Source organism: Dasypus novemcinctus, chromosome 14 (genome assembly GCF_030445035.2).
Source record: "Dasypus novemcinctus isolate mDasNov1 chromosome 14, mDasNov1.1.hap2, whole genome shotgun sequence".
Classification (NCBI taxonomy): Eukaryota; Metazoa; Chordata; class Mammalia; order Cingulata; family Dasypodidae; genus Dasypus; species Dasypus novemcinctus.
The window spans coordinates 16,083,145-16,155,233 of NC_080686.1; the positions used below are offsets into that span (position 1 = coordinate 16,083,145).

Genomic DNA, 72,089 nt, shown 5'->3' on the forward strand with positions numbered 1-72,089 from the left:
GGTGATTTCAAAGTCAAATATCTTTGGCTCCTAAAACCACGGTATTTCACATTTCCCATAATGTTGTCAGTCATATTTGTATAATGTGATGCAATAACACTTAGGAACCTAAGATAATATGCAGTGATAAATTTACTTTTTACTGCAAACTCTTAATTGGGGTAAATAAATTACCCATATCTGTGAGCCACTTGCTTTTTATGTCTTTATATAGACTTTTTATGTGCATTGCCTATTTTCATTGTTAAGAAATTCTTTGTAGTATTATCTGCATATATATATTAGTGTCCCTTCAAGAGAGTATGAACTGGATGCTTCCAAAGGTTTGGAAGAAAGGCTAAATCTGTTCAGGATGATGATCCTTTTTGTAACTGTGAGGATCAGTTTTACGGAGAGAGGTGAGCGGGGCAGGGGAGGTTGCGTGGAGGAATGTGGTGAAATTTGACGTCAAAGATTAAACTGCACAGGACAATGTAAACAGGTGTGCCTTTCTTCATAGCCACCCTGGCAGGGGGAGAGCAGGACCCGACTCTGTTGAAACAAAGCAGGCAAGCTTCAAAGGGTGGGGAGCAGGTAGGAGGGGGATGATCAGCGGCAGAGATGAGTGCTTTACTGAGGTGGCCTTTAGGGCCACTGGTTCTGAATGCTTCTTTTGCAGGAATTAGGCCACCTGGATTCTGTAAGGGCCAAGAGGGAAGTAGAGGGAGACAAACACCTCCTTGGTTCAGAGCCTCTGAAGCACCCAGATAATGTAAGGTCAGGGCCGGGAGTCAGGGAGAATCCTGCCCAAGGTTTTGACATGCTACAGGGAGGTTAAGGCCATCTGGGTCAGTCCCTTCTTTTGTTCAAGATGGATACATTCATTCCTCACTGCACGATACAGGTGAATCTGAGTGGGATGAAGTAGGGTCTAAGAAGTAGTCCCTTGAAGATTCATAGTGGCATTGTTTCTGTGCAGTCAGTTGAACCACCTGTTGAAAGTTGGTGGTAAAGTCAGTTCTTGGGAGCAGATGTGGCTCAAGCAGTTGAGAGCCTGCTTCCCACATGGGAAGTCCTGGGTTCGGTTCCTGGTGCCTCCTAAAGAAAAAACAAAACAGACAACGAGCAGATGACAAGCAAAAACAATGAGCAAAAACAACGAACCAACAGGTGAGGGAGTGATCTTAAAGAGAAATATTTTCTTTTTAATTAAAAAAAAAAATTTTTAAGTCAGTTCTTTCAGGGCCATGCATCTTAAAAATAGAGATGTCTATAAAGAAAAAGAGAAAGATTTGTATGAAATGTTATGTTAAAATCCAAAAGGCCAATGGATGAAAATCTTTCTATCATGGAGCACTGCTCCTTGAGTTCCTTGAATCAAAGATGCAGATGTTCTTGGTGATATTGTTCACTGTCAGGGTTACTTCTCATATAAGGGCAAGTACGACCTGAGCATTTTATGATACTTTATTTTAGTGATGCCAGAGTGCCTTTTCCAGGAATAAGTCCAGCCCATGCCTGGTCTGTTGCAGAAATGAGTCTTTTGAGTTCAATATCGAATTGTCAGGCTTTTGCTTGCACTGTTCCTTTAGATCCTGGACAAAAAACCAGCTACAAGACAGCCTCATGTCTCAATAAGGATTTGGGCAGTCAGGTTTTAGTTCTCAGAGACCTCAGTTAGTAGGGAGGGAGGAAAATGGAAACTGTTCACTGCAGAATTGAAGCCAGCTGTCGAAGGAAAGTGCAAGAACCGAAAAGTTGGTAAAGGTTAACAATAATATGTACAGGATGACAGGATCCCATTCAATTTACAGGTAGGGAACAAACCATGCTGTTACCTGCAGTTTACAAAGGGGGTGCAAAATAGCTCACAGACAATGAATTGGAGCAGAATCTGATAACCTATGGGAGTGTGCTAAAGTTTTCTACTGAAAACAGAATTTCTCTCTATGATCATATTTCTTTTGATCACAGATAAACCCAAAGCAAGATTATTTTTTATTATAAAAATGAGACTGGTTTTACTAGATTTGGGCTGCTCTTTACATAGGTGAGGCAAGAAGAATAATTTGCTATTTAGACCTTTTTAAGTTTTCTTTGTCGGAAGTTTTTATAAGGCATTTCAATTGGACTTATAAAAGCCTCTTGAGCCAAGCCAAGAACTGCCTACCAGATTTCAATGGCAGCACCAATAGATTTGGGTGAATTCCTCCTCCACTTGAGGTCTCCCCAAAATCATATGATTCCTGGACTTGCCAGGAATTGACCTTCTTTACTCACCTAAAATTGGGGAACCTGTAAGCCAGGTACCAGGTCCTTTTTCCAGGAGGACTTTATAAGCATTGGCTCCATCAAATCAACCTTAATTCCTTAAAAGTGTCTCATCATATCTGATTTAATGAAGATGATTCTCAAATATGAACTCTAATAAAAGTCTTGGTTATAAAGGCAATGTTTCCAATTATGTTCTGTTAATGAGGAGGACGGATTTTTATGGAAACTATGCAAATAATTGTATTGTCATGAAAATGAGAATGTTCAAGAGTTTCTGAATTATGGAGGAATCAGACAGTGAAAAAAAGATAATATCTCATTTTTATTTGTGAAAGTATAGTCTGCCAAAGTGTTATGAGTTATAGATGGCTTAAGGTAGAAGAGAAATGAGTTCCTTATATCCCAAAAATAAACATTAAAGCATCAATCATATTTCAAACAAAGCCCATACTCATCTTTCATGAGGTCATTTAGTCCTATGTGATGATTTTTGTTCCACCTGATCTTGTGCTAACAATCTCATGAACCCATCAGTTTTTCCATTAGAGTTCTGGACATTTTGACTCAGTCCAGTGATACAGTCTCAAATTTATTTAATCAATGTCATTAAAAGCCTGTGGCCCAGAGTGCCTGACATAGCTCATTCCACGTGTCCTTGAGGCGATCCCTTTTTTGTCACAGATGAAAAAGCATTCTGGTCTGTAGCTGATTGCAGGAAAGCATCAGAATAAGGTAAAGAACTGTCTGTTTTTAGAGAAAAGACTTAAAATAGCCATGGTTACTCTATTACTGTTTTACAAAATTGAAATCGCTGATGAGAGTTCATTACATAACTGACTTTAAAAAATAACAAATTATGACTGATAATACTATACCATTGTCTAATATCAGACAAAACATACCATGACATCACATAACAGTGAGAACATTGACAAATCCTTAGGAACATTATACAATTTCTGAAATATTTATATTAATAATATTTTATGCAAAAAAATTAGCCAGTGGAAGGTTAAGCATCTCTTAGTTTGACAACCCTTCTTATGCGATTCATATTATATAAACTAAAGCTAAATATTTTAAGTACCCTCTTTTTACAAAGTAAAAGAAAAATCCCTTGTCATTTTCCAGAGGCCCTCAAAAAATCCTATAGACAGTCTGAGATCAAGAAGACATCATTTAGGATTTGACTTTAGGAAGGCAAAATTTCAAAAGTTTTTAGGTTGTTTGAACACTTGGTCTAAGAACATGGTCCACTGTGAAACAATACTTTTCTCTCTAATCAAAGTGATTTTCAAAGTAAATGTATGAGGTAACATGATTGTAAAAAAACAACCTAGTTCTTTTAAAAGTGAGAAAACTTGCTTCTCTTAAAAACTCAGGGATGTAATAAAGTCAACAGAAAGCCCAGGAAATTATTTTGATAAGATATAGAATCTCTGTCTTCTGGGGCAATTACTCGGAAGGTGACGAAAAACCTTTTATAAGCTCTTACTAATAGTAGACTAAGAATCAAAGAACTCTTTGTCACATTAACAGAAAAAAAATTCTAGTTTTCCATCAGAATATTATTTGATACTTATAGCAGTTTGAAATAGTTATGAATTCCAGAAATAGATATTAGATTATGGTTGTAAACTGGTCTATCTGAAGTTTCACATTTACTTAATTAAATTATTTTTTTAAAGATTTATTTATTTAGTTATTTCTCTTCCCTCACCCGCCGCCCTGCCCTGTTCCAGTTTTCTGTTCTCTGTGTGTATTTGCTGCATGTTCTTCTTTGTCTGCTTCTGTTGTTGTCAGCAGCATGGGACTCTGTTTCTTTTTGTTGCATCATCTTGTTGTGTCAGCTCTCCATGTGTGCAGCGCCATTCCTAGGCAGGCTGAAATTTTCTTTCGCACTGGGCGGCTCTCCTAACTGGGCGCATTCCTTGTACGTGGAGGCTCCCCTACACAGGGGGCACCCCAGCGTGGCACAGCACTCCTTGCGTGCATCAGGGGTTAGAACTGCGGACCTCCCATGTGGTAGAGGGTCCCCTTAACCACTGGGCCAAGTCCACTTCCCTACTTAATTAAATTATGATTAGGGCTTTGATTGGGCCACTTCAGTAGGGCAGACATGGCAAAAGAAGAAAGTTGGAGTTTTGATGTTGAAATTTTGATGCTGAGTTTTGAGCTGAAGCCCCAGGAAGTAAGCACACAGAGGAGCTTGGTTGCAAGGAAAGAAAAGCAAGCCCTGGAAGGAGAGGAACCAAGGAAGCCTGAACCCCGGCAGATGTCAGCAGCCATCTCCAACATGTGGCAACAGACTTTGGTGAAGGAAGTAACTTATGTTTTATGGCCTGATAACTGCAAGCTTCTACCTCCAAATAAATACGCTTTATTAAAAAAGAAAAGAAAAATAAATCTTAAAAAATTATTTTAAAAAATCCAAACAACTGATTTCTGGTATTTTGCATCTGTATTCCTTTGGCTGACTAATACAACACTAAAGCATTTTTTAAAATTCTATAAGTAAATCCAGTAATCAGTTTTGACCACATGAAATAAAATTCCTGTTCTGCAAATTTTCTGTAACTTTTCACGTACAATCAAATATTATCCTATACTTTCCTCTTTCTCATTCTGCAACAACCAGTCATTTTACTTTAGAACAGAACTACTTTTCCCTTAACAAAATACGTTCTTCGTACTTTGCATACCTGACTTAGCATGCACCTAAAGTTTTAAGTCATCAAAAGATCTTGGAATTGATCTTCAAGCTGATATCCTACAAAATATAATTACTGTTGAAATAAATTTGTCAGAGAAATAACTCAAATTGGTTAAGCATAAATTTATACACTTTTTTTATCATCTTAAACATATAGTAGATGTAGTGTAAGTTTATTTATCAATAAACTTGTATAAGTACCCACGTAGAATAAAAATATATGCTTGTATGGTCTCTTACACTGATAACTCAAAAGACATACCTGTTTTGATGAAGTCAGCAATATTAAACTAGTTTCATTTGTCAAAGATTTAAATTATGTGAGATTGAATATTGAAACAGTTGGGTTCATTTTTATAGAAATACTTTATACATTGGAAGTACTAATGGTTCAGTTTCCTTAATCTCTTGGATTTTAAGTGTATTTAATTTATATAAGCACTTATTTATCTCCAGGTCAATGTGAATAGAGCTCCTTTAAGGAGTTTTAAATTAATTTGGTAGTACTATTCAGAGGTAGGAAATTATATACCAAACATACAGACACAAACAGAGAGCTTACAGCTTCAATTTTTAAAATTTCAGTCATGAGCCAGATATAAACATAGAAATATATACTTACTAGTTTATATAAAATAGCTAGTTTTCAGCTTTGCCCCATTGTATATTAGTCAGAATCAGATTGTGATCCTGGCAGATGACACATGTTGAGATTACCTGCTTAATAGGAATGCCGAAACATTCCAGTCAATACTGTGGAGAAGAATTTCAATGTTTTCTTTACCCTAATGTAAACTAAATATTGGGTGAGGGACTGAGGAGAGACCAAGTGGCTGTCTGGTGTCATCCTTCCATTAGAATGAACAAAGTATTTAGTCTTTTCCCAATTAAATATTCTTTAGCTGTGGATGGTTGCTTCTGAGGACTCTGAGTCCCAGGACAACCCCAGTGGGGAGAAGGGGCCTGAACCTCCGTTGCCTATAGGGGACGAGGGACTGGAGTGGGAGGGGAAAGGACTTACAAGAGTTGGGAGGAAGGTTGGAGGTGGTAAAAAGAAAGAAGGAAGGAGTCCAGAATGATGCGTAGGTAGAAGACTTAGAAAAGATCTCAAATTTCTCACAGAGGCCACTGAAGTCCTGGGGACTCCTTAGTGACCTTATGCCTTGGAGAGGCAAAGTGGACAGTGTTAACTCTGTAGTAAGGAAGGATATAATCAACAGGACTCTTCAGAGAAGAAGAATCACAAGACTGAGAATTCCCCACAGTGAATGGAGGTTCCAAAATAAGACCAAAATTTAGATGAGATCCCAACAAAAAGGAAGATCAAAATTTACATGGGATCTTAACAAATAATGAAGGCAATCAAAGAACAGGAGGTCTCACAAAAGACCCAGGAAGTGTCCTCATCAAGGAAGAAGTCAGGATTAAATCTCCACTCAGAAGAGCCAAGATGACGTCCACCAAGGAATTGTCTAGCTCAGAGAGGAGCCAGGAAAAGTCTTGCTCAGTGAAAGGTCCAAGAAGGAAAGAGTCAGGAAGAGCCCCACACACTGGAAGGGGTTAAGAATGACCCTCAGTCAAGAAAGCCAAGACTTCTGTCCAGAAAGCTTCTCACTCAAACCAAGAGTCAGAGAGTGGACCCCACTCAGTGAAATATCAGTGTATTTTTTAAAAAGTACTCTTGAAGAATCAAAGTCAAGTCTGTCAATAGATAAACAGTCCAGAGCACTGGATCAGGAGTTGGGCAATTTCCAGGCCCCAGTCAGCCAAGCAGGAAGAGGACAATGAGTCTGGGGTATACTTGCATCTGTCCAGTTGAGCAATCCCAAATCCCAGTGGATGGTCTGATGTCACATGAATTACAGCAGTAGTAACTGTCCAAGAAAAAGCTACATGGGACAATGTGAAACAAACAAGTATGACTTTATTCATAGTCATCACCATAGGGAAGAGAGAGCAGGACTCAACTCTGTTGAAACAAAGCACAGCAAACCTTAAAGGCTGTGAATGGGTTAGAGGATGGTAGGGGGATTGATCACTGGGTAGGGTGAAGGATTACAGAGGTTGCTGTTGGTACCACTTGGTTTACAATGTTTTTCCTTATGGTTATTGGGCCACCTTGAACTTGTAAGGGCCTGGAGAGAAGAAGAGGGAAATAAGGAAATACCTAGTTAGAAGCCTCTCAGGTACCTGGACTGTATAAGGGCTAGGGTGAGAGGGAGGCCAGGGGCCTGGGGTCAGGAAGAAGACTGTGCACAGTTGACTAAAGCTAAAGGAACGTTAAGGTATTCTATCCCTGAGTGTCTCAGTTACTATTGCTACATAACTAACTGCTACAGAAAAGAGCAGTCTAAAACAATTATTTTCTTATACTCACTGATTCTTTGGAATTTGAAAACAGCAAGGATAACCTGTTCTACTTCACCAAGTCTGAGTTCTTTGCTAGGAAGACCGAGAGTTGGGAAGACTCTACAGCCAGTGGCTGGACTCGTCAGTGGTCTCTCCACTCACTCAACTGGCAGTTGATACTGGCTGTCAGCTGAGGCCCCACTGGCTGTAACACTTAGACAGGACCTCTCCATGTGGTCTCTCTGCAGGGGTTTGTTGGGCTTCCCCACACGATGGCAGCTGGGTTCCACGGGAAAGCTTCTCATGAGGGAAAGGTTAAGTCCACAGCATTTTATGATTGAGCGTCTGAAACCACAAAGCATCTTTTCCACCATTCTCCATTGATTCAAATAGTTACAGAGGTCTATCCAAGTTCAAAGGAAGAGGCACCGACCCAGCACTGAGAGAAATGCCAAAGTCATGTTGCATGAAGGTCATATGGAATGAAAGATATCATCATGCCATCTTTGAAAAATAGTCTGCCACAATGAGTCAGATCTTAAAAATACCCCTTTAGTATTTTATAAGCTTGTGACTTCACAAAGGCAAAATAAGTGTGGAAGAGTCAATGATCTGGGACTATTTACTAATTAAATTATCCATTCCCTGGTCCTCTGTTAGCAACCAGTAAAGTTTATTTTAATATCTATTCTTTAGGACTGAAGCTTTACTACTTCTGTATTCATATGATATAGAAAGCATGATATAAGACACTTGATATTTTTCTTATTGATTGATAATCATTAGGATCTGTTCCATAATAATTTTGAGAAAGATGCTAGCAGAGCCTTCTCAAGCAGATGTGGCCAGAAAAACTGAATTCAACATGCACTTGTAATCACACACACACACACAAACTGGCTAACAATAGTTGAAAACTTTGATTAAAAAATCAGTTAATAAAGACAATGTTGGCCCACAACTTTTAGAAATTCCTTGACAAAGTATTTGGATTTTTGGGGTGGTGTGGAGGAGAGTACTACTTGAATCCTTAATTGCACTGTATTAATATTTGAATGGCATTATCTAAAGGGATTTTCCATAAAGAGATTTGCCTGAGAATTGATCTAAATGAAAATATGCTCCTTCCTTAAGAAGTGATCCTTAGAAACAAATGCTTATGTACAGAAGGACAATTTGAAACTATAACTTAAAAGAAAGCTAAGATCTATTTTTAAATCTTAAAGAAAAGCTAGGGGAAAGATCATGATCAAATGAAGAAGGCGCAGCTAGAAAAGAAATTTGTTAGGGTCATCTAAGCAGAACTCCAAAATAAAAGACGCTCTGGAAAAATATCTTCTAGTTGATTTTAAAAAAGTCATCATTTTAAAAAATCTAGTCAATATCTATTGGTGCATTACTCCTCAAATTATCTCATCAAACATGAACACTCAATTTTCAGTCAAAAGGAAACATGCTCAAGCTGGCATATACTACAATTTTGTGTACAATTACAAGGAAGAATGGCAGAACTCTCTTCCATATATGGGAACCAAAGACACATTATTTTGTGTCTTTTCTTCTCACTGTCCCTGCACCATAATCTCTTCTCCAAGTCAATAAGATGCCTGGATCCGACATCCTCAAAATGGTGTCAATTTAGACTTTATAGTTACAGAATAAACTTAGGTACAAATAGCCACTGCATAACGAAGTCCCATGAACCTAGGAGCCTATCTTTATGGGAGGTATAAGAAAAGCACTAACTCAGAAGTAAGCAATTGTTGTACAATGTGTTTTGGTACACAAAATAGCCATGCCATTTTGAGTGTTTCTACTTCTAACACCAGTAAATACTCTTTTTTTTCCTAACACAGATGTCACCTTGTATTATTTATAAAATGTTATCAGTGTTTGAATTCCTCAAATTATTATTTATTTTTGTGGCTCATGTGTTAAATTTTTACTTACTAACTTTAAAAATATTCTATTCTTTTTTATTAATATGAAATTTATAAATTTCAATACTAATTGCTATTTAGAATTAATTCTTACACAATTATAAACATTTTAGTGTGGGTTATTTTTTTCTTGGCAGTATGTAAACCTGTAACCCAATTCCCAGAACAGAAGGAGAGAAATAACGGAGCTGTCAGAACTCCAGGTCCCTCAACCCCCTGCTTCCTCTGCTAATGACATTGCGGCTTTCAATCCTCACTCTTCCCCATACCTCAGTGCATGCTCCATCTCCACCTGCAAATACCTCTTATATTTGCAAATTCCATCCCTTTCAAAGTTTCTGTTTCCATTTTTCTCTTCCCGCTAAATTCTTCCCCTTTCTTCCTGGAGAGCCAGTGAGGCACATGTGAAAGCTTGACCAGACAGATAGTGTAGTAGAAAGCTGTCTTCTTTCTCTTCCTAAGCTCCCTTTATGTTCTCTGATAACAGAATCCCTGTTTCCAATGGAAACCCATTCTATGAAGCTCAAGGAAAGGTAGTCCTCTCTGACTCGTCCCTCCAAACACATGCATGCATATGCAAATGGAGGTAGGGGACACTCATGAGGGAAGACAGCCCGATTGGAGTACTGCATCACCCACCAATAATGGTTGGTGCAGGGATAGGTCAATCAGAAACTCTTCTTTGGATATATAGATGCCAGAAAAGAGAGAATCTCTCTTTTCTTGAATTATAGTTAAGTTATATGAAGCAGTGGGTGAGCCTGGAAATGCCAGTGCCCCGCCTAGAGAGAGCCTAAAAATGAAGGTAACCCAGAAGACACCAAAAGAAAGACTGGGAGAGAAACAGCCTGCTGTCAGCATCTGAGTATGGATTCCACCGTCGTGTATCACCTGAGACATTCGACATCCCTGAGCCGCAGCACAGGTGAAAACCCAAGCTTCCAGTGTGCTCTTCATGGGTGAGAAAATAATCAGTTCTGTCCTTTCCATTCCTGACTACAAACTCTTACTTGCAGGAGAGATCAATCAATGATGATAAGGTAATCATTTTGTTAGGACTGAGCAATGTTTAGGCTTGAAGAGAAAAACAAAGCTCTTGGACCAGACTTCTATTGTGCTACAAGACCGCAGACTTGGGTTAGAATGCTCAGACCCTCCTCCTGGCACATGGTGATGTTCAGGCTCATCTTGCATTGTGGATGGCAAGGAGATGACAGGAGAAGTGAGTTGAGTCCTCACTACCTGCTAGATCTCCCTTGTCCATGATCACTATTCAGATGGCTATGTGAAGCAACCCCGAACGAGCCAGAGAGTCATATCATTTTAGAATTGAAAGAAAGAAACAAACAAACAAAAATAGTTGAATCCAATGTTTCTGCAGTGAGGCTAATTGAGAATAATAATAATGATATTGACTAACACATCCTTACTGAGTTGACTCTAGTGGTAGATAATCTTTGTATCAGTATTTTACAGAGCAGACTATAATGTAGAAGGGATATCTAGCACAAGGCCACACAATCTAAATGGTGAGGCTGGGATTTAGAACCAAGCCATCTAATTCCCAAGTCTCTACTGGTTTTTATCCTCCCATTCCCATCTGTTACAACTCACCTGTCTCCCATGAGCATTGACCCTGACAGCTTCCACCATTCTGCATGTAATAATCACAGTTCTTTTCCACTGCTGCATTTACTACCTATATGGTTTTGGCAAATGTATTTGACATGCCCAAGTTTCATGCAATAAACTCATGGGATTATTGAGAGTATTAATTTAGGGTTTATATTACAGTTAGGATAGAGATAGAGGTAAGCATTATAACAATTGTAATATCATAATATAACAATGTTTATTATAATAAACATTAGTATTGTTATTTTAAATTCAAAACTCAGCTGATACTTTTCTCTTGTAAAACCTCTCAAGCTTGAAGAGCAAATTTTTAGCCTAAATTTCTAGTTGAGTACATGATGAGATAGAAATATCAAGTTCCACTGATAATTTCAAGGATGCAGAAAAGTTAAGGCTTACATAAAACAGAGACCTCTGGGCCTTCAAGGGGGGAGTTCCCTGCTCCTTCCTTCCCACATCAGACATGTACTCCCTGTCCTGGGTCATGTTTGATGTTTCTAATAAAGTTTCAGGTCATCACCCACAGCGGGGGAAGATTTTAAGTAAGGAAACATTCATTTTATACTCCAAAGCCATAAACCTATAGATTGCAGGTTTATTACAAGTCATCTTCTAACCAGAGATATCCTGCTAAGGGGGTTCTGTAGATAAGGACTCTAAGAATTAGGGAAAATCATTATTTATCAAAAGTCCAGTTGACGGAACTCTCCTACCCTGCCCCAAGGACAAGCTCTCCAGCAAAGGGAGTCAATAAGTTGCAGACAAGTTTAATTCTTTCCTCCCCAGTTCTACTAAAAAAATATTGAAAGTGAGTACACTAGCCTCTGTAGTTCATTCTCTATTTTACATACACCTTTATAGCTTGGCTCATAGTACCTATGTCTCATTTTCTGGGTTTAATCCCAATACTGTGCTGTTCCTAAATTATCTGATTTCTAACTTATTGGAATTATCGAACTCAAATAGGTTACTTATATTATTTACTAATAGTTGCTGTTTAAACTGATATGGGAAAAGCTGTTTTTTAACTTTTCTACAAGACCCAAAAATAACAGAGATGTCGATAAAATAATTTTAAAGATATATCTAGGTAGATGGTAGATAGACCTTTTAAAATAAGTTGCATTCCACCTATTTGTGCTTCCATTGCAATACATTGTAACTACTTACCTGTTTCGTTTTCTTAACCGTAAGTATCATAAGTGTATTTGTCTCCCATTGATTATACATTTTGGATGGATTTATACTTTATTACTATATACCAATAAAGATTTAATTTTTTTAATTTTTAAAAATTATATTTGTCTAGCAAATTTCCTGACACATATGAATGGATATTTTCTCAGACATCAATTATTGAAAAAAATAAATGATAATGTTTGAATTTCTTTGTTAGCACTAGCTTTCAAAAGCCTGAAGTCCATCAGTAGGAATATACAGTGCTGCAACTTAATTATAGGGAGCAGAAGATATCATCTTAAGGACCAAAATTTTCTGCGTCTTTCATTTTCTCTCTGAAGAAATATGATAATTTCCTTAAAAAATAAAGTTTTACTCACACATCTACCTACTCAGAAATTTATACACCCAAATACACAGCATCCAGCCCAAGGAAAGTATCTTCTTTCAAATGAATAACTATTTGCTCCCTTATTTCCTTAGCCCTTTTCCAAGTTATCTTTGTCCCTCTTTTATTAAACAGACCAAAGAATCCATCAAAAAATGGAAACCCATAATGCATGAGCTCCAGTCACTGACAAAATGGAGTTATCTATCAAAGATAAACAGTAATAAGAAATTTGCTGAGTTTTAAAGTGAGACTAGGAGCTGTGAGCATAGTTTTCCTACTGAGCTTGATGAGCTCCTTTTTACTTGCCCACTCTAGTTTCGGCTTCCACTTACAAAAAATGCTTCTTTTGTCAAGATGCTGGTTTTTCACAAGGCTGTGATGTGGTTAATATTGCCTTGGGTGCAGGATAGTAGGTAGGTTAGGTTTCTAGGATAATGAGTTTGATTTCTTTATGCATCTGCTGGTTGGAACACCTTGATTTTGAGTTTCCCATATTTCTCATAGAAAATGTGGTTTTTGATAGAGATGGCAGTATGTAACATTGAATCTGGGATCCTGGCAATATTCCCATGAAAACAGATGAATTTTCCTAAATGATCCCGGTTCGGGAATTAAGATCATAATTTAAATACCCACATGATTTGTTCCTGTCCCTTAATTATCCACAAAATTTTCATAGATGGAAAGTTAAAGCTTTTTTCTTTTTTGAGAAACAGTTTACACTGTTCTTGTTGAAGGACTGAAATATAGAATTCACAAAAATTAAAAACGATTCCCACAATTGAATGTAGTAAGTTTTAACAAGTACAATTTTGGTTTTATTGCAAGGCACACAATCATATATACAATGCATAATTATCATCTCTTAAAAATACAAGGTAAAATTACACACATTACAGTAAAGAATTCAAACAGGAAAATACTTTCATTTCAGAAAAGAAAATTGCCTTAGGGCAAACAGGTTTCTGTCCTTTTTGAATGGGATTTTCCTATTTCTGCTGAGTCATCCAAACAACTCCTGCTTAGAAAATAAAGCTCACTGAGCAGGCAAACAACCTTGTGACAGTTTTCTCCTCTAACTCTAATTTAAAGTCATTCCAATGTATTCCTTTTATTCCCATTAATATACGATGATGTCCCATTACTAGAGGAGACACCTACAAAGAGTCTGGTTATAGTTATACAAGTTTAAGAGATTCTATTTCTCAGTTAAACGTAGAGAATGCAACCATATTCTTAAGATCTATGTGACTGTTCCTTGATTTCTTCCACTGTATTGTCCCAGACTATGCTTTCTCTGTAATTACTTACTCAGAATTTCGACTTAACCTCTTTGCCTTGGGGATGCTCTTAGATTCACATCCATGGTTTTCACTCCCAGTTAGCGTTGTGAGCTTTCTTTCTCACTGCCGCTGCCGCTTGCATTGCTCCTTCATTTCTCTGCACTCTGAACCCTCACTGGATTCCGTCTTCCAGAAGCTGGAAGAGGGGAGGTAATGTCTGAGAGTCAGTCCCAAGGTTAGCCACAGACAGTTCTGGTCTCAAAGAGGCAGCAGTGTCCTCCTTGTTGAAGTGGGAGAAAGAGAACACCAAGAGATGGGAGAGACCTGAGAAAGAGCAGAGCTTGGACAAATACATTGTCTGGAACAGTGAACTATTAGCAAACAATGACCACTGGTTCCCGGCAGTAAAATCCACACCCACATACCCTCACACAATTCACTTGCAGGCACTCACACACCCACACACACTCCTACATGCAGTCCCTCACACACAGTCTCACATGCTGACACATATAACTCACATGCACTCACACGTTTACACACACTTACACACACTTGTGAGAAAGAAACTCATTTGAATAAGTTGTATATTTAAGCTTACTCATTTTATGGCATTGATTGGAACAATCCTTCAATGAAGGGTTCTAACATGCCCTACTCATCTTCTATCCTCTTTCAGTTTGGGGAAACTGGTGCTAATAATAATGCAGAAACTTGGAACACCCCTCCTCGGCACTGAGAGCTATTGCTCTCGCTCTTCTGGCTTCAAATTTAGATATGAAGAGATGCAGGATAATCAGGCAAAGTCCAGACTCCACTAATGGCAACTAATACCAAGAGGCCATGTGGGGAGCTCATTTAAAGGAAAAAATATTACTACAATTTCTCCCCATGATTACATCTCTGTTGTGTTTTTGCACAGCCAAAGAATTCACCAAGCAAATCTCCTGGGTTTTACTCTCCTCTGAAGAACTTTTTATATGTATCACTTCAACAGGTTTTGCTCCTAGAACTATTCTCTTCTCTCCATAGTGATCCCTCCTGTATGACCAGCAAGATTTTAAACTGTGGAGTTAACATCAACAAATATTTAAGCCATCCACACTTAGTTCTAAGAATATAAGGATAGCTACAAATTTCAATGAAATGTAAGAAATGCTCAAAAGAGCTTCTCATTCTCAATTAAGAAAAAAATCTTGCCATGCTTCCTTAAGTCATCTGTGTCAGGTGCCATGAAAATCAACAATGTTGATAAACAAACATGAGGAAAGTAAAGTTGTGAAGCCATGTGTAAAACTTTCCGTGCAAGGTTTTCTTTTCAAAAGGAGAGAGTATATGCATGAGAAAGAAAGGCAGACAGTGCACAGTACTTACAGACATAGTGACAACTAGAACTATAGAGGTATGTACATTTGATTTTACTATGAAATTCCAGAGGATGCTGCACTGATGACATACAGACTTAAAGAAGAGATGGATGTTATTTCTAACATATCCTCTTCTTTGGCCTAGGAAAATTACAGAAAAAGCCATTACCTCTGAAACTGTAAGTTTCGGGGGAAATGGAAATTTATAAGTCATCTGGAAGTTTTAGCAAAATTACGCTAAATGTGTTGCTGATGGCATTATCGCCAGGAGGCTGGCTCTTCGCAGAACACAGTTCAAGGTATGTTCTGGCTGCAAGTCACATAATGTCCTCATTCAGTCCACATTTAGGGACAACTTTACTTTCTGCTCAAAGTCACAAAATAATATCCCGAGATTTCCATAAGCTAAATGCCCTCCCCTCCACAAATGGAAAGAACCTGGCAATAGTTATAATATTCATGAGGAGATACAGCAAATAAACTAGATTCTTCTCACTACTACAACCCGGGAGAGTGGTCAGCATGCTAACACTTGAGTAGTAAGCGCTGGTGAAGGACGAAATGGTGCACGCTGTCCAAGACAGACTCGGCTGTGACTGACTTCCAGAGAGCAGCTCATCTTGTAACAAAATGTCTCAGCATCAGCTCAAAGTAACTGTAATGCTGGGATATCATGAGCATGCCCTTGAGATATTCCCTTGGCTGGAAGGCAAGACCCTTTCTTCTTTGCACATATACTTTATTTACAGAAGAAACTAAATATATATACCTATTGTGGTATTTCAACCACTTTATGTTTCTGACCTTAGGACATGCCTTATTATGAGATTAGTTATCAGAATAATATGCTAAGAAAAATTCACACATAGTTATCAAGAAAGTAAACTCAGAAACCACCTTCTGCGTGTTTAGTTTCATGAATATCAAGATAAATTCTCTGCTGGAACATCAAACACCTCTGATGTGGGTCTAAGTCATGTACACACTGGAAGTTTCACCACGTGTCCCCATGAACCGTGTGTCCATAGAGCGTAAAGGAAGCTGGGCAAGAGCTCTGGATGTGGTGGCCGTTCTTTTGGAGGTGGTTTCTATCAACTTTCAGTCTCTGGTTGGAGGTCCACTAAGCCCCAAGATCAAAGGTGTTGTTTTTTAATATTTCCCTCTTTTTGCTAAGCAGAGCTTTTGAAACTGCATTGCATATGAAGGCCACAGCATTGGTTGCTGGATTAAATCTAGGAAACCTGAAGGAAGAGCCTTGTTCTTTCCTTCACCGAAGGAAGTGGGAGTCCGCCTTGCCTCCATGTCCCGAGAGGAGCTGTTTGCTTGCTCAGATGGTTTGTACTCAAGCCCTCGGGCCCTTTAGGCTGCCACTGGCCTGGGCTACTCAGCAGCCTGCACCCGGGGCTTCAGACCACGAGAGTTCTAAAAGTGCATCCCAAATTCTCTCTCCCGGTCTCAGACTGCCGTTGTGATCTGGGTCAAGCCGAGATCGTTGAACTCCTCTCTTCCCGGAGAACTGCAGGAAGACATCTCCACGACTAGTCATACCGGTTTGTTCACCCCGTCGACATCCCTCCCGTAAGCGGGATCCTGCACCGTGTTTCTCACGCGGCTGGTGCTCTGCCGCTCCACCCTCATCTTGACGGGGAAGCAGAAGTCCCGGAAGCAGCGCTTGAAGTTCTCGTCCAGAAAGGCGTAGAGGATGGGGTTGAGGCTGCTGTTGGTGTAGCCCAGGGCGATGCAGAAGTAGTAGCTGGAGAGCGCCGCGGTGCCGTGCGAGGTGCTGCCCAGCGCCTCCACCAGGATGAAGATGTGGATGGGCGTCCAGCAGACCACGAAGACGGCCACCACCACCAGCACCAGCCTGGTGATGCGGCGCAGGTTGCGGTCCTTCTCCCGGGACCCCGACAGCAGCCGGACGCTCTTGAGGCGCAGGATCATGAGCGTGTAGCAGATGATGATGATGACGACCGGGACGACGAAGGCGAAGACGAAGACGCAGAGCTTGAGGAAGAGGTCCCACCAGGAGTAGTTGTCGTCGGGGAACTGCAGGGAGCACTCGACGATGTCCACGTCTGCAGGGGCGACCAGAACCAAGAACACAGGCACACGACCCGTGATTGTTATTCGCTCTGCTACAGAGTAGTTTAAACATCAGTTTCTGACACTTTGAGTGTCAAAGGGCCCAATTCCGGTGACACATCATCAAATCAGATCATCAGATTGGAAACGAGGCCCATATTATATCAACCAACCTATCTACACGGGTGGAACAATGAGGCTCGGAGTCAATGAGTCAGCTGCCAATACGTATTATTTAGTGGCCCAACTGGTTTGACGTTGATGACTGCCAAAAGAACTAAATTGTCCATTCATACCATGGGCTCTTATTTGTATTTCCATTTATTAACAGTCTTTCCAGACCTAAGGCCCTGGGAGTAAAAGCTAGTGTCTATTTGCAATTCATAACTAAATATTCCCAATCTAACCGTTCAATTGAACAAAAGCCAACTTTGTCTGAAAAAAATGACAGGAAAATTATTACATATGCCAAGAGAAATGATAGGAAATTTGTCCACATGTGCCAGGTATGGAACCAATGACACTTACTGTAATTAAGGGCCTTACTGAAGCATAAGTAAAACTTTGCAGCAGAAAAAGATGGAGGAGAAGGAGGAGAATAACAAGGAGAAGAGCAGGAAGGGGAAGAGGAAGAAGAAGGAAGTGGAGAAGGAGGAAGAGGAGGATGGAAGAAAAAGAGAAAGAAAAAGAGAGGAGAGAGAAGAAATTGGAAGGAAAGAAGGGAGGGAGGGAGGGGAGGAGGAAGGAAGGAAGGGAGGGAGGGAGGGAGGAAGGAAGAAAGAAGAGAGTAAAAAAGAAAAGGAAGGGAAATAAGCCACCACCATCATCATCAAGGGAAATTTGAATAAATCAGGCATATTTAAAAATATATATTTTTTTACCAACCTCAGCCAAATCCAAATATTTTTTATCTGATTACTAAGAAAATTGCTTTATTCGTTCTGCTTCTCTGCTGGATAGTAGTCTGTTTGGAGTGACCTTGATATTAGAGTAAGCAGAAATGCAGGATGAATTTATTTTAAAATACTGTCACTAGAGTCTGTTCACCTCCCAGGGTTCCTCTTTCCCCGAGTATCACCCAGCCCACACTTATCCCTCTTGCCTCTGAGCAGCCAGCTACCACAGGGCAGGCAAAGCTCTCTTTGACCTGATTCTTCCTCACAGGTAGTCCAGTCACATACATTACTTAGGATGCAACTTTTGTAATGAAAAAATATTTTCTCCTGACATTGAAAAGCCTGGTTCAAAAATAGCACAAGAATAATATTTTTAAAAAATAGTTAAACACCTATGTATGTTATATTCTCTGAAACATTTTAATGTGATCCTAATCAAATATCCCTTAGTAAAACAAAATACACCTTATTAGAATTCCAGTAAGTCATACCTTAAAATACAAAGGAAATAATTATATTGGGCAATTAACTGAAATGACTCTCTTTGGGCATTCCTTTTACTAACTTAATACTAGCTCAAACATCTGAGTCATAAACAAAAGCTCCCAAAGTAAACTGAAATTTTGATGCTAAAAGGTCTGTTTAAAGTATTATTACAAGGCAGATTTTTACTAGAAACCAAAAGAAGTCCAAGAAGCTCTAGTGTTTATGAGAATTATTACAACTAAAATCCACATTTTAAAATTACCACTATTATCATAGAAAAAAAAAGTACTAATTAAACAACTATTGATAGGTGGTGCATTACAAAAATCTAAGTTTAGTATAAATATCCTATTCGGGTTTTGATTTGTCTATTGAATCTGGTGGTATGTAGCTTCCTTAAAGATAAGGAACATATTTTTTTTTTCTGCTTAACTTTTGGGTGTTCCAAAGTTGTCACTTTCTTGTGGTTGGTCTCAAACTAAATGTCAGAGACATTTAGATAGAAGCCTCTTGAAAAAGAGATTCTGAAATAAAGCAGTCCTCTTTGCTGCATGTTATACTCTATTAAACTCACTCTGTTGATTTCCCAGATAGAAGTTATTCAACCTGTAATTAAATTATTTGCCTAATGCTTTTCTTCCCAACCAGAATATAAACTCTTTTAGGGTAGGGACCCATAATAGATGGTTAAATATGTGAACAGATGAATGCCACATGGATACCAACCTTTATAAAAATATGGACTGGCCAGAGTAGCTATTAGGGAAGAGTCACTCATGAAGCTAAGCAAAGGCATTGCAATGGCTGATGCTTAATTTGGACAAATCTTTCCACTCTAAGGAATGATTTCTTTTTTAACAAATCATCTTCCATATAGTAGAGGCACAATAAATATTTGATGAATGGATGAAACAATCAGTAAGAGTTACTATCCAAGACTTTGGAAAACATTCAACTAAGGAGTTGGAAATATCCTTGAGAAATGATGACGCTGACTTCACACCATTAGAGCAGAATGAGTGTGCTGGGGCAATAATCCAAGAAACCCAGGTCAAAGAGCACCATTTTTACTAAATGTTCTATTTTAGGAAAAGGTGCATCTTCATGTTCAGTGAGCCATACGGTTGCCTCAGTTCAAAATACATTCTCTCTTTGCCTTTATATTGAGGATCATAGCTTTCTTGGGAACATGTTCCACTGTCTCAGAGCTGTCGTAATTAAAGGGTTAAACCACTCATTAATTAATTGATTAGTTCTAATATCTAAACCAAAACTTTCCTTGAGTATATTCTTTCTGTGAAGAATAACTCTATTCCTGCTCATGGCTATTTGTGATTGTTAATTTCATGTGTCAAAATTTGGCTAGGTCAGGGTGTCCAGCTATTTGATCAAGCCAGCACTGGCCTGATTGTTACTGTGAGGGTATTTCGTATATGGACTAAATCATTTCTGCTGACTACACCTACAATCAACAAAAGAGATTGACTTCAGCAATGAGAGGTCTCCTCATCCAATCAGTTGAAGGCCTTAAAGGGAAAACTGGAGATTTCAGCAGTCAGAAGGAATTTCTATCTCTACTTCAAAAAATTAGTTACTCCTGGGGAATCCATCGTCACCTTCATTGGAATTCCCAACTCATGACATCTACTGGGGAATTCAGTATCACCTTCATCAAATCAAGTTTCCAGCTTATGTCCTGCCATGATCATGTGAACCAATTTGTACAATAAATCTCTCTCTCTCTCCCACCCCTTCCCTCCCTCCGTGTGTGTGTGTGTGTGTGTGTGTGTCATTTCTATGCCTCTAGAGAACCCTGGCTAATACACTACTATAGTAATTACTATAGTAATACTATAGTAATTCTAAGCTAACATAATAACAGTAAGAAGCAGAGCATGAATTTCTTCAAATAAATAATATACATAATATGTATAAAATTATTATAATCAACATATTAAGCTTAAAGAACAAAAACTTGGGTGCATACAACAGCTCTCAGTATTGCATGGATGGCCCATAGATGTTGATAAAATGTAAGCAGTAAAGCAGGACAGGCTAAAATCATTATGTCAGAGGATGATACTAGGTAATAATTAATGAGTGCTTGCTAGATACCAGGCATTGCTTTGCGGGCTTTAAATATGTTGACTCATTAGATCCACAAAACACCTTAGGAGGTAGGCACTATTATTATTCCTATTTTTCAGGTTAGAAAATCGAGGTACAAAGGTCTGAATAATTTCTCCAAAATGACACTGCCCATAAATGGTGAAATGAGGCATCAACCCCAGTCAGTTTAATTCCAGAATATGAACTTTTAGCTAAATAAAAACAAGTGAAATGCAGAAACATTAGTTGAGAAAGTGTTTGTCTAGGTGGATGTGTTGTTCTAAAGTTTAAGTTCATATGTCCCCTTGGCCAGGTGATGGGGTCCAGTCATTTGGTCAAACAAACTCTAGCCTGCTTGCTATTGTTGAGTGTATTTCCTGGACTTAAATCATCAGTAAGTTGACTGCATCCATGGCTGATCACAATCAACTACAGACACTACCTTCAACAAGGAGAAAAGTCTCATTCCATCAGCTGAAGACTTTGAAAGGAGAAGTGATAATTTCAGCAGTCAGAAGAGAGAATGTCCATCTCTACTTCAGCCAGCTTCTCCTGGGGAATCCATGGAAAGCCTTCATTGGAGTTCCCAGCTTGTGGCCCTACAGAATTTGGACTTGCCCATCCCCACAGTCGCATGAGCCAATTCCTATTAAAAATGCCATAATATTTACAATTTTCTCTTTCTGCTTCCCCAGACAACACTATTACAATGCCTTATGCCTTTTAGTGAGCCTTTGCCACAGGCAGGAGACTATGAACTACCAACACCATTCAGCTCAATTTATCACAAAGAGATTATCCAAGAATCTGTGCATGCCGTGTGAGGCAACACTTCAAAATGGATGTGCTAGATGGTCCCAATACAGTCTTTCACTGTGTAAACAAAATCTATTTTGTTTAGAAAATAAAAACACTAAGAAAGACAGGAGACATCCTCCAGGACTACTGAAAAATTTCCCCTTTTCCTTCTCTTTTTGCTGCACAAATTAATCTTCTGCCAACACTTGTGGATCTTTTCTTTCATTGCATCTGCACACACTCATCTGCAGCAACTCCTTCCTGGAAAACTTCATCTGTCTTCATTTCCTCTTTCAAAAGCCTAATTAAAATCCATTTCTCCTAGAATGCCATTCTTTGACAATGATTAGAGGAATGTAGCAGCTAAGTCTACAAGCATAACGAGGAATGTAAAAACGGGTTATTTATTCTGGGAAAAATCATCCTTTTTCTTTTATCATTTAGCCCACTCCCCCTCCCTGCCCCCAATGATAAACAGCCTCTCTTCTCGGATCCACGTTATTATGCACGAACACCTCGGCCTCAGAACAGTTCCTTGCAAATTGTATTTCCATTTGTTGTAAGCAGGAAGAAATAAAATCCTGTGTGTAATTAATCATTTTTAAAAATCCTTATCTGATAGAGAAATTTGGGCATTTTCTTAAAAATTACCAACTATTATAGCTTAACACCTGCTGTAGCTACGCTTAAAATTCATTTTACAGCTTCAGAGAAAAAATATTATGGTTCACTAAAAACTTTGTACCATGCCAGGTAAGCTAGGATTTTAGTCCCAGTCCTTTCACTGTGACACTGAAAGTTCTTGTTGCAGGTACTCAGTTGTGCCTCAAGCAGGATATCACAAACTTCTCTAACACAATGGAGCATTTCGACAATGGCTAGATTGCTAATGGCATTTATAAAACCCAGTATGATTGTTCTCCCTCCTCCGAAGGAATTCCCATTAAGAACTGAGGCATTTTCCCAGGTTTACATTTCACTGATCAAGCAAAACTCCTAGACCAGTGGCCCTCAGTCAGAGTCCTGTAAGGAGAGCTTAAAATATCTTGATATCCAGACTGTATCCCAGGGTATTTAAATCAGATATAGGGCTGGGGCCAGGGAGCAGGATTTTTTAAGGTATCCAAGCAATTCCAACATGCAGCAAGGGTAAGAATCAATGTTTTGGAATTAGAGGGAGAACATTGACTACCTGTTTGCTTGGGGCAAGAACTAGTATGTCCAAAATCTAACAGTTTTGCTCAACTGTAACCACCATCCATCTGTGAACTGGATTTTGAATGACTTACAGCCAAATGAAGCTGATAGCATAGTCATGTGGAGATTAAGCCCTAATGAGAAAGAAGGAAAGAGCCAGCATGTGTCTCTAATTATCTAGGAATATTTTTAGGTAGAAACTCCTAAAGGGGAGCATGAAGGTACATTTTAAAAATCCATATCACTTCATCCTAATTCTGATCAGTACTTCAGAGTTAGGTGATAGGATGGATTTCTGTGTTTAGAGATGGGAAAGGAACACCAAATTTTTCTATTTCCTATGTTTCATGGCTGTAAGCCTCATCTTTCCATTGTTTCTGGCTTTTCCCCTACATGTGTCCTACTCGTTCTGAAGTTAGAGAGCATATTAATTAAAAGTTAGGTTTTTAAAATGGGATGAAAATGAAGGCTCTTACCTTCCCTGACCTTGGTGCCTCCAAGGACGATGGCGGATATGCCAACAGACGATGACAGGAGCCAAATACAGATATTGATGATCTTTGCCTTCAAGGGCGTGCGGAAGTCCAGCGCCTTGACGGGGTGGCACACGGCAATGTAGCGATCCACGCTCATCATGGTCAGGGTGAAGATGCTGGTGAACATGTTATAGTAGTCAATGGAAATGACGATTTTGCACAGCACATCTCCAAACGGCCAGGAATTCATCAGATAGACCGTGCTCTGGAAGGGCATGGTTGTCGTAACTAATGCATCTGCCAGCGCTAGGTTGAATATGTAAATGTTGGTTGCTGTCTTCATCTTCGTGTATCTAAAAGACAAGAGACAGTGCCGTTTCCCTCTATCATCATGGTCCAATCCAGGAGGTAAAAGGGTTGGTGACAGTCATTGGGCTTTTGATTTTGCTTTGTCATTCATTAACTCTTTATACACTTATCGAGTAGAAACAGACTATTCTAGGCATTGAGGGTAGTGGAGAAAGTGGCCTAAAATCCATTACTTTATTCATCTTATATTCTAGTGCTTTGTTCAAAAGATAGGTAAATAAAGAAATAAAAAGATAAAGAATAGATATCTATCTGGAGATAGAAAAATAGCTGAAAATAAATATAGGTATTTTTAACAGGCTTGCATATAATACAGGTCTTTATTTGGTGAGTGCTAATTCATTTCCTTCCTACCCAGAGTTACCTGGTTTTAAGCATTTTTTAAATGTTTTAATTTTTTTTCTCTCACTTCTGTAAAACAAAGATAAAACATACTCAAATGCTCCTCAGAACTATTTTGGAGAAATCAATAACCACAATAACAATGCCTGTTGGAAATGCAAACTGGTTTTCAACTTTTAAATACTTCCAACGGCAATTGCTAAAACACATTAGGTTTGTTATTTACTCTGTTTACCAGAGTGCCCCTACCATCCTTGTAATTTTAAATGAATTATACAAATAAAGCAGGCTGAGTTCTTCTCTTACCCATCTCATAGGACTGAACATATTCTGGTACAGTGGGTAGGTAGGTAAGAAACAATTAATTCTGACATTGTTTCTCTGACTCCAATCTTGAGAGATTTTTAAAGCAAGCTATTTGTTTCACGCTTCAGCTGAGGTCAGAAGAGTTCCTTCAAGACCAAATTATTCTTTCCACCATAACATGAAGTTTAGAACAACTCCCATTTCCAACTACAACAGAATTTAAAAGGCAGTTTTGCTTAGAGAATGCTTCCTCAGAAATCTCCCAACCATTGAATCTTGCAAACTCGACCAGCAGGTTTTCAGAAGCCAAGCAATTAAGGTATGTTGGAAACCCCCCATGCTAATTATTTTCTATGCCTCAGATTTTGTGGACACGATCACAATTAGTTCAGCCAGCGCCCCAAGCACCTGCCAGGAGTCCAGTATGGCGCTAACTTTTATTAAGGCCATTTGTAAGATGCTTTCGGTCGGAAAACTACTTCTGCTTCGGCTGTGAAGTCAACACCAGTGGTATTCAGTGGTCACCGTGGCTCACAGTACACACGTTACACAAGAGAAACCTCTTCGAAAATTCAGTGACAGCACAGCTGTCCTTGGTGACAGTGTGGTCTCACAGCACGTCAGACAATCCGGAATCAGCAGTGTGCTTTTCTGAGAATAAACAAAACAAAACAAAACAAAGCAAAACCCTACCTCACTGTAAAGGAGGAAGGCAGCAGCGAGCCTGACTTGGAGTAGCAGACACAATCTCACACTGTAACCTCAACACCCCTCACCCCTAGCTGGGGAAGGCTTTGCTCACAGCCGGATGGGCAGACATGGCAACAGCTGGTATTAGCTAGAATCGATATCGGTTACTTCCATTTAATGCTCTATCAACTAAGCGATGCTTTAATCTGGAGAGTGGAAAAGCTTATTTTAAAAGATGCTTTGTCTTTACACTTTTTACTCAAATATTACTGAGTGAACCGTAAGTTTAGAAACTGATTAAATATGTATGGTCAAGTGCCCTGACCAAAGTCTTTAGGAAGGCACACATAACGAAACAGGATACTTACTGAGAAAAAGCCCATGTGTCTCATCAGAAAGACTGGAGATGTTCCCTGTTCAAATGTTGTCTTTTTAAAAAGATGGTTTTTATGTTTGAAAATTATGTCTTACAAACTGACCTCTTCCTCTCTTTCAACTTTCTCCCAATCTATCCCAATACTAACGAAGATCCTAGAAGGCAAGATCTTTGACTTCTACTCTTGTATTTTATGATCCCGATATCCCACTCTTCATTTTGAAGTTGGACTAACATTCTTTGCCTTATAAAGTTAGACACACTTGATTCCAGTACTTACTTTTCCCTCCAACTAATAAGTAGCTTTCAGAGAGGTCACTAACCACCGCGAACTTTAGTTTCTCCAACTCTCATGTGAAAATATAAAGTTTGTCTCATAGAGTTACTAAGGTAATTTATGGAATGTGCCTAGCCCAGATTCCCTATTCTAGTTGATTTCATTTTCCACCTGCTCATGTGGTGAACATCAAGAAGTTAACACCGGAAATTTCTGGTTAAGGTTCATTAGCACCAATATGAAAAATGAGAATAACAATGAACTCTGGAAAAATATGGGGGACATGGTGTATAAATTAATATGAACCATAATATGAATTTCCAAGTTTATTAACTGCAAAATGTGGACTGACACTTGCTCTTTGCTTCTTTAAAAATATAGACAACAAAATAGATGTGTGAAATTGTGTAAAGATTGAACTTACAAAGAATTTAAATCCTATCATCAGATCTCAGAATAAGACAGGGGAGAGGCCACAACAAAACTGTCTACCAATTGCACTGATGAATAGTGGGAAAAGTCCCTGCTCCTGCAGAAACAAGCCCCCACCAGCTCTCTCAAGTGGGTACTAGTACTGTCCCCATCTCAGACATTCAGACGATGCCTGCCAGGGACCTAAGAGCACTCTCCCACTTCGTGCCTCCAACTGTTCAAGGTCATTGCACCAATACCCTATTTTGCGATGGTGTCTATGAATGGCAAACATTGTAATGAAAGTTTATTCCAGAAAACTCCCTGTGCCAGGCACTCTGAAGTACATTCCACTTGTTTTTATCTCATTTAATCCTCAAAGCAACTCTATGGGGTTGAGTATTATTTGTCCCTGTTTTATAGCTGAGACAACCAGGAATCACAGACCCTATGTAAATTTCTCCAAGGATGTAGTTCTAAAAGGCACAGTAGGAATTCAAACCCAGGTCAGGTGGATTCCAATTCCTGTGCTGTTACATCTACTCCAGTACTTTCCAGTTTATAATGTCCAGTTCCATGTATCTCGAGTTCCATGTATCTTATTTGGGTGTCACAACAACTGCCCTTCAAGTTTGCTCAGAAGCTTTATGCCATTTCCCAAATATAGGCAAAAAAAAAAAGAGAAGGTCAGGAATATAAGGGGTTTTTCAAATGAAGCAGAAGCAGAAACTAGTATGAAGTCTCAAGGGCAGATCTGGGAGAGGCTGGCAGAGCAATCTCCCGTCTTCCAGAGATCTGGAAGATGCACACATATAAAGCTTCAGCACTGAACTAAAAAAGTATCATCAAAAGTAATGTTTAAACGATGAGTTCATAAATACTTATTGACTGTCTCTTACACTGGACTGGATTCTGGTGACCACACAATGATAAAACAAGACCCAAGCCTGGTTGAGCTTTTGGGCTTGAATTTAACCCAAACAGAGCATTAGTGAGTCCTTTCACTTACTGGGCATCTACTGGTGATCAAAGCGGGAAAGCTTTCTTGTTATGACAGGGTATCAAATTATTTTCCATTTTATCCACAGCACGTTACAAAAATTCACAAGTATTTCATGTGAAATGGCAGCCATCTGGGTGAGAATTTTGGGCCTGTGTGGAGAAGCTGGAGGTGGGGCTGGTAGGGAGTTGCTGCCCTTTTCAGCACACACACGCCAAGAGCATATGGCCCCCGAAAGAGCAAAGTCTGCGGGCTCTCCTTACCCATCTGACAACGTTACAAACCTGGAGACTACGACAGGCATGCTGTGTGCTGCCCGGGAAGAGGAGGCCAGCGCTGAGCAAGGCGCAGCCCATCTGACAACGTTACAAACCTGGAGACTACGACAGGCATGCTGTGTGCTGAGACGACAGGAACAAAGGTCACCAGGCAGGTTTCGGTGAAGCGAGGCATTCGCCACTCAAGAAACGCAAGCCTGGAGGGATGCCATCAACCTGCCATGCCAGTGGTCCCTCGGCTCTTCCCTCCTCCCATTCGCCTCGTCACACAAGACAGAGGAGCTAAGAGATGTCCTTGGTTTATTTACATCCTTTGTTAGCCAGGTGCATGGCCCATGTGCTTTTAATTTATGTGATTAATCTATGGGCCTGATGTTGAATCATCATCTGTCAGAAAACACAAACATATTTTGGGTTTTATTTATTTCAGTTATTTGAACCGTTACCTGCAGTGGTCCTCTGTGTTGATGTAGACACACCCTCTCTTCTCTGTCCAATGTGTGCATGCTACCTCCACTTTCTTCCCTCTGTTATTTCAACAAGTTTCTAAGTGCTTGCTTTATAATCAGCAATCTACAGCAAGACCCTGAAGAGGACTTAAAAATAGATTTAACACACAGTCCCTGCTCCCTAGGATCATTTAAACTAATGATTCTAATAATTCTAGGACAAATAATTCTAATAGAATCAGAATTATATTGTAAACTGTACGAATACAGAGGAAAAAAAGACCAATGTGTACTGAAGAGACCAGGAAACACTTGGAGGAAGAGAGAGCCTGAACAGGTCCCCAAGCTTCAAGCAGGATTTGGGTAAACTGAGAGGCTTGATGGCTAATGCCTTCTTCAGGGGTTGTAAGAAAACTGGATCTAATGATTTAGGGATCCAGTGGGGACTCAGGGGAGGCGGGTTTGGGTGGGGAAAGTGGGGTCACAGTTTCAAACCACCACACTTCAAACCGTCACAGAAGGCCTTGAACACTAGGAGGAAAAAATAATTTTAAGCATTTGTTGAGGACCTATGTTACAGTAGCTGTTTTCAGAATTTCGTATTATCTGACAAAGTTGTCATGATGATTAAATGAAACAAAGATAGAATTACCCAGAGCAGGACTTGGTGCTTGGTCATTACTCAGCAAATGCCAGGCATCACTGTCCATTGTTGCTGCCACTGTATTATATTCACTATTTCCCACAGCCCTAACCACCCATATTACAACCCCAGAGGGATTATCGTCACCCTCCTTTTTGCAAAGAGGAAGCAGCCTTAGCGATGTTTCTCAAAGTCCTTACATAAAGGAGTCAAGGAACTCAGGAGTAGGAGCTGGATATTTTATCTGAGAAATGATGGTGTGATAGTGTGAATTCTGCCACTTCCTTCAACAAAAGATTGAAAGAGCTTCTGATCAGTGTGGCCCGGTATGCATCATGGGGGTAGAAAATATTTGATATGATGAATCAGAAATCAGAGAGTTTCAAAAGTGTTGCAGAGGTGAATGTTCTACGACGTTAGCATAGCACCCTCTGTGCACAAATGGCACCATGTATGTTGTAGTGTTTGCGTGCCTCCGTGGGCAGGCAGGACTGTCAGTACCCATTCTGCAGTTGAAGAAATGAAGTTAAGTGACTTGCCTTAAACACAAACTCCTGAGACAGTGGGGAGGATAATCCAGGTCTTCTGAGTAGTTGTTGCGCTATGGCTCCAATAGGAATTAATACAATAGGATTAAAATGGCTCCAATAGGGGCCGTTTTCCAAATGGACTCCTCTTACCTAGCAAATGCTTAAAGGCCAATTGAATGCACCGAGGCACATCTGTGTGGTCTGGGGATGTATGGAACACATGAATGTGATCAAAGTACCATGACCCACCAAACCCGGGCGTCACCAAGGTGCCACGTACCACTCTTCTCTCATAGACCCCGACACCAGGCTAACTGGAAACATGGCATGGTTACCTATCAGAAGTAAGTTCAAAGGACCTACCCCTAGAGAGGCAAGATATACAGACGCTGTAAATGAGGTTATGTATTATTTCAAGGCCATTGTCTTCTTCAAAACTATGAAATTAAGAATGAAGCTAACAGAACCTTGATAGAGAAAACAGTCTACAAATCTGAGGGTCTAAAGAAACTCCAAAAGTGTAATTCCAAAGACTAAGGAGAGAAAGAAATGTACACACTGGGCATCACTAGTTTTCCCATTCCCAGAGAGCCCAGTTTTCCACTTGATGCAATCTATGCTAAATCTGCCAACCAACAGAAGGCTGAAGAGATGAGAACCTACTCAAAGCATTTAAGGCCCTCTGGGACTTTGGGAGAAAGATTTTTGACCCTCAGAATGATAAACCTAGCAAGTGGTAGAATTGCTTTGTGAAGAGACGTTCATGAACAGGAGTCTTTCAGGACCTGAATAGTAAAGGGAATGTGATGGTATGAATGGACTCCAGAAAAGTATGTTCTTAAAGCTATTCCTTTCCTGTGGTTATAACCCACTTTAAGTAGGGCCTTTTGATGTGGTTACTTCAGGTAAGGTGTGGCCCAGGGTGAGTCTTAATCCTCTTACTGGAGTCCTTTATAAGAGAATGAAATTCAGGGAAAGAGAGAGAAAACCATGGAAGTTAAAAGCTGGTGCAATGAAACTCAGAAGAGAAGGGAGAGACCGGAAGAGACCAGGAGAGGCCACCATGTGCCTTGCCATGCAACAGAGGAGTCCAGGGTTGCCAGCAGCTGGTCACTGGGGAGAAAGCCTGACGTCTTGATTCGGACATTTTTCTCAGCCTTGGAATTGTAAGCTTGTAAGCTAAGAAATTCCCAAAGTAAAAGCCAACCTATCCTGGTATTTTGCTTTTGGAAGCCCAACAGACTAGAAGAGGGAGCCGAGCAGCCATGCCTTCACAGTCACGGGCGCTGTTTCACAGCAAGATGCACACAGTTTGGTTTTTTGCCTTTATTTCATAAAGTTTTATATGAGAAAGAGAAGAGAGCACGTCTTCACTTGAAAATCTGTTTATTAAGAATTTGGGTGGGGAAGAAGGGGGAGCAGATTCTGGAAGGGTGATTTGAAATTTTTTGCAGCATAAAACTGGTGCTTAATAATCATAAGAGATAATAAAGAAATTGCTAACAACAACAAAAATATAACAATCCAGGCAAGAAGCTGCTGCTTCTCTTACAGCACTAGTGGTACCCAAGGACTCTCCAAAACACCAAATTCTCTATGAGCAAGGATCTGTGGTGCCAAGGAAAACATAAACCTTTTTTAGCAGGTGGCAGAAGATGAACATAGTAAGGCAGGCAGGGTGTTGGCGTGGTTTTCTCTGTATTGTCACCAAGCATGATTTATTCATTTTCCTGGGTGTATTTTCCAGACACATAGCATGCTTGATATTATGTTCAAGTTTGTCAGAAATGCTGAGGAATGTATTGATGTGAAGTCTCAGAAGAATGTCTTTGAAAATATAGTAAGTTTGCTTCATGAAACTGTATGGATCCCTTCAGCTCATGGCAAGGAATTAATTTGTTATATGTCCTTTGGTATTATTTACTATTGAAATGATAGATCTTTAGTAAAGGGCAGTCACTGATTAACTTTAAAAGAGAAAGAAAACCTAAGCATCATTTCCCAAACAAACTGACTTTTATATTCCCTTATCTGTATTTTTCTGAAAGAGCCCGTTCCCACAGGCATCATGCCCTCTCAGGAACCTCTCATACATGCAAAGAGCAAAAGCTTTAAAGAACAGAGAGACTGCTGGAGCTTCTCCCTACAGTTCTTGGCAGGCAAAGGTTGTGAAGGCTGCAGTTAGTACATGGAAAGCAACGTGCTGGCCAGGCAGTAACATATGGTCTATTCGTGCTGTCAGTGCCTGGCGTGGGATGGCAGGGAAAGGGGAAGTCGAAGTAATGCATCTGCCCCCCACTCAGCAGGTAAGAGCGCCTCCCAACTTGGGAGCAGTATGTTGGTGGCATGGACCCATATGTGCCGGGTGAGCAACACATGCTAGCATCTAGCAGAAAATGGAAAACTGAAAATGACCAACAGTTTTGTTTCCTAGAGTACAATTACCTAGATTCCTAGAAGTTCAGGGACATTTGAAATCATTTGTCAGTTTCTATACATATTCGTGATGTGGCTAAGGGTGAGCCACGGTGTGGGCAAGCAAAGAGGTCCACCAATGGCCCCTCCTGCTCTATCCTCTATCCGATGAAGCGACCCCTGCCAGCTGGGAGAAGCAACAGGCAGGCAGAGAGAACAGAGTGAGGTTGGAGAGTTCAAGAGACGTGGGCTCAAGTACTGGATTGCGCATTTAACAATTTTGTATATGCGGACAGTAACTTAAACCCCTGCAGTTTTATTTCCTTATCTGAAAACTATAACAATCCTTACCTCACGGGATGGTTGTGAAGTTTAATGAGTTCATACAAAACAGGGGCTCAGAAAAGAGTTTGCATTGTTGTAGCAGATCTCTAAGTTCTCATCAGATGGGTCATCTTCCCTGTCCAGCCTCACACCAATTCCTATGGAAAATCCCAATCCATCCTATTTTTCAAAAATATTTTCTCTTCTTCCATTTAAATTCAGACTTGCTTGGTCAGTGAGGAGGGTGTTTAAATATAAAAGTATTTCACAATATTATCTCCACTCTTAAAATCTACTCTTCATATATGTCTTCATTATCAAAGATATAAACCATCCCCATCTTCAAAGAAAAGAAAAAAGAAGAGAAGAGAAGAGAAGAGAAGAGAAGAGAAGAGAAGAGAAGAGAAGAGAAGAGAAGAGAAACCAAAGAAAAACAAACTACTGACTGATTTAACTGTTGAGGAATAAATAAATGTTATTATGAAATGTCTTTTGTTAATAAAGTTTGAAGTGTATTCCTTTCATCATTGAAACCACAGGCGCCTACAAGAAAAAGGGTAGCCATACATTTGTAGATTTTTAGCTGAGCACATAATCTCCTGGGGCAACCACAATTGAGTGCATCCAAAAGTGAAATCAGGAATGAAGGAGATGCCAAATGCACACTTCACACCAAGAGCTGCTGGAGAAATAAGGCTGAATGATTAATGGAGAGAGGCTGTTTCCTCTCAGTGAGGAATAAATTTGCCCTGCAACAAACTCTGAGACAGGCACCAAAAAAAAATTGTAAAGGCAACACAATCAAGAAGTGGTTTTGGAGGTTACAATTTTGCCTGGAGTGTGTTAAAATGCAGGAGCCTTACATTTGATCACCAAACTTTGTGTGTGCAGGGGTGGGGCAGGGGGTGGTGTTAGTTTCTTGGCTTTTGTTTCAAAGCTGTTTAGTGTCTGGTCCATGAACCAGTTCCATGAGGCTTTGGAATTCATCTGTGAAGATACACCCCATGGGGAAGAAAATAATTCCATTTAGCTAATCCAGATAAGGAGTTGCAATGAAACCAATTCTCTCTTTCAAGAGCTTGTCAAAGATGTAGGAATTATTTTGAGAAATGAAAGTCAGGCTCTTTTGAAAATAATTTCTGAAGTTATTTTTGCTAGGTTTGCCTCAAAGGAAATGTTTTGTGTTGATTCCAAGAGAGGAGTCAGGATAAATGAGAACATATCATTTTAATCAAAGCCAAAGAAAACACCAATCTTAGATAGGGTGCCGCAAATGGTTCATGATGTAGGTGCCACATTATACCTTTGGGCTTTGGTGGTCAAAAAGGTAAGCTTTGTTGGGAGCGCATACAACTACAATGGTGACAGCAGGCAGTCGGGAGGGGAGCGGGAAGCCTGAGACGGGGTCATTCCAAATTGAGGCTTCCTCAATTTGGAAACAAAGAACTAATGAAACAAAGAACTAATGAAAAATAATAAGAAAAAGACAAAACTTAAAGGTTCAAAGACAAAGGACCAAATAATTTTTTGATTCTTAGTATTTCCTAATAAATTCTTCCTCTTTTATCCATACACTTAATACAAAGAAATATACCTTCCCATGAGTAAAGAGCTTCTTTAAATTAAACAAAAGAAATATACATATAATTATTGTAGAAATCAACTCTTGAGGAGAATGTTCTCTTAAGGAGAACAGAAAGGTAGTGGACAGATTCTCTAGAAAGCTGAAGTGGCTATAAAACAATCACCTAGGACCATACAGTAGGAACAAGGCTATTGGAGTCTGTAGACAGGACAGGTAACGGGACTAGAGATATAGATTTAGTTTTCTGTCATTCTTTCCTTGAGCATCCCTTCTGCCCATTTCTCTCTCTCTTCTCCTTCTGGGACTCCCATTATAGGTATATTGGTATGCTTGATGGTGTCCCACAAGTCAAAGTTATTTGTGTTTTTTATCACTCTTTTTTCTTTCTGCTCTTCAGCTTGACTCATTTCAATTTTCTTGTCTTCGACTTTGCTAATTCTTTCTTTTGCCAGCTCCAATTTGCTTTTGAAATCCTCCTGGGAATATTTCATTTTAGCTATTGTGGTCTGCAACTCCAGTAGTTCTGTTTGGTTCCCTTTTAAAACTTCTATCACTTTACTAAGATTTTCATATTGCTCATGCATTGTGTTCCTAATCTCTTTTAATTTTTTCTCTGTATTTTCTTTCATCTCCTTGAGCATTCTGAAGATCATTGTTTTAATATCCAGTATGTCTATAGTCTGGTCTTCTTCACTGATGATTTCTGGATTTTTATCCTTTTCCTTTGGACGGGCCATCATTTACTGTTTCTTTGCTCATCTTGTAATCTTTTGTTGCATACTATGCATTTTAATATTTTAAAATGTTAACTCTGGGAGCTATTCCCTGAAAAGTCTGTCAAATCAGCAGTTTAACCAGCTGGTGATTTGACAGAGATGTTCTTGAGTGTCAGGAGCTAACAAAACCAAGCAAACATAAGCAAAAATCATCTTTCACCATCTTTGCATATTGGCTTTGCATTGGCTGGTGCTCTTCTCAGAGCAGCCCTTCAACCTCCTCCAGAGCTCTGAAGATGCATACCGTCTTTTAAGCTTCTTCTCCCACCTTTGCCCAGGTTGGGACAATAGCCACCCTTAGAGCCAGGCCCCCAGCCATCCAAAGTTGCTAATCAAAAGCTATGATCAGCAATGAGCTCATGCCTGCCCCAGATCTTGGGGAAGTGGATTTTACATCTCTCTCTGTCACCAGCAAACTACACCAGGGGCTGGACCCCATCGCTGCCTGGCACAAAGTAGGGGCTGGGTAGCAGTAACCACTGTACAGAAGAGCAACTTACTGGTCTTTACCCTTGCCATGATTTACCAGCCTCTTCCTGCTGCTCTTCCGTGGATGCCGTATAGTGTTCTACTAGACTCCAGACTTTCAAAATCATTGATTCAGACAATTACTGTTTGCTTAATGGTTGTCCTAGTGGAGTGGCTGATTCCTGTAGCTTTCTCCTCTACCATCTTACCACAGTCCTACCTTCCTAGAGATACAGATTTAGGATTCATTGGTATTTAATGGACAGCCACAGTCACAAGTAGCTGGACTCTAGGGTTTCAGTGTATTGAAATGATTGAAAGAGACAGTGTGATGGCTGGTTTGTGTGTCACAACTTGACTAGGTTACAGTCCCAGTTATTCAATCAAACACTAATCTAGGGGCTGCTGTGAAGGTTAAAGTCCATAGTCAGTGGATTCTGGGCAAAGTAGATTAAACTAGATAATCTGGGTAGGCCTGTTTCAATAAGTTGAAAAGTCTTAGAAGCAGAGCTTCTTCCCTGAAGAAGAAATTTTGCCTGTGGACAGCAAGACAGTAGCTTCAGCCTATACCCAAGGGTCCTAATCTGCCCTTCCTGATATCCTGCCCTGCAGATGTGAGACTTGCCTAGCCTGTCAGCACAATTGTGTAAGCCAATTCCTTGCAATTATATATATATATAATACTTTATAATATTATATACATATATATATATGTATAAACTTCCTACTGATCAGTTTCTCTGATTGAATCCTGACATGCAGACAGAAGTGAGCTGGGAAACCTCTGGAGAATCTGATCTGGTCATTTAAGAAACACCAGAGGATGAGGAATCCATAAAGGAGAAAGAAGCGAAACATAGTGATAGGAGAGGAATTAGAGAGGGCATTGTCAGAGAGATGGAGAGACTGGAGGTTGGCCAGGCATGCCAAATCCTTCTAATTCTCTTCACAAGTAACAGAGGTCTGAAACGAGCACCTGAAGCATCAGTGCCAGGACACTGGTAACCGAATACCCTGGAATGAGGAATGAGTGGATGGTAAGGAATGAAGAGGATTGGTCATTCCTTCAGAAAGCTTCCCTGTGAAGGAAAGGAGACTGAAAGAAAGTTAGCTAAGGGAAATAAAGGTGGAGGTTCTGAGGATACTGAATTGGTGATTATTTGTATGATAATAAATACATGGGTATATGTTCCTATGCTAAAGGGACAAAGTCAAACAGAGGGTAAGAGATTGCAAATAAATTAAAGAAAGAGAAAAATAAAAACTGACAAAAGACAGGCCTCAGGAAAGCAAGTGGCAATGAGATTCAAAACACTGGAGAAGGAATCTGTGTAGACAGAAAGAAGACTCTCTTCCACTGAGATGGAACAGAAGAAGGGATAGATGCTTCCATGCCAGAAGAGGGGACAACCCAGCAGCTAGACCCTAGCATTTCAGTGTATCACTGGGTAGAACTGTTTTCTGAACTTGAGGGGAATATGATCAGGCATAGGGTTTGGGAATCAGAAAAGGGTTAAATTAGTATTTTAACTGGAAATGGGAGAAGGTTTTGGCTCTTTCTAGGAAACAAGGGAGTGTGGTGGATAGAACGGTCTACCCCAGTTTGGGCATGCTCTCGGTCTCAGTCCGCATTCTGGTGGGTGTGATCCATTGTCAGTAGGATCTCTTGAAGGTGTTACTTCTTTTAAGGTGTGGCCCAACTGAAGCAGGTTGGGTTTTAATCTGGATTACTGGAGTCCTTTATAAGCAAAATGAAATTCAGGAAGAGAGAGAGTGTGTGCACCATGGGGAGAAGCCAGAAGTCAAGAGCTCCCAGAAGAAAATAGAGAAAACATCACGTGTACATTGCCATGTGGCAGAAAAGCCAAGGACCAAGATCACTGGCAGCCAGCCCCAGAAAGCCACAATCTTTGGAGAGAAAATATCACCTGGCTGATACCTTGATTTTGGACTCCTCTAACCTCAAAATGTGAGCCAACAACTTTCCCTTGTTTAAGCCAACATATTGTAAGGTATTTGTCTCAGCAGCTGGGAAACTAAGACGGGTAGGGACAAAGAAAAACTTCTAGGCAAATCATGATTTTGAAGATGATGACTATGCCTTGACAGTAGGAAAAACTGATTTTATCCAGCAGCATTCATCAGGCTGGTTATTGGAGCAAGGAAGGTCAATTACTGGCTTGATCCAGGGTTAAGGTTTTTGTAGAAAAGAATGTCAAAAGAACAAGAAGATAAGGGAGTTGAGAGTATTGCTGTGAGAGAGGCTGAAGTGGCAGCTCGTGGAATCCAGACTGGTTAAGAAAAGACCAGATAGTCTCAGGGAAAATGGAGAACATCCAAGGAAGAAAGTCTCCAAAGAATTAGTGCAGTTACAAGTGGAATATCATAGTGGATAAAAAAGCACAGGATCTGGGGTCAGGCTGCTGGGATCATTCTGGTCCCACAAGTTAGCAAAATGTGACCTTAGTCAGTTTATTGAGTCTCTCTTAACCTTAAGTTCTTCAACTGTTAAAATGGGCTAGATGATAATACACCTATCATTGTGGAGATTAAATAAAATAATTTTCACATGAAGTAGTTAGCTCTAAATGCCTGGCACCTATTAGATATTCATTAAATTTGAATCATTTTGGTAATGGAGTGAGAGAGCTATAGGATAGGAAGTTATGGAAGAACAAGAAATGGATCTTTAAGATGGCAGGTGAGTGTGAGTCATTGGTGTGGAGTGGAGGTGACACACGAGGGAGTCTGAAACTGTGGGATTAGGGTTCTGAGTGGGTCACACGCATGGACATACAAAAGGTGGTTACAGAACTCAAGGACTTGAATCAAGGGCTAAGGGAAGAGTTTCCCACCCAGGTGCCACAAACACCAAAACCTGGCAATAGGGGGAAGCAGGAGCATTTGAAGTCTTTAAGTGTTCACAGTGAAATGTCAATGTGCCCCAATACTAGGGAATCATGGAAGTTGGTGCACATTAACCTTTAACCTTTCACTCTCTCCAGGAGTTACTGGGCAGTGTTCCAAGTATGCAAGGCAGGAAGATCTATTGGCAAGGCAGACCCCAAAGCAGTACCAGCTTTTCCCACAGCTCTAACTTTTGCCCCAGGTCTCTGCAGGCATTCTAGCATCTAATTTTATCCTTAGAATGGTTTTCTTAAGACTGAACAAAGCTAGGACACTTTTCTATGTGTAACATTTTAAGAAAAGAGTCCTTCTTATTCCCTAACTTCTCAGGTAAAGTTGCCCATCTCTCAATGTCAGTACAGAAGCTGCATTCCCATTCTGTGCCTCTCCCTCTCCTCTCAGTTCCAATGGCCACACCATAGCCCTCGTGACTTCAGTCCTTTCTTCTACTGAGCTAAATAAACCCAGGTCTCTTCTGAGGTTTTATTTATCAATTCACTGACCATCTATCCATCTGAACAAATTCTAAGTACAACTTACCCGTCTTAGCTGTGGATTTAAAGGAACTATCTTTTCAGGAGGTTGGCATTCCAGGATGATAGCATAACTTCTTTCAATTATTATCAAGCTTAATCTCTAAGTACATGAGTGGGGTGTAAGGATGGAGGATGTTTTATGACCATTGTTTTATCTAACTTATTTTGTATGTTTTGTATTCTCATCTAACAATATTTAGTCCTGGAAATCTTTAGAAAATATACATGTATTTGTGTATGTGTATATATGTACATATGCATATATTTGTATTTTTATTTACCATAAAAAGTCCTAATTATTCCATAAAAATTTCCCCCCTGACATGTCTACTGTTTCCCAATTAGTTATCATTTCACATATTTAAAAATTCTTAATTCCCTTAATCCTAGTCTGCAGGGCCATATAAAAAGCTGGAGAGCAACTAAGAACTATTCTCAAACTTAAGAGTTCAGGTACACACCTAAACAACAAAAAGATGTAGCTGTTTTACTCAAGCACCTAAAGATAATAAATCTTTTTCCTGGAAAAGATGGTATGAATGGAAGCAGAGTTAAGTTTTTTCTTAACATCTACTTTTTGTGCAACACTGCTTTTGTTTTACCAAGACCTCTGTACCAAAGATATCATAATAACTATAATTATGGATATCCTTTATTTTCTTCTGGTTTTCTATAATCTCTCTAATGGAGATTAGCCCTGATATTAATACTAAGAGAAATGATTTGCTTTTTAAATATTCCTCCTTCTGTAGCCTTTACTCATTACTGACCAAATTCCTGTTACATGTGATATACAATAATGAAAACCAAGGGTACCAAGGCACCACACTAATTGTGAGTGAAAATGAGCTTTAAAATGTGTGCTTGAAGGATTAAATTATTACTTTAAATTTGAGAGCATAAATGGGGGAATATGGCCTGATATTTCCAATTCAAAAAAAAAAAGATAAATGGGTATTTTTATTATGATGCTCTCTCAAGAGAAGATTCATGCCCCTGCAGCTAAGGCTTTTAAAGTTCACAATAAATAAATGGCCTGTTTTAAAACTAGAGTCAGGCTAAGAAAAGAAAGTTCTTCATCCTTGCAGTGTCCTTAAAACAGGGTTACTTGCATTTTTTCCTTATTTCACAGGGACTTCTCAAAGGAATAGAGCAGCTTCTTCATTCTCAAAGGGTGCATTTCTAAAGCATTATGTCTCCCAGAAAGTGAAATACACGAATCTCAAGAGGCAGGCAGACCAAAGTTGAGATTTTTTTCCTTTCCTTTTTTTGAAACTGTCCAAAATTTGAATCACCTCAGTAACCAAAACATTAGTATGTATGTGACTACCTCTAGACATATTTATTATTGGAGGTTGGCAACAATAAAATTCCACAAAAGAACAATACAACTTTCAATTTCTCATAGAGGGGAAAAAATGTCCAAATAATTTTTGAAAACCTCCATAGCCAATATTTTAGAGGAAAAACACTGAACGGTTTATTTATAAAAGGACCGACAACCTGAAATAGTAGAGTTCGCAAGCCTTAACACCTATTTGATGAGTCACAGGAATTGTTTTCAGTGAATTCGATGGGACTGAAATTTCTCTTATGAAATATTATATTTGCTAAGTACAAAAAGAGTACATCAAACTGGCACAGACAACCAGGCAAAAAGTCATGCAAATGGGCTCGCTGATTTTCCAGGAAACCTTAAAATGTACCTTGTTGTCCCACACCTGGTACCTTTCCCTGTCCATTATGAGTTTTCTGCCTGGCCAGGGGCCCCGAGAGCCGCTGCTCCGCACTTCCCCAGACGCCTCTGGCTGCTTGGTTTCGTCGGTACGAACCTCACAGCCCCCCTCCCAAAATCTCCGCAAGGCAACGCTTCACTCTTTCTAAGAGGCCACCCTCTGGGAATCGCCGGGAGCCCTGCACCCCGCGGAGTCCCTGCCCCCCAGCGGGCTGCCCCGCCGCCCTCCCGGCCCGGCCGGCCCCTCTGCGGCGCGCGGACGCGGAGCTCACCGGATGATCACGAACATGACCAGCGAGTTGCCCACCAAGCCCACGACAAAGACCACGGAGTAGACGGCCGTGATGATGACCGGGATGGCCGGGGAGATGTGCGCGGGCTCCGGCGGCGCGTCCTCGGCGCCGGCGCTGCCGTTGCCGTCCGGCTCGGCCCAGCCCGGGAACCAGCTGCTGCTGTTGCGGAGCAGGCAAGCGCTCGGGGCGCAGGAGGGACCCGGGTCCCCGCGGAAGATCTGCACCGGCGACTCCATGATCGGCGGCTCCTGAGGGCCTGGGGAGAGCGGGAGGTCGGGCTGGACCCGGAGAGGCAAACTTTCTCCGCGACGCGGCCAGCTGGGAGCCTGCGAAGGGCGACCCCGGCCGTCAGCCCTGGGGGCGGGACAGGGAGGACCGGCCAGCCAAGGGCCGCGGGGTGCGGGTCCGCGCAGGAGAGCGTGGGTCCTCTGCCCGGGTGTCTGCGATGCCCCCACCCATCCTTAAGCGCGGTCCCCTGGGGCAAGCTACCCCATCCTGCCCGCCCGAGCCCCCGTGGACAAGGGATCCTGGAGGACGGGGTCCCCTCGAGCACAGAGCCTTCGCTGCCCAGGGCTGTGCCTCGAAAGCCCAGAGCTCACCTCTGGCTGCCTGGAAGCGCGCGGGCTGCTCCAGGGGGCGCCCCGTCGGGTCCCCAGCGGCGCGCTCGGGATCTTCTCCCGGGGTCTGCTCGGGCCTCGGGGTCCCGCGCAGCTGCGGTGCCCACCGGCTCTGGGCGCCAGTCCGGGTCTACGCTCTGGCCGGAGGACACCGGGGCCCCTAGCGCAGTCTCGGCACTCCGCGCGCGGCTCGCGGGACTGGCGGCGGCTCTGCGGGAAGGGCGCGCGCGGGAGTCTGCGCGGGGGCGCGGGGCCGCGGGCGGGGAGCTGGGCAGGCACGCCCCCGGGCCGCCCCGCCCCCCGCAGCCCCCCGCAGCCCCGCGCCGCGCCGCAGCTCTTGCAGCCTTCCCAGCCGCCCGAGCCCGCGAGGGAGTGTCTACCTAGCAGGGTTAGGCATCTGGATAATCCCTAGAGAGTCTAGAAGGCAGTGTTGGCGTAGGTCTCAGGACTCCTCTGCTCTCACTGTTTGAACGCCTCGTACAGCTAAAGCAAGCAAAATGACCCCGCTGGAGTCAGGCTCAGAAAATATTCGTGATTTAAGATACCTAAATATCCTGTGCCTGTGCATTCTGTCCCTTTGCGTTTCTTTTGCCTGACTGGGGTGACAGGCCGCTGCGGGTCTTACCTGAGGAGGAGCGGGACAGGTGTCCGATCTGGTCCCAGTAGGTTAACACTGACTCCCTTTCTTACATTAATCCCCTGCAGCAGTCCTGTTCTTTTCCCTTCTCCCTGACCCCAGTCCCTCCTTTACCACACCCCAGGAATCTGAACCCCCCATAGAAAAGTTCGGGCACGGTCATGTCTTTCCAAAGTTCTGCTGTCAGGGTTCTGCTGAGTGCAAGAGGCGCTCAGAGCAAACGGACCGGCAAGGCAAGGGCCAAAGGTCAGAAAGTAAAGGTGCGTTGGAGGAGCTGAGACTCCTGCGGTGGGACAGGTAAGCCAGGGACACCTGTGGACAAGAGACAGCAAGGCCGGGATTGAGAAGCCAGGGCTCAGCCCTCGGAGCGCAGATCCCGAAGCAAAGACGTGACTTTCCCGTTCCCCGATGAGGTCTTGGAGGCGGGAGGAGGAGACTCAGGGTTAGGCACCTGTTTCCCACGTGCATTCCGTGGGGAACACTGAGCTCCGGGGACAAACACGGTGCCCCACTCCCCCCCACCAGCTTATGCGCATGCCCATTGAGGGCCCCCATGGGGCTGCTCAGTCTGCCCCCTGGCAGAACATGGGTCCCACCTCTTTCACCACCCTGAAATCCCCAAGGGAGATCTGACCACCAGAGTTTACCACAACCTTACAAATATACTGCACTTCTGAAGAGTGTAATTTGAGGAGTACCTTCCCCTTGTCCAGCAGTACCCTTTCAACTCTGGACACCTTAGGAATTTGGCAAGGAAATATTATCTACTCTTAACTTTCTTTTAAGTCTGATGGCAGAACCTTGGGACTGTTGGGACCTCTGGTATCTGAGGGTCCCCACTCCATTAAGATGGCAAACAATCTTCTCCACAAGTCTGGAGGCTCTTTACCTGCCAGTGTGACCACATACTACCACCATCCAGCCCAGCACATGAGGTTTGCCTGAAGTTAACAAAAATCAAATAGTATCTCTGAGTCAGAGAGAAAAATAAAAGAGGAATATAAATTAGCTGTTGAGCAGTATGAATAATATGTCAAAAATAATAGCTGAGAAGTCCAGAATTACCCATTTATCTATGAGTCCCTATTCAGCATTGAAGCCACATCTGCCTCTGGCTGCATACTTTTGAAAGTGCGTCTATATTCTCCAGCATCCTTTTGCACTTAGCACATTGGCTGTGTTTTTATTTAGCACACAGGTGTTTCACACAGCTGGTTAATATTCGATCTGGGTTCAAATACAGTTGTTTCTGGCTCTTGCCAGATGCCAGCTGAGCTGAATTATTTGTCAGGGGACAAATGCAGAGGCATTCCCACACATACACACACACCCAAGATAAGACAAATATAGAATGGGGGGAAGTATTTAGCAAGAACAAAAAAAGAAGAAAGGAAAACTTACGCCTTGAAAAGATTTAGGCAAAGTTTAAAGGGATGAAAACTGTAAAGAACTTTCCAAGTTGATACAGAGCAAAGTCTTGCCTTCCGTTTCGTGGGTAGGCAAAACAAGTATGAAGGGCTTCTGGTGAGAAAATACTTCTCTGACTAAAGCAGGATGCTGAACACCGCCTGGAATTTTAAAACGGTAATAGCATGTTCTGAGTCTGATCATTCTGCACTAGTTGAAACACTCTTTTGAACGTAAAACAATACTAAGTATGATAAAAGTCATTTTGCTTCATTAGAGTAGTCCCAATTTTTTTTTTTAACAAAATAATGGCTAAAATAAGGTGAAGCAGAAGTGGACAAAGCAGTGAGAAGCCTGCCAAGCTCTGGTTTCCAGGGGAACTGGGCCTGACTCTACACACAGAGGACAGCTGCTTGTGTGCAGCCAGGGTCTCGGAAATATGAGAATTTTATCATAAATATTGAAATAGGCAGGAAAAATAAACTGCTAAAATGCTATATGCTATGCATACATTGATATAAAGCACATATGATTTATTAAACTTACTAGTAGTTTTTCTCTACCTGCCATCCTACTCAATAGCAAGTACTGTGCTTATAGCTATAAGTAAAGCACTTAAAGTATTCTCAGGGATATTTACTGGTTAATTCTAAATAGCATCCTGGCGGGGGAAGGGGAAAAGGTGGCAGAGCCTTTGGCGTTTCTCTTACATAGACTAGATAAGCTGCCAGCAAACTGTAATCAACTCACTTAGCCAACACAAGAGGTGCCAAGTCATAATGTAGCTAAATCCAGATCATCTAATCAGCAGGTATTTTTGAGGGTTCCAAAGTGGCAGATTAAAAGGCAGACCTTGAGGTTTCAACAATATACAAGACAGATGAAAATCCCTTCCTAAACAGGATGTACGATCTGGTGTGGGAGACAGGATTTACATTTTTTAAAATTACATGCTTAACTAAAAGTTAAATACACTTAGCTCTGGTGCTATGTAGGCAAGGAAAAGTATTTAATTTATTGGCTCCCCTTCTTCAAGACACTGTACTCATATCTGTCAGAAAACTGTCATAATAAATAGTCAAGTCTGCCTTGTGTTTGGGGCAAAGACATCCTGTTAAGCCTGCACACTTATGCAGGGCACAACCTGCACACTGGTGTCAGGACCCTGAAGAAGAGAGCCTTGCCCAGAATGAGACTATCAGAGCCTTTGAAGGATTACAGGCAGAAGAGTGTCCTGCTCAGACTTGGAATTTTTGAAACATCCATTTGTCTTTACGTTTAGAAATGGATTGGAGGGTATTAGAGCCTCATATTGAAACAGCATCATGTACTGTTATCACTCAAAGGCATCTTGGGCCACCGCCTACCTGTTTTATATAGATGAGGGATAAAATGAGGACCTTCTTAAGGTCACAGGGCTGGAGTTTAAACCTGAAACTTCCTATTCCAAAGCTCGTGATGTAATTAAATTCAGAAAGTTGAAAATTCAGCTCCAGCCACATGCCAGGCTCCAGGTTAGAAAGAGAGAAAGAAAGAATGAGTGGATTATCAGATGTTTAGATATCAGATGTGTGTAAAGAATTTCTCCAAAAGAGATTATCTTTTGGTAGAAAAGGAAAGGCGATGCCAAAGTAGAGATTGAAATTTCATCAAAACTTTGCCAGAAAGATGTCAAGGACACAGAGGTCGAGGTGTGTTTGTCGGATGTTGTTAAGGAAAGAGGTGGGTGGGAAAAGGTAGCAGATGGAACCGAGAGCAGATGAGACAACTGGTATACAGAGCAAAGGAAGTGCTTTTGAGCTCAGACTGGTGATCTCAGCAACCTGACCCCAGATCCTGCACTTTTTTATCCAGTGTGATAGTCCATTTGCAACTACACTAAATCTTCACATTTTTTGGAGAGTTTCTTCCCTGGATGGATATGAGGAGGGGGCATCTGGAAATAGAACAGTGACAAAGCCAGTATCATCATCAATGTGAGAGATGATTCAATCCCAAACAAGGCACTTGCTGAGAAGATGGAGAGGAGATGAGAGTTTTGAGAACCATTTAGGAAATGAAGCCAGCAAGACTTGTGGTTTGAGTGAATATGGAACTCAGGGAGCAGAAAGAGCCTGGAATTACTTTAGGATTATGCTTGGGCACCCAAGCGAATGATGGAGCCATTAGTGGAAATAGGAGAGAGAGGAAAAATCACGGCCAGTTTTGGGGAGAACATAACGAGCTCGGGTTTTGCAAGGCTGTGTTTGTGGTAATCCATTTGTGTGTGAGGTATAAGGTGAAGAGTGCTGGGAGTAAGGGGGAGAAATAGTGAGAGGCAAAACTCTGGGAGTGAAGAAGGGCACCTGAGGTGAGCATGGTGAGAAAATCAAGTTGATGAGAAGATGCTGGGGAAAAAAACACACAAACCAGCAAAGGAGATGCAGAAAGAACAGGCATAAATGAAGGAAGAGAAAGAGGACCAGAGTGGGAGAAAAAAAGAGGATGGTTTCAGGAAGGAGAGGTGATTAGCAATGACCACATGACAGAGAACATGGATAAGACATCTAGAACAGCAGTGGGGACTCCAGCACTGTTTACAATCAGTTTAGAAAAAGAAATGAAACATAATGAAAGGCTGAGACCCACTTTATTTTAGAGTTCTCTGATGAAGGGACTACTACGGGGAGAAGGACTATGCCAGGTTACTGGTGGTCAAGACACTGCCTTTCTCTCTCCTCTCTCCAGGCTTTCCTCACTTAATATCATAACTGTGGGAATCACAGAACTGGCCTGGCCAGGTGGCAGGTGAGAATGTGGCATGGTCTGGCAGGGCTGCCCTCCCTCTGGTATACAGGGTTTCCATTTCTCAGAGTATGTGATATTTGGCCATCAAGGACTCAACACTGGAACGTGAGGACCCCAGCCTCACTGCTTCCCAGAACCATGCATAATGGATCTTCTTGGTGTGTCGCTGCTCATTGGCTGTCTACCTTCTTCACCTGGCTCTGGTTCTGGTGACAGAAGTCACCCTACTAAGAGGAGAGTAAAGTCATGGGTTTCGTTCAAGCTCCTTCCCGGCCAGGGCACCATGGGCTGCCTGCCAACATGCTGAAGGACAGAGCACCTGCCAAGCAGTGCTCTCTGCTCAGCAGCCTCCTTCCTCTTGCCCCTTCAGGCCTCGGGACTGTAAGAACACCTTCCTGCTCTTCTCATTGAGGCACTGAGTTTATCCTTTTTGCTGGTTTCCCTAACTTCTTCCCACACCTCATAAATAGTTTCTGTACTTAAACTCCATTCAACCACCACGTTTAGGGGATGGTCTGTTTTCACTTAGGACCCTTACTCTCCAGTTCATGCAGGATAGTTGCTCACTCATGCACCACTCTCAGCACAGTTCACCCATTTCCATGCTGTAGGGAGGTGATTATGGTTTTCTTGAAGCTTGTTTCCAAAGAGTACAATTATGTGTTTGATCATTTGTCTTTCTGAATACCCAGACTGAATCTGAAAAGAGGCTTGAAGCTCTGCCTTGTTTTCTGGGTAAGAGTTTGATTTTGAGTTGTCTTGGAATGTTTGAAACAAGCCATTGGTGTCACAACACAACATTAGCACAGAACAACCCCAAGCAGAGGCTCTTTCTTGCCTCCAGTCATCAAAATTCAGTATCTTTCTGTAAAATATAGTCAGTTGGAGACACTGTAAGTTATGACTAGACTGGATTGACCAAAGGACAGTCCTTTTTCTTTTAGGAAGAGTGTCCCTATTAACCAATATAGATCCCGATCAGATGGCCAGTTCATCCAATCCTGCCAGCCCAGGGATCAGAGTCATCAAAGCCAGAGTGTGTGTCAGCTGAAAAGATGCTATATATTATTCTGTAGAAAGTTAAATTTTTTCATGTGATTCCCAGTTATATCACACCTTAAATAAGTTTTATTTCTTTTATCCTTTTAGAGTGACATTTTAGAAATTCAAGAGAGTCTTAATTTGCTTTTTTCTTTTTGGTTTGTTTGCTTTCTGTCTTAGCCAGTCAGTTCTTCTATCCTTACTGAAGACCAATCAGTGCCTTACATTAATCATTACTAACACTTCTTTTTTCTGTGAATTATGCTCTCTTCCCCAGGGTATGGATATGCCCCATTTGGCTTAGAAGAGAAATCCTAGGAAGAAGAGGAGTGAAGTCATGTGCTCCTTGGGTTCCTTTCTCATGAACATTCCCTGAACTCAACCCTCCATTTTTGATACAATCCGCCCAAAGTAGGTCTGGAGGTGCCTTGGTTTCCAAGATGCTAACACAGATACCACACAGTGGTTGGCTTAACAACAGACTGCACTGGCTCATGGTTACCGAACCTGGACGACGTGCTTCCTCTCAGGTCAGTAGCCTTCTGAATGGCGAGCCATCCTTGAGTTCCTTGGCTTTCCCACCACATGGAGATGTTCTCTTCTTTCTCTTCTGTATGCTGGCCGACTTCCTGCTTCTGCCTCCCCCCCACGGCTTTCTCATTACAAGGCCTCCAGGAATGGGATTAAGACCAATCCTGATTCAGTTGGCCACACTGACTAAAACTAACATCTTCAAAAAGTCCTGTTTGCAATGGGTTCATAGCTATAGAAATGGTATGAAGATTAAGGATATGTTTGGTTTTTTTTTTTTCTGGGATACTCAACTCAATCTACCATAGGAGGAGAGGAGGATACCTTTCTACATCCTTCTTTACTGCTCCCCCACCCCCATTCTGCTTGAAAACACTGGTTTGGAGTATATCCTCGGATACCTCAGTTCTTGGCCTTCTGAAAACTGAATCAGAAAAGTCATTCTAAAGGCACCTGCACATTATGAACTTAAAGTGTTGCTCACATGACTATCTTCATGCTACATCTTGCTTTATGTATAAAGACATTAGTTTCAAGGGAGTAAGATAAGATCAGGAGCTTTCACTCTTCAGGGATAACCGTAATTATGGATATTCAGCCAGCAAGTCAGGCTATTTAAGGCAAGACTGCAAAAGCACTGTGAAATGAAGGAACTGACTAACTGGGTGTGGAGGATAACTGGTCTACCTAGACCGGACTGGCTCCTCAGTCTCCAAATAGCTGCTTTCTGCCTCACCCTTAAGCCAGCATTGAATAGCCCAGGAGGGGCTCTGCAGAATCCCCAAGAGGGAAGCCATGTCATCCCAAAGACACAGACTACCCCCTGATCCGTCCACACACACTCACCCAGGCTACTTGATATAAAAGCATTTGACAAAGGAGCCATGCCCAGTGCTTTCAGCTCCTGCAGAGGCTGAGACAAAATTTACCCACCAAGGAGAGGTCTTGTAACTAACCCCAATACGCCTAGTTACCCAGAACTTGGTCAGGTCAGGTTTGTTTCTGGCATCACCCTCAACCTCACCCCTCTCCGCCCCTCCTCCCTGTACTGCAGGGAAAGAGTGAAAAGCATTTTGACTTAATAAATATTAGCAATGATATAATCACTCTCATATTTAAATGCCCACTATATTGCCTGATACATAATGGATATCTACAAAACATGTATTGACTAAATGAATCAAGACTGATGGCAGGTTCCATGTTATATTTCATGATAAAGAAGAAAAAGAGAATGGATGAAGGCAAGGAAAAGTATTGGCAGAATGTGAGCATATGTGTGAAAAGTGGCATTAATTTGAGACAGTGGTTACATTTGATTCATCAGCTTTGACAGCGTTTCCTTTTCCTTTCTCTTAAACACATCTTAAAGTAAAATTATGACTGGAGTGATAGACTCAAGGGATAATAAATCTAGAGAGAAGAAGTTGCTGGATTCCTTTAAATTCTACATAGCATTGTATACATTCATAAGATAAACTCATGAAGCTTCATAGAACTTAGGAGGTCACAACTGCAAAGGAGTTCAGACTCAGAGGAAGCTTTTCATCTGAAGGTAGTGCTGGCCAAAAAGGTTATTTGTTTCACAATAAATTCTGGGAATTATTCTGTTAGTACTCAGTCTTGAAACAAAAATCCCTATGAGAGGAGAAACTACAACCGCTAATAATCAACATCTAATAATACAACCTCTTATGGACTGTTTTGTTTTATTAGAAAAAGATCTCAAATTTCTAGCATTATCTAGCATGTGCCATTAAAATTAAAAGCTTTAGACTGTACCCAAAGGGTGAAACTCTGAAAGAGGATCAAAGCACAGTTGTATAAACTATAAGAAAAAGACTACAGAATGTTTGAATAATCCATATTAAGAAAGATATACTTGCTAGCATATTTCAGGTGACACAGAGGGGAAGTCTATTAGACTTTAGTCTGCTTTTTATCTTTTCAAGTTTAAAATAATGTGAAAACAAGGACATTTGAACAGCAGAGGGAGTAGGTGGTATAAAATATTACTTTCTGGAAGGAAGTAACAGTAAGCAAAGATAGAACTGACACATAAATATTTTCAATAGTACAGAAAATTTCAAACCCAGCTTTATTTCTAGGATACAGTTTTTCTCTTATTTCAAAATCTATCCAGTATGTTTAACCACCTCTTTGAGTGTTACGGTATTGACAATATCATAAATTTGTACAAGTCTTTGATTTTGTCAAAGCACTTCCATATAAGTCATTAGGTCATAACATTTTGTTCTTTATGCCACATAATCCCGACTGCCTCTATTTTACAGTGAAAAACAGGGTCTAAGAGGTTAAACAGCATAACTCTGATTATCAAATAAGTGAAGGAACTCAGAATAGAATCATTCCTTTGAATCCCAAGCCAGTGATCTTTTCACCTTCCCAAGTTGCACAGAAATTTTAGTTTGAATGGAAGTACGGATGAGTCATAAGAATAAAATTAAAATGTGAGATGAATGTCAAGTTTCCACTTTCACATTGAAGCATGAACTGTGGTTTTCATCATCTATGCTGCTGTGTAAAAGCTAGGTAATATATTTTATGAAACAGAGATACATGGTCACATTGGAAATTATTTTACAAAATTACATCAATGTTAGTATGTTAAACTTCCTTATATACACCTAGTATACCTTTAAAGGTATATTTAGACAAAACAAATAAAGGCAAAACTGATCAACTCCACAATCCATTAAAATAAAGATATTGAATAAGTGAATATTGAATAAGTGAACATTGACAATATGTTTATTAGGGGGAAAAATTGCTACAAACAACATTATATAGCAATGTGAAAGTAACATTTATAATAGTAAATACAGTACAATTTATCAAGTTGAGATGGTAAACGTTAAGAAAATAGTGATTTATCTTTATTTCTATAAAAAGATTATTACCTGTTTTGGTAACACATTCACATGATCCCCTTATTGAAACTATTTACAAAGGTACTGAGAAGTTTTACCCCCTCACTTCCTATTCCCATCCTCTCCATTATCCCCCACTCCCATATAAGTAACTGCCTTTTCAGGTTTTTGTATTCTTCTGCTGTTTCATATGCAAATACAATTAAATTACTTTCTCTACATGTCTTAAACAAAAAATATATATTGTTCTGAGCTATGCTTTTTTTTTCAGGTTGCTGTACATACTGGGGCTCTTCTATGCCATAGCTATAGTTTTCTAACCATTTAAAATTTTAACTTACTCAGAGCATTCCATTATGTCTATAAAGCAGAGTTTAAGCAACCAGTCCCTCACAAATAGAAGGAGATTTTTGTCTGTCTCCTACTATCACAAGCATTGCTGCTATTGTGTCTAAATGTATTGTATAAATGTCAATTTATACATCTGCATGTGTGCAGGTGTATCTGTGCAAGATACATTACCAGTGGTGGAAAGACTTGACCACTTAATCAAAGCATAGATAGGCTGGTGTGCTGGAACTAGCAGTTAAAATATCAGGCATTGTGTCATCTGATTTATAAAAGCAGGCACTATTAAAAGTTAAATATACCTATAATTAAACAAATTATATTATAAAGGTAATAAATATTCAAAATCAATAATTTCCTAGTAAACAGTGCCCTAAAGGTATGTCTGTTGTATGTGTATGGGGGAAACTATTTAATGGTGGCTACCACACATCTCTGCTAGCTCCTTCTTCATGACTCCATGTGGGTAGCCAGAAATCAGCCAAGGCAGAGTATTTACAACATGGAAATTGGTAAATGCTAAGAGTCAGGGATTTTTCCCCCCAGAGAGCCATATCTCTGCATTCCTCTTGTTATTAATAGACGCCTTTAAGCTAAACCATGACAATTTAGTAGACTCCACTTTAAAGCGAAATGAAATGTTAATTGGTTTGTGATTCCCACCAACCTGCCACAAATTTCACTTCCTTTATTGAGCCAATCTCCTTACTTTTCATGACAGTATAGTTATTTGTGTAGGTTAGATAAGAATCTGCAATCTTTTTACCAGGCTAAAATAGAAAACAGTTTTGCAAGCAAGGCCTTCCCTGGAATGTGGTGATACTCATTAAATCAGGAAGGACAAGTCCACTTTTAAGACGGACTTTGGCCCAGTGGTTAGGGCGTCCGTCTACCACATGGGAGGTCCGCGGTTCAAACCCCGGGCCTCCTTGACCCGTGTGGAGCTGGCCCATGCGCAGTGCTGATGCGCGCAAGGAGTGCTGCGCCACGCAGGGGTGTCCCCCGCGTGGGGAAGCCCCACTCTGCACCCGTGAGGAAAAGCCGTCCAGCGTGAAAAGAAAGTGCAGCCTGCCCAGGAATGGCGCCGCCCACACTTCCCGTGCCGCTGACGACAACAGAAGCGGACAAAGAAACAAGACGCAGCAAATAGACACCAAGAACAGACAACCAGGGGAGGGGGGGGTGGAATTAAATAAATAAATAAATCTTTTTAAAAAATAATAATAACAAATCTTTAAAAAAAAAAAAAAAGATCTAGGGTTGATCTCATGAGGCAGTACTTACAAAGCTCCCCTAGGAAAACTAGCCTGGTGCTTGCTTTGTAGAGTCCCAGCCTTACAGGTGGTGCAAGTTCACTTTCTGGCAACAAGGAACCTTAGGATAGTTGACAGCCTTGAGGAAAGAGGAATTCATCCCCAACTTATAGGTACTCCAGGTGAGATCTGGTGAAAGATTCTTGGCTTGACTTTCTAGATAGCAAACAATAGAGGCTTTTAAAAATCTAATCTAAGAGTCCTTATGAAAACTTCCAGTAGAGTAAACTCAAGGAAGCTATAAAGTAAATTTATACTTGCTGCACCTATGTAAATAATTAGACCAAACCTAATGAAACCAAATTTGTTTCATGACCAAGGAAAATCTTTCTCTGAAGTTATTGCTCAAAAGTAGGGAGATCTGGCCCTAAATCTATTTTGGTGGGGGCAAGAGGTAAATTTGTACATTGCTTCTACAAATCTTATAATAATATCTAATTTCCCCCTTAAGCTGTCTAATTTTTATACGTAAAATTTCCTCCCCATTTAAAAAAAGTAGGTTAGTGGATACTTAACCTATTTTATTGTTTGTTATTATTTCACAGAATGAAATTTGAATTTATTTATTTGTTCTATGGTTTCCATAAATTCTGCTTAGAGCCTGTCATGTCTGAGCCCCTAAGTCGGAGTGGGAGAGTCAGGGCCATTAGCAAAGAAGAAGGCATGGGTAGCCATGGGGAGTTGATGCATGCTGAGTTGATTCCATGCTCTTTCCCTTCCTCTGCTCTCTCTCTGCTCCTCCTCCTTTAAGTGTCCTTTGTTCTCTCCACTCCTCTGTTTACAGGGAGCTGCTTTTATGTTACTACTATCAGATTTTATGACTGGCTCTTACAGTGGCATACCTAGCATGTTACATATACTGATTAGCTGGCCCAGGTGCGGTAGAGTTTCAAGTTCATCCCCCGGAAGCTGAGTGCCGTTATGCTATGTCACTGCAGCAAAGAAGTATCCAGGATGATTAGGCCATTTAACTATTGGGCTCTAGCTACCCTTACATTCCAACCTTTAAATGATTGGCCTCTTGGGGGCTTGTTGCCACAGGGTCACACCCTGGGCCCAAAGGCCACAACAACAATATAAGGCACAACAAAACATAGCAAGAAAGTTACAAAACCAATGCCGATTAACACAACCCATTTCCAAGTGGATCCCAGATGTTCCCACCACCTGGTTCAACTATTGACTACAGTACAATTGCAAAGAAACCAGGGTGTCCATCCTGCTATTCTCAGGGAACCATTGGCACGTTGTTCAGTGCACTGGGGTACTATTTCCCTTGATGTTCCATGCCCGGCTGGAAGCCGCCCCCACCCATTGTAGATAGCATAGCCCACTGGTGGGCGGGTGTTATCCATTATCTCTGTTAAGCAGTGCTTCTACGTCTTCGTATTGTTTCCCATTCTGGTGTGGACTGGTCGGTTGTCTGAAGCCATGTCCAATTAACCTCGGTGGCCGGGGCAGTGGCCCATGGAAGGCCTTCTGCTCTCTCTGCTGGCAGGTCAGTGCACACTCAGCACTGGGCTTTGTTGTGAACATGGGCATAGGTATGACCCCTGACAGCACAGTGTCCACTGCTGTCAACCTGGGCAGAAAGGCAGCAGGGCCAAAGATACCATGAAGGTAAATCATGTCCCTCAGGCAATATACAGGTGACCTGTTCCTCTTGGGACAGAATGGCGGCAGGCACTGGTGGCCGCCTGGATCTGGAATACCTTACCTTCCCTCCCCGCACTAAAGTCAACCACAAAGGGGATAGCTCCACAGGGAGCAATGGTATGGGCCACATTTTTAAGACAGAAGTTCCCCTCAGAAGGGCTCCCCATCAGATGGGCTCCCCCTGAGTTTCAGGCAGTACTACTCACCTCAGAGGGCCATTTACAAACCCATGGTGTCTCGGTCAATCCCCTCTTCGTGCCATCTCCACATGGTAACAGGATGGTTCTCCAAGTGGGGGCTTCAGTTACAACAGTCCTTGGCCATGTCCACATCCCTGTTTGTCCTGACCCCATGGCAGTGGGAGCAGGCAATACCACAGTTCCATCTAAAACTTCAGGAAATGCAAGAGTCTGAGGTATTCGTTATTATATGTAAAGGTAAAGCACGTCCCCATACAATCAAGTCTAGGGTGACTGCCCCATCCATGCAGCTGCGCATTTAGAAGGCGTACTGCCCTCGGCAGGTGGGTAGCCCATCCCTGCAAGGTCGGCTCCTTTGGAGATGTCGTGCATAATTTGGCCTTTAATACACCATTTTACCATTCAGTCATGCCAGCAGCCTGCAGTTGATACGGAACATGTTAGTGCCAATCAGTGTCTTCATTTTTTGCCCAGGTTTGCACTTTGGAACCTATGAAATGGGTGCCTCTGTCACTCCACACTTCAAGGGGATGCCCACACTGGGCCCTTAAAATATTCAGTGCCACAAATGGTACTCTTTTTTGAGTGGCTATTTGGAATGGAAGGGCAAAAACTAAACCTGAGTTAGTAATCACAGCTGTGAACGGGAACTCATATCCTTTATCAGAGGGCAGGGGTCCACTATAATCTACATGCCATAACTGTAGGGGTCTGTCTCTTTACTTTACAACCCCTATATGGGTTTGTTTAGCATATAGCTCACAGGCTGTTTCTGTGGTCATTGCATCTGCAGTTGTTAATGGGATAACATATCGCCTGACTGCATTAGGATTCGAGCTTCCACATGTCCCATGTGCCTATGTAACCAGATGGCCTGTCTGTCCATTGGACAGTATAAAGCTTTTACTTGTGCTAGACTGTCTACAGTGTCATTTCCTGGATTTATGAGAAGTTTATGCCCTACAACATGATAAACAGTTATGCTGCATTCTTGCCCTTTGGACCACAAGTCCTTCCATAAATTTTGTCCCTGAAGAGGTCTTTTGCCAATCACCCATTCTTGCTGCTCCCACTGGGGCAGCCATAAAGTTGTTCCTTTGTACATGGCCCAACTATCTGTAACATGGTAAAGGGACTGGGCTCATGCCTTATAACTAGCCACAAGGCTCTCAGTTCAACCCCCTGGCTGCTTTGACCAAATGTGGTTTCAAACCAGGTATCTTCTGTACCCACTCCGATACACAGCAGTCCAAGACATCACCATGCCTTTGCTGGACCCATCTGTATACCAGGCATCAGCTGATATAGTGCCCATTCCACCCTTGTACGGGCTAGGCTCTACAGCCCAGACACCAGGAAGCCCTCTGTCCAAGGGATCAACTCGACACTCTACTGGTCCTAACACTTCCTGCAACTGCGCAAACAGGAAATTAGTACTCAATATTGCCTACTGTTCCAGATATGCACCTCACTTGGCCAATGTGGGCTTCTGAGCCACCCCAGTCCTGGGGGCATTCAACCACAAATGTACCCATCCTGTTACAGGGAGGGAGGTTCCGACTAGGTCTTGTGGTCCTGTAAGCACTTCACATGCCTGAAGGACAGTATACACTGCTGCTAACTGGCATTCAATGAGAGAATACCGGGGTTCTGCCCCTTCCCATAGTTGAGACAAGAATCCTATGGGCACCCTGCATTTCCCATGTGTTTGCCAGAGGCCCCAACCATACCTGGCATCATGAAAAGTGGCATCAAGTTGGAAAGGCAGGGAATGATCAATAACTTGCATGGCCTGAGCCTGACCAACTGCCTGATCGGCAGCTTGAAAAGCATGTTCATGGGCATCAGTTCAATCCCAAACACTTGCCTCCTTCTGGAGGGCATACGAAGGATGGAGGAGCTGTGCCAAATGAGGTATAAACACCTTCCAATATCCTACTAGGCCAGTAAATGCCTGTAACTGTTTTACAGTAGTAGGTTGGGGGTATGCTTTTCCCTTATCTATTACTGTCTCAGGGATAATGTTTGTCTTACCTGGCCAAACAGCTCCCAAGAATTTGACAGATACTCCAGGCCCTTGGACCTATGCTTCTTTAACTGCCCAACCCCATGTCATCAGCCTATCTCATGGGTCCTTGGCTGCTTCTTCCAAATCTGGAAGAGAATCAGATGTTAGCATAACATAACAGAGGATTTATACATCCAAGTAGAGAGATCCTGCACAATCAAACCATGACATATGGTTGGTGTGTTAGTCAGCCAAAGGGGCGCTGATGCAAAATACCAGTAATTGGTTGGTTTTTCAAAGGGACTTTATTTGGGGTAGGACCTTACAGATGACGAGCCATAAAGCATAAGTTACTTTCCTCACCAAAGTCTATTTGGAGCAAGATGACTGCCGACCTCTGCAACGGTTCAGGCTTCCAGAGTTCCTACATTCCTGGGCTTGCTTTACTCTGGCTTCAAGGTTGCTTCCTTCCTGGGGCTGGCTTCTCTTTCCTCTGTGTGCTGACTTCCTGGAGCTCCAGTTTAAGCCTTCAGCATCAAACTCCAAAATCAAAACCCCAACATTAAAAGCCTTCAACTCTGTCCTTTGTCATGCCTTTTATCTGTGAGTTCCTACCCACCAAGGGGTGGGAAATCAATGCCCTAATCTTAACTCAATCATGCCCAGGTACAGATCAGATTACAAGTATAATCCAATATTTCTTTTTGGAATTAATCAATTATATCAAACTGCAACAGTTGGGCTATGAACACACCCTTGAGGAAGCACCAGAAAGGTCCACTGGCATCCTTCCCATGTAAAGGCAAACTGTTCTTGACTCTCTGGTGAAATATATACAGAGAAAAAAGCATTAGCCAAATCCACCACATGATGATATTGTCCCACCACATGTGATAGCTGATCCATGATCTCAGTTACTGATGGCACTGCTGCATGTAAAGTGGAGCCACTTTATTCAGCTCATGGTAATCTACAGTCATGTGCCACATTCCATCGGGCTTCTGGACAGGCCACATGGGGGACTATGTGTGGTCTCTGGTTATCCAACCTCCCCAATCAGGTTCCTCAGTCCATTTGTCACTTTTCATAGACATTGTCCTCTGGTTCTGCCCATCAGATATCTTGTAAATGGAGAAGATGTCCCATTAGTGGGGGTCTTTTCCCCCACAACTTTGTGTACTGCTCTCCTGGCATCAGCTCTTTTCAGAGAGCTAGTAGCACTTCATTAGGTTGCTGCTTTATCTTATCTGGATTCACGCTGGCAGCAATGAGATCTGCACACATTTGCTGTCCAGACACTTTCAGTGACCCCAGGGACTTGCTGCCCTGGGCATGCGTTGGACTAGTCCCTTGCCCCCCATATGGCCCCTTCCTCATGCTTCTCCAGAAGGGGGAGGGACTTTTGGACTCCATGGTCCTACTTCATCCACATATGGGGCTAAGAAGGCAGCTAAGGAACAAAAAGTACCTGATGGAGCTGTAGTCAGAATCATGTCCTTGATACAGATGGAAAAGAGTTCACTGTCTGGGTCCGTGTAATTTGCCTGGAACACCATTCTGTGCATTCCGGTCTCATGCACAATATAAACCAGGTCCATATAAGGGGTCCATTTATTTACTAACAGTCTCTGGGAGCTCCGCAGCATTGTGTCGTATCATCCGACACAGAGCCCTGGGGGTGGTGTGGGGACTCCGCCTAGGGTTTAGCATGAGTACTCACGGCACCACCAGCCTCCCTGAGAGCTGTTCCTCCTCCACTGCGCTCGGGCAGGCTTTTAGTCCCTCCTGCCACCCTGTAAGTCTCTGAATGTGGGCTTGTGCAGCCAAAATTTCCTTGTGCTGCTCCTGTAGCATAGTCCGAACAACCAGGGCACTTTCCCAGGCCATTCCTTCTGGGAAAGGGTTAATGTGGCTCCCAAAGTTTCCAGCACCTTTGCAATAAACTCTGGAGTGGGATGAACCGTATCCCAGCTTTCCCGAGGGGTCCATTAGAGAAGAATCACTGCCACCAGATACCAAAGGCCCAAAGGGGCCCACAGCCCACCCCCATCATACAGTGTCAGGTCCACTGGGGCTGAAGATCCACTCACCATGCTCAAAGGGTCCCGCTGGATATGCCAAATGTCAGGTCTGAGCCCCTCAGTCAGAGAGAGGGAGTCAGGGCTGTTGGCAAAGAAAAAGGTACAGAGCAGTGCAGAGTTCATACCTATTAAGTGTAGTAGTTTGATATTATTGATGAATTCCAAAAAGAAATATTGGATTATGTTTATAAACTGGTCTTTCCTTCTGGGCATATTAGATTATATTGGATTCAAGTAATCAAGTAAACCTCTTGTGCCATTGGGTGTTGAGTCCCCATCCACCAAAGGGGATAAAAGGAATGGCAGAGGACAGAGTTGAGGGTTTTTAATGTTGGAGTTTGATACTGAAGTCTTAAACTGGAGCCCCAGGAAGTAAGTACACAGAGGAAAGGGAAGCAAGCCCCAGAAAGAGAGGAAACCTGAGCCTGGAAAGAAGCAAGCCTTGGGAAGAGAGGAACCCAGGAAGCCTGAACCCTGGCAGATGTCGGCTGCCATCTTGCTCCAGCATGTGGAAATAGACTTTGGTGAGGGAAGTAACTTACACTTGATGGCCTGGTACCTGTAAGCTCCTACCCCATACAAATACCCTTTAAAAAAACAACCAATTTCTGGTATTTTGCATCAGCACCCCTTTGGCTGACTAATACATTAAATTTATTCCATGCTCTTTCCCTTCCTCTGCTCTCTCTCTGCTCCTGTTCCTTTAAGCTTCCTGTGTTCTCACCACTCCTCTGTTTACAGGGAGCTGCTTTTACATTACTACTCTCAGAATATATGATTGGCTCTTACAGTGGCATGTCCATCATGTTACATGTGCAGATTAGCTGGCCCATGGGTCAGTAGAGTTTCAAGTTCATCCCCCAGAAGCTGAGTGCGGTTAGGCTGTGTCTCTGCATCTCGGATACAGCAAAGTATTCAGGATGCTTAGGCCATTTAACTATTGGGCTGTAACTACCCTTACAGGGCTTATTAATTCCTTTCTTCTATTTTCATTTGGTTCATTTTGTTGTTTTCCTTCTGACTTTTTCATTTGGATGATATTTTTGTTCTTCCATTTTTTAATAGATAAAAATATTTAAAGGTATGAATTTTTCTCTGAGTTCTTATTTTGTTGTATTCCAAAAGTTTTAAAATATGTTTTATTTCTTTGCTTTCAGGAAATTTTCTAATTTTGGTTTGTATTTCCTCTTTAATTCAAGTTGTCTAAATGAGAGTTTTTTTTTTAATATTCATACATTAAAAAAACTTTTGTTTTCTGATGTTTTTCCCATGAATTTCTATGTTTATAGTATTGAGATCAAAATACGTTGTCTGAAATTTTTCTGCTTTTTCTCTCTTTGGGATATATTGAAATTTGTCTCTGTGACTTAAGAGAAGATGAATGGGAGTGTTCAAATGAGTTTTTGGGAAAAAAAATATTTTCTCCCATTTTAAGATACAGTTAAGTAAATGTCACTCAGATGTTCTTAATTAATCCTGTTATTTTGATGTTTTATATCCTTATTTATTTTCCACTTGTTGTACCATGAATGAGAAAAGGCTAATTAAAGTCCCTTGTAATAGGAGTGTTTCTTTCTGTTTCTCCTGTGTCTTTTATAATTTCTGCCTCATGAATGTCACTACCATGTTTTTGATACATTGTTTTTCATAATTTCTAGATCTTAGTTAAAAAATTCTGGACTGGATTTTTTAGTTCTGTAAATGGATATTGACAGTACTCAAGATTATTCTGTTTGCTATATGTTCCTTAAGCTTTTTTTTTTTTTTTTTTTGGTTGAAATTTTCCCTCTGTTATCTTTCTTGGGAAAGGCTCAGGGAACAGTATCTCCAAATCTCTTACTTTTCAGATCACAATTTATCTGTTCTTTTTATATTTGTGTGGCAGTTTGAAATTCTTTTATGAATTCTCAAAAGAGAAAGATTACATTTTTTTAACTAATCCATTCCTGTGAATGAAAGTAGTGAGACCCTTTCAACTGGACTATGTCAGCGAGGTATGACTCAGGTTGAATCTCTGCCCTCTTGCTGGTTCTGATGTAAATGGAGATACACAGCGAAAAAAGAAACTGCTATATTTAATCCTACAATGTGAGAGAAAAGAATCCAGGATCACCTACATTCAACTCAAGGATAGAAGAGCCACAAAGATCTGAGGCCCAGGGAGAGATGAGCCATTTGCCTGATAGTTCACAGCTGAATTCAGGAAGAAAGTGGAGTAGCCAAGACTGAGAGAGGAGGCCTGGTAAGGGACAAGCCCAATGCCTATTTCCCACAGCTGAGCTTTGGGAGATGGTAGATTCTGAAAGGGAAGGTGGAGATCTCAGCAGAGATAGGTGGCCATCTTGCTTCACCATGTGATCAGACAACAGCATCAATAGTAGCTTACTTTGATAAGAAAAGAACCTCTTATGTTGCCTTGATTTGGACATTTCTCAGCCTCAGAACTAAAAGCTTTTACCTTAAATAAAATCTCCATTATAAAATCCAACTCATTTCTCATACTTTGCATTGGCAGCTCTTTTGCAAACTAAAACAACTTGAAAGAGAGTTTGGCTAGGTATAAAATTTCTTGGCTCACGTTTTCTTTCCTAGAGTATCTTGTAGGTATTCCTTAACTGTTTTCTGGCTTTAAATGTTGCCATGGATGAAGCAAGTCAGCTTAATTGCATACGTCCTTATAAAAGACTTGATCATTATTCTCAGCTTCTTACAGAAGGTTTTCATTAACTTTTAAAGTCCAATAATCTTACTTGATTATTTCTCAATATTGATCATTTTAGATTAATTTTCATAGCTCAAGATGTAGCTTTTCAAGTTGTAGGACTCACCTCTAAGGCAATTCTACAATTTATTACCCTGGAACAACCTTCTCACCACAGGAAATTTCTGTAACTAGCTACACCAGGAAAACAAAAGCCAGTCATTGATGAATAATAAAATATTTTAAAACTTGGCTAAAGTTCATTTAAAAATAAATTGGAGGACTGATAGATATAGTAGACAAGTAAAAATGTATAATCAACTGAAGAAGAAAACACAGACATCAAGAGTTGTTTTGAAATATTATCAAAATGTCTAGTTTTCGACAACAACAAAAATACAAGACATGCAAAGAAACAGGAAAGTATGGCCCACACATAGATTTTTTTTAAAAAAATAGGCAGTTCAATCTATCTTCAGAGGCCAAAATATTGGATTTAGAAGACAAGGACTTTAAAGTAGCTATTATAAATATGATCAAAGACCAAAAGGAAACCATATTCAAAGAATTAAAAGAAGGCATGATGATAATGGCTCATCAAACAGAACATATAAATAGAAATTATTTTAAAAAGAACAAATAGAAATTCTAGAGTTGAAAAGATTATTATTTTATTAAAACTATATTTTATATATATAACTATTTATATATAAAACTATATTTTATATATATATAACTACTATTTTGTTATAACTAAAAGGAAAAATTGACTAGAAGGGCACAAGAAAAAATTTGAGGTGGCAGAAGAAAGAATCAATGAGATTGAAGGTTGATTACTAGAGCAGAGAGGCAAAAATAAAGAAAAATGAAGAAAGACTCAAAGAAATATGGGACATCAAATGCATTAACATACATGCATTAACATAACATGGGAGTTTCAAAAGGAGGTAATAGAGAGAAAAAAAGGAGAAAAAATATTTGAGGATATAATGGCTAAGAACTTCCCAAACTTGATAAAATGTATTCCATACATCTCCCCAAAGTTTAACAAACCACAAGTAAGCTAAATTCAAAGAGTATCACACCAAGGCACATCATAGTAAAAATATTGAAAGATAAAAAAAAGCTTATCTTGGAAGCAACAAGAGATAAATGACTCATCATGTGCAAAACAACTCCAATAAGATCAATAGTTACTCCCTTATTCAAGATAGTGGAAGGAACAACCTAGATGCCCATCAACTGATGAATAGGTAAACAAAATGTGTTGTACAATGGAATGCTATTTAGTTTTGACAAGAAATGAACTGGGGAAACACATGACAACATGGAGGAAACTTGAGGACATTATGTTGAGTGAAACAAGCCAGACACAAAAGGACAAATATTGTACGGTCTCACCTATATGAACTAAATATGATCAGTAAATTTACAGAATTGAACTATTAGAGTGTAGGTTATTAGGAGAGAGAATGTGGGTTAAGAAGGGGGAGTTCATGCTGAATGTATGTAGAATGTTTAATAAGGTCAATTGCAAATATGCAGTACTGAATGGAGTTGATGATAGCACATTATAAGTATAACAAACACTGCTGGTTTATAAATGTGATTGTGGCTAAAAATGGTGGTTTAGGAAAGTAAATGTTAATTGAAAGACAGCTAAAGGATAACCTAAGGACTGTATAACAGGGATTTTCATGGTAGATGAGGCTGTGGTTAATAACATAAAAAGAAGAACATTCTACTACAAGGTGTTAGGAATATGGTGTTACATGGGAAAATATAACTAACATAACTTAGAGACTACAGTTAACAGTAATATTGTAATATTTTTGTAGCAAAGACAAAGAAGGTACTGTATCAATGCTAAAGGTTAAAAAAAGAATGTCCTTTAGTTTTATGAGATATGAATACAATTAAGCACTTTTTCTTCATTTTCTTCATTAGCAAAGAGACCTTGGTCATGTCATTTAATCAATCTGTGCTCACTAGAGGAACAATTGAGTTTGTTTTTAGGATTAGATTAGATAAATGTGCCTGGACAGAAGATTTTTGGAGTGATGTTTCCATAATTTGTTAAGCTGCCTTTTGTCTGTTACTTTATTTTTTGAGGTTGAAATAATTTTTATAAAAAAGGAATTGCAAAACAATATGTATATAAATGTATTGTTGATCCTATAACATATAAAATGTAATACATTTGACAAGGCAAACACAGTACAGGTAGGCAGAAACAAAGCTATATTGAAATAAGGAAATGACACAGGTTAGTAACTCAAATCCACAGAAAGAAAGAAATAGAATCAGAAATAGTAAATAGAAATGTCAATATAACAAACTTTATAAATATATACTCTCTTTTCTTGTCTTAGCTTCTCTAAAAGATAATATTATATAAAGCAATAATTATAAAACTATATTGTTAGATTTTTAACCCACATAGACATAATATGTATAAAAATCATAACACTAAATGGGAAAACTATAACTATAGAATGGTAAAAAGGTTTTATCTTACTGGAATTATTAGTATAAATAGAAAGTACATTTTTAAGTTAAGAAGCATATTGTAACTTCCAGAGCAGCAACTAAGAAAATAAATTGAAAGTATATAGTTAAAAAGCATTAAGGGAATTTAAATGCCATACTTATAAATATTCAGTTAAAGCAGAGCAAACACAGTATAGGAGGAACAGAGGAAAAAAACACATGAGACATATAGAAAACAAAAAGTAAAATATCAGAAATAAATAATATCAAACATAATATTAAAAGTTGTTGGATTAGAAAATTTAATCAAAAGTTAGATATCGCTGGGTTGGATAAAAAAGCAACATCCAACAATATGCCACATACAACAAGCTTTAGACTACAGTATACAAATTGGTTGAAAGTAAGAGGATGAAAAAGATATATCATGCAAGCAGCAGCCATAAGAGAGGTGAAGTGGCTCTACAAATATTCAATAAAATAGGCTTTAAAACAAAAATATTACTATACATAAAAATTTTATGATAATAAAAGTTCAATCTATCAGATGGATACCACAACTATAAACACATATGCCACTGGCAACACACTCAAATAATGTGTAGCAAAATTTGACAGAATTGAGGGTGGAAATAGACAATTCAATAATGATAATAGAAGACTTCAATCTTACTTTCAATAATGGAAATAAAAACTAGGCAGAATAACCACAGGACATAGATGAGTTAAGCAACACTATAAGTAAACTAGCCCCAATACAACACTCCATCTAAGGAATGCACATTCATCTCAGAGCTCACATCAAACATTCTCCAGAATAGACCATATGCTATGCCATTAAACAAATTTAATAAATGTAAAAAGGTTGAAATAATAAAAATTATATTCCCCAATATTAACATTATTAAACTTCATAATAGCTATGAATGCTTTTTTGGTAAAAGAAGGAAGACCTCAAATCCATAGGATAACCTTCCACCTTAGAAAGCTAGAAAAAGAAAAGCAATACTTAACCTAAATCATGGAGAAGGAAGGGAATAATAAATACTAGAGATGAAATAAATGAAATAGAAAATAGGAACACAACAGAGATAATGGACTTAAAGTTGGTTCTCTGAAAAGATAAAGCTATTGAAAAACCTTTAGCTAGACTAACCAAGAAAAAAGAGAGAGAGAGAACACTCAAATTATTAGGGTTTCTTAGGTGTGAAACCAGAGACATGAGCAACTAAAGAAAAAATTCATAGAGAAGACTTGGTGGAAATTAAGAACACTCATGCTGCAAACAATACCATAAAGTGAATAGAGACTAAAAATTATCTCATCACACAGAATGGAAGAAAATATGCAGAAAATACAAAGTGCTCTGACAAGCCAATAACATTTAGAGAAAAAAAGCTCAATTCTAAAATGAACATGGGAACTGAATAGACATTTATGTAAATGACCAAGAAGTACATGAAAATATGCTCAACATCATTAGTCATTAGGGAAATGCAAATCAGCTCCAAAATGAGACACTACTTAACACCCACTAGAGTGGGTACAGTAAAAAGAGACCGAAAGCATTGGCGAGGATGAAGAGAAATGGAAAGCCTCTTACACTGCTTATGGGAATGTAAAACGGTGTGTTCACTTTGGAAAACAATTTGGCAGTTGCTCAAACTGCAAAAATATGGAGCTACAATATGACCCAGAAATTTTGCTCCTAGGTATATTCAAGGAAAATGAAAATATGTATCCACACAAAACTTGTACACAAATATTCATAGCAATATGTCTCATAAAAGCCCTGAAGTGGAAGCAACCAAAATGCCCACCAAATGATGAAAGGATGAGCAGTATGTTGGATTTCCATGCAATGAAATATATTTAAGCTAAAAAAGAGAATGTAGTTATTAATACATGCTACGATGTGATAAGCCTTGAAATCATTACTATAAGTGAAAAAAGTCTATTAAAAAGAGTATATGTGGCATGGTTCCATTTATATGAAACGTCCAGGATTAGCAAATCTATACAGACAGAAATTATATTGGTGGTTGCCTAGGCATGGGAGGGGGTGATAATGAATGCCTGCCAGTGAATACAGAACTTTTTTAGGGATGGAGGTGAAAATGTTCTAAAATTAGATTGTGATGATGGTTGCACCACTCTGTAAATATTCTAAAGACCATTGTATTGAACACATTAAGTGGTCAAATTTTATACTATATGAATTATATCTCAAAAAAGGTGTTAAAAAGGGGGGGGGGGGGAAGCATAATGAAAGAATGTTTCCAATGTCTTCCCGAGGGAAAAAAATGCTGTACCTTATAAAAAGTGACATATATAATAATAAAGTGGCTTTAAAATGTTTTAACTCTAATAGTTAAAGAAGAAAGTATCAAAAATGAGAGAGCCAGGACAACCAGCAAGATGGTGGCAGAGTAAGGAGCTCCTAGAGTCATGCTACAAGGCAGTTGTAATCACCCAGAGCTATCTAAAGCACAGGGCTATCTAAAGAGACTGAACATCTGCAAGGAAAATTTTTGAGTACAACTCTCCATGCCCTGAGGCTAGTGCCATTCTCCACTGGCAGCACAAGCCACCTCAGGAGCTATTCTGCAACTGGAATTGGAAGCTCCACTTCCCCAGAGTTGGGGAGGAAGAGATGGTTGTGCACCAACTTCAGCTACTGATTAGTAAATTTGGCTGATTAAAGGATAATCCTAAGAACAGCTAAAATTTGTACCTGGCCAAGTCAGAAAGAGACGAGATTTTAACTCCTCCCCTGGCACAAGGGGAAGTGGAGTGAACTGAAAATCACAGTGCTGGTAAGAACAGGCTTCTTTCCATTCAGATCAGATTGCTGGTCTAACATACGCCCCAGTCCCTCTGGCAGGAGGAAGCTGGGGGGACTTGCACCAGCCTCCCCAGGAAAATACAGGCCACAGCATGGAGGCTGGTGATCATACTACTCTGGAGGCACAAATCACCCCAGGAGCTATTCTATGGCTCGAATTGGAATCTCCATTTCCCAAAAAACAGAGAAAGAGAGAGTTGGCCACTGACTTCAGCTACTAATCAGTCAATTCATCTGGCTAAAGTATAGCTGTAAGAATAGCTAAAGTTTAAGCCTGTCCAAGTCAGAAGGAGGCCAGTAGCCACCACTTTGACTCTGCCCCTGGCACAAGGGGAAGCTGGGCTGACTGAAAATCACAGTGATGGTAGGGACTGGCTTCTTTCACCCAGATTGGCCTGTAGCCATAGGTTAGGCTTCAGCACCACTTCTAGTAGGGACGAAGCTGGTAGTCCCTGCACCAGCCACTCTGGGTAACTGCAGAGTGGTTCAGTCTGAATAGTGGTTCAGACTGAATAGTTACAAATCTACCAGCACAACTACAGTCACTTAGAACCCACATGGCATAGATTGCTGCCAACACCTGCAACTCTATCCCCACCCCAGAAGGGGAGGAAAGGGCATGAAGCTTCGTCAATCTCTCTGGGCAACAACAGTCTTGGCCTTCACAACTTGGATTATTATACCTGGCTGTGACTCTGTCCCTACCCCTGGCAAAGGAGAAAATTGGAAGAAGCTTCATTGGTTACTGGGGCAATGAGGTCAGCTTGAGCCTTGTAGTTGCAGCACCAGCTACATCCTTGGCTCCTACTACACAAACAGCAATAAAAAAAAAAAAAAAGGCAAGAAAGCACTGCATTAAAGAGAGAAGCTGCACCAACTAAATACATCTAGTAAGCCAGATGGCAAGACACCAACAAAACATAACAATCCACACCAAGAAAGAGGAAGCTATAACCCAGTTAAAGGAACAAAATAAGCTTCCAGATGACATAAAGGAGTTGATAAAACTAATCATAGATGTTCAAACAAATCTCCTTAATAAACTCAATGAGATGGCTAAAGAGGTTAAGGATATTAAGAAGACATTGGATGAGCACAAAGAATTTGAAAGCATGCATAGAAAAATAGCAGATCTTATGGGAATGAAAGGCACAATAAATGAAATAAAAAATATAGTGGAATCATATAATATCATATTTGAGGAGGCAGAAGAAAGGATTGGTGAGCTTGAAGAAATGGCCTCTGAAAGCTAACATACAAAAGAACAGATGAAGAAAAGAATGGAAAAAATTCAACAAGTTTTCAGTGAACTAAACAACAGCATGCTAACATACATGTCATGGATGTCCCAGAGGGAAAAGAGAAGGGAAAAGGGGCAGAAGGAATATTTGAAGAAATAATAGTAGAAAATGTCCCAACTCTATTGAAGGACATAGATATCCATGTCCAAGAAGCACAACATACTCCCATCTGAATAAATCCAAATAGACCAATTCCAAGACACATACTAATCAGAATGCCAAAGACAAAGAGAAAATTCTGAGAACAGCAAAAGAAAAGCAATGCATAACATATACGGGATACCCAATAAGATTAAGTGCTGAGATTTCTCATCAGAAACCATGGAGGCAAGAAGACAGTGGTGTGATGTATTTAAGATACTGCAAGAGAAAAACTTCCAGCCAAGAATCTTACATCCAGCAAGATTGTATTTTAAAAATGAGGGCAAGTTTAGAATATTCACAGATAAACAGAAACTGAGAGAATTTGTAACAAAGAGACCAGCTTTTCAGAAAATACTAAATGGGGTGCTACTGTCTGAAAAGAAAGGAGAGAGAAGAGGCTTGGAAGAGAGTCTAGATATGAAGATTATATCAGTAAAAGTAACTAAAAGTGTCAAATGAGTGGTGAAAATAAAATATCACTATAAAACCCAAATATTTTGGAATAAGTTTTAACCAACAATGTAAAACACTTGTATTCAAGAAACTGCATCTCATTGTTCAAAGAAATTTTTAAAAAGACCTAAATAATTGGAAGAACATTCCATGCTTATAGATTGGAAGACTAAATATCATTAAGATGTCAGCTCTATTCAAATTGGTATACAGATTCAATGCAATTCTGGTAAAAATTCCACCAGCATTTTAAAAAATAAATGGAAAACATGATTATCAAATTTATTTAAAGGGGTAAAATGTCCTGAATAACCAGAAACATCTTAAAAGGGAAAAGTGGAGTTGGAGAACACTCACCTCCAAACTTTAAATTATATTACCTAGCTACATTGGTAAAAATAGCATGGTACTGGCATAAAGACAGACACACAGACCAATAGAACCTAACTGATGTTTAGAAATACAGTCAAATGTATGGTCAAGTGATTTTTCACAAGCCTGTCAAACCCATCCAGCTTGGGCAGAACAGTCCATTCAACAAATGGTGCTGAGACAACTGGATATTCATAACCAAAAGAAGGAAAAAGGACTCCTATCTCACACCTTATATGAAAATTAACTCAAAATGGATCAAAAACTTAAATATAAAAGCAAGGCCCATAAAGCTTCTAGAAGAAAATGTAGGAAAATATCTTCAAGTCCAGGTGGTAATTGGTAGATTCTTAAAGGAGATAAGAGGAGGACTGAAATGGACAATTGATGTTTAATCTATGCAGAGGTTTTAATTAACTATACTGTGAAAATGTGAAAATGTACAGAGTAGATGACAAAACATTATAGTGAGTAACATCTGGTTTATAAATGGGAATGTGGCTGAAAAGGGGAGTCTAGGGATAAAATGCCAATTGAAAGAAAGCTAAAGAATAATCTAGGAACTGAATAGAACAGTAAACCCAGAAGTGGATGAGAATTGAGGTTGATGGTACAGATGCAAGAGTGTCCTTTGTGAGCCAGTGCAGATGTACATCACTATTGCAGGTTGGTGTGAGTGTGCAGAAGCATGGGAAAAATATGCCTGGAGTAACCGATGGATGTTGTTGATGGTAATAATGTAATATTCATGCATCTATGCCAAAGATGTACTGTGTTGATAATGGAGGAGTATGGAGAAAGTGTGCCAAATGTATGCTATGGACCTGGTAATAGTCTGATGATATTATCTCATAACCTGTAACCAATGTTCTACAACAGTGTAGTGTTTTGATAGAGGGGTGTTGTATGGGAATTCTGCACATGTGCATGATAGTTTTGTAAGTTTACAACTTCTGTCATAAAAATATATTTAAAAAACAATAATAGGGTGGGTTGGGGAGAAAATACACTGTATTAGTCAGTCAAAGGGCTGCCGATGCAAAATACCAGAAATTTGTTGGTTTTTATAAAGGGTATTTATTTAGGGTAGGAGCTTACAGATACCAGTCCATAAAGTATAAGTTACTTCCCTCACCAAAGTCTATTTGGAGAAAGATGGCTGCCAACGTCTGTGAGGGTTCAGGCTTCCTGGGTTCCTATGTTCCTGGGGCTTGCTTTCCTCTGGGTTCAAGGTTTCTTTCTTCCTGGGGCTGGCTTCTCCTTCCTCTGTGAGCTTACTTCCTGGGTCTTCAGCATCAAACTCCAACATCAAAACTACAACCTCAGAAACCCCCAACTCTGTTCTTTGCCATGCCCTAATTGTCCCTCAATTGTGCCCAGGTACAGATCAGATTACAAACATAATCCAATATTTCTTTTTGGAATTCATCAATAATATTAAACTGCTACATACACCAATATAAAATAAAGACTATAGTTCGTAGTAAGATTTTGACAATATTCTTTCATAATTTGTTGCAACTGTCTCACAGCAATGCCAAGTGTTGGTGGTGGGTTGATATAGGGGACCCCTGTATGATTCTATGCTTGTTTATTTTGTAAGTTCATAACTTTTACTCTACACTTATTGATTATGTATGTATGTTCATGTATAAATGATATAGTAGTAGTAGTAGTAATAATAATAATAATAATAGGCTGAGTTGGGGGGAAAATACACCAGATGTAAGATACTTTGGTTAGTAGTATTATTTTGAGGATGTTCTTCAATCATTAGCTAAAGATATTTCACAACGTTGCAAGGTATCGGTGGTAGGGTAAGGTATGAGAGCCCTGTATGATTTTCGTATGCTTGTTTTATAAGTTCAAAACTATTACTATACACTTACTCTTTATATATGCATATGTATGCCAGATATACTTCAATAATTAAATATACATATATATGGAAGAACTACTCTTACTGCAGAAAATCATGACATTTGAATTTTTATAGGAGAGGAGCAAATTATTCGAAAAATGTATACATAAAGTCAGAGTTCTGGGAAGTGGACTTGGCCCAGTGGATAGGGTGTCTGTCTACCACATAGGAGGTCTGCGGTTCAAACCCTGGGCCTCCTTGACCCGTGTGGAGCTGGCCCATGCGCAGTGCTGATGCGCGCAAGGAGTGCCGTGCTATGCAGGGGTGTCGCCCATGTAGGAGAGCCCCACGTGCAAGGAGTGCACCCCATAAGGACAGCTGCCCAGCGCGAAAGAAAGTGCAGCCTGCCCAGTAATGGCGCCACACACACGGAGAGCTGACACAACAAGATGATGTAACAAAAAGAAACACAGATTCCCATGCCACTGACAACATCAGAAGCGGACAAAAACAAGAACACACAGCAAATGGACACAGAGAACAGACAACTGGGGGGGGGAGGGGAGAGAAATAAATAAAAAATAAATCTTTAAAAAAATAAAATAAAATAAAATTAGAGTTCTGTCATGACTTTTTAATATTTAGTCCTCCCATAGAGATTGTATGATACAACAGATTTTTTTATGTATTGTGTTTTTTACCTCACAGAAGTTGTTTTCTTAAAACAATGCTATATAAAATTCCCATTAGATGAATTGATCAGGGTAAATAAATCAAAATTAAATTTTGTTCTATTTGATGCAAACAGTAGAAATAACAATAACATTTTTTCTTCAATTATAAAAAAAAAATGAGAGCCATCTGCATGGGATGATAGAAATAAAGGAGGCAAGACATTCCATCTGTTGGTGTACCCTAACTGGCTGTTTTAGTCAGCCAAAGGGGTGCCAATGCAAAGTACCAGAACTCTGTTAGCTTTTATAAAGAGCATATATTTCTTAAAAGGGTACATATTTGGGGTAGAAGGTTACAGTCACAAGGCCCTAAAGAGTCCAGGTCAAGGTACCATAAGAGGTGCTTTTTCACCCCACGCCTTTGGCCACATGTGATGCAAGACAGCAGGCACTGTCTGTGAGGGCTCAGACTTCCTTCTTCCTTGTAAGGCTCCATGGTCCCAGCTTCTTCCTAACTCAGCCGGAGGCTGGCCTCAGGCTCAGCTCTCTCCCCAGGGCTCATTTCTTTCCAGACTCGGCTGCTGTGTTCTCTTCACAAGTTCAGCTCTAGACTATCAGGCTCATCTCTCTTCTCAAGGCTTCTGCCATGTCTAATCAGCTATCGCTGTTCCTCTGTGTTCTTTTCTGTGTATCTACTTCAGTGTGAGAGTCTGTTTTACCAGCCCACCATAGGGGCTACACTCAATCCTGAGTTGTACTCTAATGATGTGGCTGAATCAAAGCCCTAATCTTAACATAATTCAATCAGACATCTCAGCTGAATCTAATTAATCAAAGGGTTATCACTCCCAGAGGAACAGACCAGTTTATGAACATAATTAATATTTCTTTTTGGAATTCATAAATATTATCAAACTGCCACACTGCCTAACTCATCACTCTGTCAATTGTTACAAACGTAAAGATCTTCCAGGATGTTGTTTTCTTAAACAATACATCTTAAATTTTCTAATATCAAACAATATACTACCATAAGACCAGAACTGAGAAATATAACCTGGCGCATATGCTGTGTTTTACATAACTTTCTCAGTGAGAGCTGAGGCAGCACTCTTGTAATCAAACATTAATATCACTAAGTGAAATATAAGTATCCTAATTTCACTCTAGATCATATTTGGCCTCCCTATGAGTTTGCTACAAACTTCTGACAAATTTTTTTAGTTTCATTGCTTTTGATGTTTTGGAATCACACACGATTCTGAACCTGTAATTTCAATGACTAGGGTTCATTAAAAAAAAAAAAAAAGAAATAATACATTTGTCTTGTGACAAAAACTAAAAGAAAGGAAAAAAGAAGCACTCCTCCCAGTCAAAAAAAGAAATCATATTTTGTTCCCTTAACTTCTCACCATCCTTACCCATCCTCACATTCAAGCCAGAGTCAAGCAAGGTGGGAGGAATTTAGAGATGCTGTTTAGCCATATGTTAGTACAAATTTAATACATTCACAATCCAATTTAATCCTAATCATTGAATCTACTTTTTTTACTCTTCTTTATCTGTCCTAGCATTTTCCCAGTGATGTTGTTTGAAATGATTAACCATGAATGAGGTCCAGAAGTAGGAGAGAATGGCTGGAGAGGAGATTCTGATGCAACTGCAACTCTTGCTATATTGTGTAGATATATATAAAACTCAAATAAATCTAGTTAATTCCACAATTGACATGCATGTTAGAAAACAAAGTTTTATAAAGCTTTCCTAGATGGCAGAATTTGGAGAAAAAGACTTCTGATCAATATTCAGGGACTGCCCCAATTAAAAGAGCACCAATTAGCTTTGAAGTGGAATATTTTTATTTTAG

General features: G+C 40.4%; 1 protein-coding gene and 1 pseudogene across 2 annotated transcripts; one reads left to right on the plus strand and one right to left on the minus strand.

Annotated features, from left to right (window-relative positions):
• Positions 1 to 13,251: 13,251 nt before the first annotated feature.
• On the minus strand, positions 13,252 to 40,722 carry OPRK1 (opioid receptor kappa 1). Of its 2 annotated transcripts, none has more exons than XM_004479846.3 (4): positions 40,464 to 40,722; positions 39,844 to 40,120; positions 23,155 to 23,507; positions 13,252 to 17,185 (listed from the first exon to the last, which is right to left on the minus strand). In XM_004479846.3, the coding sequence occupies exons 2-4, from the start codon at positions 40,098 to 40,100 to the stop codon at positions 16,653 to 16,655; spliced, it is 1,143 nt and encodes a 380-aa protein (XP_004479903.1). In that variant the 5' UTR covers positions 40,101 to 40,120; positions 40,464 to 40,722; the 3' UTR covers positions 13,252 to 16,652. The 2 variants fall into 2 exon arrangements, with proteins under 2 accessions (XP_004479903.1, XP_023440790.1); XM_023585022.2 differs by having other exon boundaries at positions 39,844 to 40,190; positions 40,464 to 40,698.
• LOC139436447 (actin-related protein 2/3 complex subunit 3 pseudogene) lies at positions 24,509 to 29,618 on the plus strand (annotated as a pseudogene).
• Positions 40,723 to 72,089: the final 31,367 nt, after the last annotated feature.

Excerpts from the sequence above, each read along its gene's own strand:
- OPRK1 (XM_004479846.3), bottom strand. The coding sequence starts at position 40,100 with ATGGAGTCGCCGGTGCAGATCTTCCGCGGGGACCCGGGTCCCTCCTGC. Across the intron at positions 23,508-39,843 it reads GTCATGTTCGTGATCATCCG|ATACACGAAGATGAAGACAG; the intron begins GTGAGCTCCGCG and ends CTTGTCTTTTAG. Across the intron at positions 17,186-23,154 it reads AGGCACCAAGGTCAGGGAAG|ACGTGGACATCGTCGAGTGC; the intron begins GTAAGAGCCTTC and ends TCGCCCCTGCAG.